The 72,089-nt window shown below is 42.9% G+C and overlaps 1 protein-coding gene and 1 long non-coding RNA gene across 4 annotated transcripts; both read left to right on the forward strand.

The window, feature by feature from the left end:
- Positions 1 to 5,242: 5,242 nt before the first annotated feature.
- LOC128409609 (uncharacterized) lies at positions 5,243 to 7,282 on the forward strand. The gene is made up of 2 exons (XR_008329273.1): positions 5,243 to 5,909; positions 7,094 to 7,282. It is a non-coding gene; the product is annotated as an uncharacterized LOC128409609 (long non-coding RNA).
- A 12,189-nt stretch (positions 7,283 to 19,471) lies between these two features.
- POC1A (POC1 centriolar protein A) lies at positions 19,472 to 57,568 on the forward strand. Of its 3 annotated transcripts, XM_053377543.1 has the most exons (12): positions 19,472 to 19,688; positions 23,610 to 23,694; positions 24,611 to 24,782; positions 29,236 to 29,415; positions 31,149 to 31,256; positions 34,513 to 34,628; positions 36,172 to 36,305; positions 40,188 to 40,256; positions 42,177 to 42,329; positions 49,231 to 49,290; positions 50,952 to 51,104; positions 57,434 to 57,568. In XM_053377543.1, exons 1-12 carry the CDS (start codon positions 19,671 to 19,673, stop codon positions 57,530 to 57,532), a joined length of 1,347 nt encoding a protein of 448 aa, XP_053233518.1. In that variant the 5' UTR covers positions 19,472 to 19,670; the 3' UTR covers positions 57,533 to 57,568. The 3 variants fall into 3 exon arrangements, with proteins under 3 accessions (XP_053233518.1, XP_053233519.1, XP_053233520.1); XM_053377544.1 differs by lacking the exon at positions 31,149 to 31,256 and having other exon boundaries at positions 19,478 to 19,688; XM_053377545.1 differs by lacking the exon at positions 19,472 to 19,688 and having other exon boundaries at positions 24,615 to 24,782.
- Positions 57,569 to 72,089: the final 14,521 nt, after the last annotated feature.

Here is a 72,089-nt window from a genome sequence, read left to right on the forward strand (position 1 = left end):
GTCCGTTTGAAACAGGAGTGGTTTCTGCAAGTGCTGCTGGGAAGGAGAAGGAGGATGTAGGCAGAACTGCATGCTGGCTGGCTGGATCAGGCTATTACAGAGAGACACGAGGATGGTGCTGCTAGGAAGGACAAGCCCCTTTTGGGATGTAAACGCCGTGAACTCTCTCCATAAAACTCAGGTGTAAATATGTGTGAATAAAACATATTTCTTAAAGGAACACAAACCCTGGTTAAGTGCCAAGACCCCTAGAATCTTGCAACTGGTCGGCAGAGATTGGTGTGGCCTGGAACAATGCAAAATGAGAACACAAAATTCATACTAAAAACAAAACAAAACAAGAACAAACCAATAACCCCTTCCCACAAAAACATTTCAAAGGCCATATCAATCAGCCAAAAGCCTGGTTATAGAGAAACGTTTTCATCTGGCACCTAAAGGTGCCAGAAAAGGCCCATTCTCGTGTTGCCACCCTCTGGACCTCATGTAGAAGAAGGGCCTCAGGTGGTGATCGTAGGGTCCAGGTCAATTAATATGGAGAGAGGCAGTCCTTGAGATACTGCGGTCCTGAGCCATTTAAGGTTTTATAGGTCGAAATCAGCACGTTGAATTGGGCCTGGAAACTAACTGACAGCCAGTGCAGTCGGGCCAGGATCAGTGTAATATTAATGTAATATGCTCAAACCGTCTTGCCACAGTCAGCAACCTAGCTGCCGAATTCTGCACCAGCTGAAGTTTCCAAACCGTCTTCAGAGGCAGCCCACATATAACGTGTTGTAGTAATCTAACCTAGAAGTTACCAAAGCATTGACGGCAGAAATTAGGCTATACTTGTACAGATAGGAGCTGAACTGGGCCACCAACCGAAGCGGATGGAAGCCACTCTGCACCACTGAGGCCACCTGAGCCTCAAGCGACAGAAAAGGATCCAGAAGTAGGACAGCATAATGTGTCTTCGTAAAAGACTCTTGATTTTTCCTTTCCTTCTTTCCTCTCTTACCGTATGATAAGGCGATGAAATGCTATGGTGGTGGAACTTGCCGTTGTAATTAGACTCAAGTGATGGAGCACCATTGCAGAGAGCTGCCAGCCAGCCAGAGGAAAGGTTAACCAGAGCCCTGTGATTCCTGACAGAACCTGCAGCCATGTGAACACCATTTTGTAATTCTTCAGAGGGCTGAAATTGCAGCCGAAGGTTCTTGAATTTGTGTTTGTTCTCTTTTCTGTCAGAAACTCAGAATGCTGAGTGCTTTCTCCTCATGGGGCCATCGCTCCCATTCGTATCCAGGAGAGCTGTTTACAGACTGCACAGGGTGGGACTGCAGAAACAAGATTGTTTTGATTGTTCTCAGAACAGTGCAGTAGGAAAAGTCTTCAGTGCTTTTTTTCTCCTGTGCCACAGGGGAGGGAAGAAAAAACACCAACTGTGCTTCAGTGACATTGTATGTAGGTCATATTAAAGCTGAAGACAAGCACAATTAGAAAGTATGTTTTCTGAAACTGCTTCACAAACTTAACTGATCTTTGGAAAGAGTATGGTCACCTCCCTTTCCTTCCCCTCTTTTAAAGATTTTTTAAAAATAAGCAGCAGCAGGATAATAAGCAAACAAAGTGATAAGCACTGAAAGGGCCTTTTGGCATGGCCACGGAATGCATGTCCTCCCAACAAGTTAAAGTGCAGCTTAGCCCTTGCATCATACTCCGTCTCCCTCCAACATTTTGCCAGTGAAAAATGCAGGCGGATTATTTATGGGGCAGATATTTAGCTAAGGGTCAGAGAGCCTTGTTGTAAAGGAGCAGTTATGCTGCTATTTCCTTCCCTCTCCCTTTGAAAAAAAACAACACAATGATAAATCTGCTTTTGCAGTAGTGAGCTTTGCAGGGGATTGAGCAGCTTTCGAAGAATGTTAAAAACCCTTTCAAATTACCTAAACATTAGAACAGATGGCAAATTAAATGACACCGTTGCTGCTGCTGAAGAGAGGGAGGTGGGTGAAAAAGAACAAATCGTAAAAGAGCTAGTGTGGTAGACAGTGGGGAGAGGCAGACAAGAGTTCAAATCCCTGCTCAGCTGTGAAGCTCATTGGGTGACTTTGGGCCAGTCTTTTTCTCTGAGCCTCTACTACAGGGTCATTATGAGGATATACAGGGAAAGGAGGAGAATCATATAAGCTGTTTCCTTAATGGCTGCAGATGAATTGGATGGGAAAAGGTCAGATTGCTAACATTTCAAAAACATAGCTGTCAGCTTTTCCCTTTTCTTGTGAGGAATCGTATTCGGAATAAGGGAATTTCCCTTTAAAAAAAGGGAAACGTTGACAGCTATGTTCAAAAACCTAAAAGATTCATTGATTTTAAAAATCTGCCAGTTTAAGACCAGAGTTAAAACTACTTCATGTTGGCTCAAATGCCATAAAGCCAGGAAATTGGAAGCTAAGGCTAATTACATAACAGATGTGTCCCATGATCAGTAATGATTTGCAATGTCATAAACTGTGTTTGCTTACAACTTAAGTGTCATGCAGCCAAATCCATATGTGGAGGGTGGAGTGCCTGGAACCACACTGTACTGATTCTATATTGCCTTATGAAGCATCTGAGCCATACTGTGTTGCTAAAGGCCTCTGTTGGCACTCCCAGTCAGGCAACTTTGACTCTGAGCTTATATTTAAAGAAAGAAGTAAGTCTCTATCCCGCCGAGAAAGAAAGTTAAGAAGCAAAATGTGCAGGTACCCTTCTAAGCGATTTCTGCGAAAAAAGCCAGCCTGTCAGGATTTTTAGATAATGAGTTTTGATTGATAAGTGCATTGTTTGGACACCAGTAAGTAGGAATCCCTGGAGTCCTAAAGAGTTGTATTTTTCCTCTTCCATTTATAGCACTTTTCCAGCTTTTGTCCAGTAGTCCTTGGAATCTCCAGCATTTGCCCTTCCTCCCCCCCCCTTGCAACCAGAATGCATCTTTCCTGGGTGTGTTTATCAGGTGCTCCCTAGAAGTTATATTTTGCAAATGCTATTATGTGATAAGTGAAGGTGGATGCTGAAGAATCCCCTCCCCAAATGACAGGTGCAAAATGTGAAAACTATGTGCAGATGTTTCGGCAGGACCTAGAGCCAGACACTCAATAAAAATTCACTATATAGTTAGTTACCTTATAGTACAATGTCAACTCAGAAGTGAGTCTCTTTGTGTTTAATGGGACTTATTCCCAGGTAAATGGGAACAGGATGGCATGGGGGGGGGAAGGTTATTGTGCCATTAACAGCTCTATCTCCACAGTCAGGACCAGCAGGACATGGCTGATTTCCTACGGCAAGCATTAATTTGATTAGGGTGTTGAGAGAAGCAGCAATGACCACATTTTTCCTAATGCCGGCTAGGGATGATGGGTGTTGATGAGAGACCAACATCAGGCTGGTGAGAGGGGGTTTCATCTGATGAAGTAGAGATGAGAGTGGTACCACTGCGAATGTTTTGGGGTCAGTCTGGAAGCACTCATAATCCATCTAAACCAGAAGCCCCTGTGGGGATGGAACAAAGGGCAAAAGATAAACTCACATGACCCAGCTATGAGAGAATGCATATCCAGGCGGCAGCTGTTTATGCTTCTGGCAGCAGGGCAGATGTCCTGGGGGGAAACATAAATGTTAGTGTGACTGGAAGGATTTCCAGAGGGGTAGACATGCTAGTCTGGCTGTGTGTACACACTTCCATTCACTCTACATTCTATGTGTTCCCACTGCTGCATTGGGAAGTGGTGTACACACAATATTAGCTACAATCCTTATATATCCTTGTGTTTCTTATGAAATACAGTACCGAGTCTCCCTCCTCAATCAGCATTGATCCGAATCGAGAAAGAGAAAGACCTGGCCGCGTTTTGAGTTGGTAATACGTACATAGCCATGGTTGCAGCAAAAGCAGCAAAGAATTTTGAGGCACCACAAGTTGTCTTCAAAGTACTCAAAACTCTTTGTTGTTTTTGAAAGAAAGAAGTGGCGTAGAATAATAATTCAGCAGTGAATTATTCCATGCTGTTTCAGAGTCATGAAATGCCCCCTCTCAGGTTGCTATTGAGGCACTCCTTTAGTTATTTCTGCTTGCCACTTCCTCATTCTCTGCAGGAACCAGGAAGAGCTAGAACTCTGGAAATTTCAGACTTTCTCCCTTTCAGACTCTTTTTCCTCAAATGGGAAGCTATCCAGGAAGCCTATGCTGGGTGGACTGCAGGGATCAGATGGACTGCAGCAGCACCACAGATGAGCTTTGTAGTCACCCTTCCTCCTCATGTGTTGTGTTAACTTGGCCTGTGGGAAATTCTTTCCACGGTTCATAAGTCCACAGGGCAGATCCTGTTTTGAAGCCTTTACCTGGCATGTATTGTCTCCATCACTAGAAAAATAATTTCCTTTCCCCTCACTGAGTGTGAGCTCATGTAGTTATTTGTGTTAGCACACGGAAGTGAGAATGTATGTCAGAGTTGTGTGGTGCTTGGCACTGTTCAGTACAGTACCCAGTATTATTAACCCATGCCTTGAAAATGTGTGAAGGCAATTTTTCCATTTATTTGACTGTTGATTTACATATTATTTAAATACTGTACTGGATACCTCATGCTTTCAATAGCAGGAAGAACGGGGAGTTCCACAGACAGCTTATAGTCTGAATTCAAACAGGAAACTGTAAAACAGTAAAATAATATGCAATACCACAATATAAAGCAATAAAAAAATCCATAAAATGCAGTATATGACCAATGACGCAACAGCATCACATTAAAAACACCAACAAAAGCATAAGCACACAGGGCATCATGTAACCGAAATGTGTGCAGTATCTGGGATCAGAGAGGGATCAGACTATGACAAACCAAATGTGCTCTATGCGCTGTGAAACAAAATCATACATAGTATTAGCAGGAAATACTGGAGTGCAGGCATGGCCTCTGGCAACAATAAGATGGAGAGTGAAGCATATGACTACCGGTCATGTGCTGTGTTGCGACATGGTAGTTTCACTTGAGTAAAAGTTGTAGGTGATTATTATTGTCCCTTGAGCATATTGCATCTGGCTCCCCACACAGCTGACCCAAGTTACTGTTTTGTGCATGACTACCACTGGTGGACCTCAAGGTTTTGGGGGGGACACACATTTAACAATATGTTTATGACTCTGATGCCTGTCCTCAGGCTGCTTTGCAGGGTTGTTGTGAAGGTGAAATGCAATAATCCCATATATTCTATAGGGCTATTGGAGGAAGGACATGATAAAAATGTTAAACAGACATTATGCATTTAGAATAGGCTGACTGAGCCAGAGATATGGAGGTTGCAGCAACTTGTATTTTTCTGTCATAATCATTATCCAGCTCTCTTCATCTTGGGTGATTCAGGGCCTTTTTCCACAGAAGAGGAAAGGAACAGCATAATAATGCTGCAATACAACACCACAATAACTCATAATAGGCCAATGTGGTCGTTCTGCAATTATTTACGCTTTAAGTGGTTTATGTTCCTTTGGCATGGCTGCTGCACAGCACATCCTGGTTGTGCTCTGAAAAGACTCACCCATCATCCCTCAGCTCACTGTTCTTGACAGGTGCGTTTTGTTGTGTTTCTTTCAGAATACACTCCCTGTGCTATCAACAACTCATGGTTTTGACATCCCTTTGGTTACACTCCAAGATTTTACCTCAAGTGCCCATCATCCTGAAGGACGTTTGCTTCTAAGTGCTAAATCTTCCTCAGGTGGCAGCATCATGTGGGATGAAATGAAATCTGTTGGGTGTGCATTTCATTCTTTCTGGGGGTGTTTATTTCTAATATGTCATTTAGAAGCCAATTCATTGGGATCAGCTGAATTTTACAACACATTTTTCCTTCTGGGTCAAACCTCTCTTCAAGACCAAAGGGTGAGATGGGTTGAAGTTTCAGTCAGCCCTTTTAAAAGAGATATTTTAATTACCGTATTTTTCGCTCTATAACACGCACCCGACCATAACACGCACGTAGTTTTTAGAGGAGGAAAATCCGTAGGCATGCCACCCGTAGGCATTACCTCCATAACACGCACAGACATTTCCCCTTACTTTCTAGGAGAAAAAAAGTGAGTGTTATGGTGCAAAAAATACGGTATCTGCTTGCTGGTGCTAATCTCCATGCGAAAACATCATCATTATTATCTACACAAAGATAACCGAAACCCTACACCAATAAAATGATTAGTTATTCTATCTGAATATGATATACACAGTGTATACATTGGTTGTACTTGTATAATGTTATGATGATGATTAACATTTGTAAAATTACATCATGTAATGCTAAACAATATCTGTTTCTGGTAGGTGTGGCTGAAGTGTTAACGCTGTCCAATACTGTGAAGCTCTGGGAACTTTGGGAGGATGTAATCTGGACATTACCCGGTATTTATTTATTTATAGTTATTGCATTTATATCTCACCTTTTCCTCCAAGAAGCTCAAGGTCTTCCCCTCCTCATTTAATCCCCATAACAACCCTGTGAGGTAGATTAGGCTGAGAGGCAGTGATAGGCCCCAAGTCACCCAGTGAGCTTCACGACCAAGTGAAGATTTGAACCCTGGTCTCCAAGGTCCTAGTCCAACACCCTAACTGCTATTCCAGTCACACTGACTCTCTTGTTGCCTTGTTGTTTACTATTTCTGGAAAGAAAACGACTTTGCTCCATTAATTTCCTTGAACATGTGCCATAATAGGTAGATAAAGAGCAAGGCCACGTCCCAGCCAAGTGAACATAGCCCTCCATTTGTGACTTGAGGGATATTTTTATTTAACAGCGTCGCTTTCCATCATCTGCAGTTGCTGCCTCTGAAGCTGCTCAAGGTTCTGTGGGCTGGTTGCGTCACGTAGCATTTAAATGTTTAAAATCGGCTTTGATGTTCCTGTGGAAATTAGCAGCATGCTGTCTCCCACCTCTCAAGGCTCTGGGGTTTCAGCTGAGTCTCCTCCAGTGCTGTATTTTAAAATACAGTGCTGTGCAAGGGGATCAAGGCAGGGTGATAAGCCGTCATGAATGTTCTTGTTCTAAAAGTGCTTGTTTCTGTTCTGTCACCCAGGCTGAGAAATGGTCTGATGCCGAATTGAAGGCTAGGAGCAAAACACACATCTGTGTCCACAGACTGATAGGGAAGCATGTGACAGAACACCACAATGACTTCAAAGTTTTGTACAAAGGAAGCAAACCTCTTGAGGGAAGACTTGGGAAATTCTGTCATTGAGAAATAAACCCAGCTTGCAGAATGTGACTCAGTTCTCTCTCTCTTTTTAGACCATGCTTCAAAATTTGTTGTGTTCTTTATCAGTGATTAGGATTTAAAACACAAACTGGACCCTGACTTTAGAGAAAGTGCTATGCCACTTCTGGTCTAAAGTCTGCTTTCGTATGTGTCACTTGACTCCCTGCATGGTCATATCTGACTCTTGCAACAGAACAACAGAGTGATGAGTACAGACACAGCTGTTCTTGAGCCAAGATGGGTATGTTCCCTCTGAAAGGACAGGCTGGGATTTACTGGGTGCTTGTGGATCCACTTTTGCTGCTAGAAGCTCAGGTAGCCTCAGTGGCTAGGAGTGTCCTTTACTAGCTACGGCCGGTGCATCAACTACAGCTGTTCTTGGACAGGGATGGTTTGGCCACAGAGATCCCTACATCGGTAACCTTAAGACTTGATTATTTCAGCATGGCCTTGGGTCTGGTCTAGAAGTTCCAGCTAGTGCAAAATGCAGCGGCTAGACTGTTGACGGGGCAGATGATTGCCAACATATAACTCCAGTGCTCAAAAGCATGTGCTAGGTGTCCATACGCTGCTGAGCAAGCTTCAAGGCTCGTGTATCAATTTACAATGCTTTTATAATAATAATAGTAATTTTATTATTTATACCCCACCCATCTGGCTAGGTTTCCCCAGCCACTCTGGCGGCTCCCAACAGAATATTAAAAACACCAAACATTAAAAACTTCCCTAAACAAGGCTGCCTTCAGATGTCTTCTAAAAGTCAGATAGTTGTTTATTTCCTTGACATCTGGTGGGAGGGCATTCCACAGGGTGGGCGCCACTACCGATAAGGCCCTCTGCCTAGTTCCCTGTAACCTCACTTCTTGCATCAGGTAGGTAGCCATGTTGGTCTGACACAGACAAAATAAAAAAATAATAAATAAATAAATTGTCCAGTAGCATCTTAGAGACCAACTAAGTTTGTTCTGGGTATAAGCTTTCGTGTGCGTGCACACTTCTTCACATACACTGAAACAGAAGTCATCAGACCCTTATGTATAGGGTCCCTCCCACTATATATAAGGGTCTGGCATCCCAGAACATGGTGCCCCAGTTTTTGCCTTCAAAGGACCCTTCCAAATGAGATCAGACAAGCACCCCTCCCTGTTGAATATCTGGTTTCATAGTTCTAACCGGTTTTTAACTTTTCTGTGTAATATTTTCTGTATACTGCTTAGCGACAGTTGCAGTTAAGTGGTACATAAATTGCTTAAACAAATAAATATAAACAAATATTTCTTTCAAAGCTGCTGTATGAAAAAGAGGGAAAGCACAATCAAACACAAACACACACACCTGTAACTGCTAACAGACGGGCATGTGAGGTAGCGCTGGCCAGCAAATCAAATAAAAGCTTTCTAAATGCCAGAGCACAATGGATGTTGTGGGCTTAGTGCACATGTGCCTCTGAGATTTATATAATACCGAACTCCTGCGGCAAAGACTTCGACAGCCGCAGCAAGGAGACGAAACAGCTTGACTTCTTTGTGTGGCGGGCTATAATGAGGCTCATGTGGCGAGTGAAAGCTGATGCACTCTACAGTGGACTCTTAATAATTGCTGTGGGTGAGTATTAAAGGCACATGGCAGTTCTTATGCAGCTGACTGTCCTCACAAAATCTCACCTTTGCCAGGCCTCCTCTATACCAAGAAAGCAAGCGCAGGTAGTTACTACTGATTGCTCAGCATCATCTTGATAGGGGCTCGTACCCTCCCTTGAGACAGATGGAGAGAGAGAGAAGATATCAGATATCCCTGAGTCTTACACCTCAGGTGCTACCAGAATCAAACATGTAATTATATTTCATTATAATTTAGAATAATATGTTGATGAAGTCAATTACTTAAAAAAGAATAAATAGGATAGTCTACACTAGGGGTGTAGGTAGGGGTATACTGGTAGATTTATGGGTGGTTTAAAAGCAGATCAAGGAGGATTTGTGACTCCCAATGGCACAACAAAACGACTCCCCCCCCCTCCAAATTATACTGCTGAAATGAAAGCTCAACAGTGGGTGGGCTTTTAGTATGGAAGGACTGAGTGCTCGGTTAGTTCTGGTACTCAGAATAATTCTTTGACTCTGGGTTCTAGTAAAAAGCAAAGTAGGTCCCTCAAGCCAGAAGTCTGCCCTCCCCTGGGTCTGCATAACATCACTGACTGCAACTGCTGTGGTTTGTATTATGCACTGTACCCTCCCAAGCGTTAGAAAGCATCCTTATTCTTGTACAGGTTCAGAGGCTTCAGATTATGAAGCAAGGATATGGACTATTAAAACATTATTCTACAAAGTTCAAGCCCCTCCCTAGTAAGAGACAGACATTCCGAATATTTACAGTGCAATCTTATGCACATCTAAGCACATTTCAATTATTTCAATGGGGTTCTCTCCTGGGTGAGTGCAGATAAGATCGTAGCCCTAATTTTCGGAAGCAACTCCAAGGAGGCAAGAGTCTTTCAAAACAATGACTCATAAAGCTGAGCTAAACAACAACAACAACAAAAGCCTGGCACAGATAAAAGTCTGCCCAGGCTGGGTTTTTTTAAAAAAGGCCATGTGGCAAGCAAACACATGGATATTTTTAAGCTGCTCAAGCAAGGGCTGCTCTTGCATCACAGTAATTCCTTCTATCCTTTCTGAGGCACTGAAGTAGACAAGTCATAAAGATACATGCCAGTTGGTGGTGAAATCACTGTCTCTAAAACACAATTTTGTTTGAAGTAAAGATGGTGCTTACAGAACTCCCCCCTCCCCCGCCCAATGTTGCACAACAGCCAAAAGCTGTTCCGTAATCTTGGCACATCTATTTTGCACCTACTTCCAAGACTTGCTGCTCTTTTCCACGCTCAAAAGCATTCTTTCATGCATGAGACATGTTAGGCAAGTTTCTCTCTTGTATTAACTGTTGATTAGTCAAATAATAGTCCTTCTTGATTAGTGATACCAACAGTATCATTCATATTTGCATTCAATCTTGAAGTTTCATGGTAGAGATTAGGGCTGGGCGATATATCGATGTATTGTCCAAAACTGGTTTGAAGTCCGTATTGTGATATTAGTTTCATAATTTTTGACCTGGCAATATATCGCGAATCATGATGTGTGTTAGGTCTGGGCAATATATTGTCCGAAACAGGTTTGAAGCCATGAACTTATCATGGCCAGTGTGGTTCACCAGCACCAAGTCATGGAAACATCCAGAGTAATACCAAATTATGGTGATCCTCTGGTATGGATGCAGGTTGTGGTTCACATGGCTGAGCCCAGAATCTGCACAAGCGTGCTAATTTTATTCTCCACAAATATGGAGCACATGATCAGCACATCTTCATTTAATTGACTTTTAGAATGTTTGCAATGGCTTGGTAAAAATGACAATCTATATGGTGAATCACTCAGGAAACACCCATATGGATTCATTGCATATCATGCTAACCTGCACCCTAGTGACCAAAAGGGTTGTTATTTTAAGGCACCAGTCAACTCCTAGTCTATTGGAATAGCCTTATCAAAGGAGGTTCTGCTACCTGCTTGGTTGGTACACTTGGCACAGCGCCACCCGCGTCCCTACCTTTCTAGTTAGGCACTCCCAATCAGATCTGTAAGATCACTACTCAACAAACGCAGAAGGGTTTAAGTACTTTGCCTACAATTAGGCTTCACATTTTGCCTCCTCAATGCTGATTTCCTTTAGATGATCTTGTAAGTCCCAAGACACTTGGCTGACTTTGGTGCAAACATCTGAGAGCAGTTCTGTTCCCTGTTGTATCTAATATGTCACATGGCTTTTGCTTTGTGCCTTTTACTCTCTGAAGGATATGACTGATTTGATGATCTCGTGGGTCCATCTATCAATATCCCTGTTGTTATCTACAAAATTGACAGGCTCTTCATCTTTTCTATTATGCTCCATACACATCTAAGCTATATTTTTATGAAAGGTCTTGTCTTATTGAATAAATCCCTTATTGTATGTGTGTGTTTTAAAAACAAAGCCCTTGCTATCTGTATTTATCTGAGCTTTTCCATTGGAGTTTTTGCTCTCAATGCAAATAGTAACTTGTGCAGGGAGGGGGGACATGGCGGCATGAGTTTTGCCAGAAACATGACAGGGTGGGGGTAGGGGGGAAGGTTAAACAATTAATTCTATGTCTACTTTGGCCTTCCATCTCCTCATAGAATTATCCTTGTGCATTCCACTGGCAGCTCACACATGATTGTGATTATGAGCCAAACTAGACATGATGCTAAATGTGTCACATGGAATTATGTTACTTAAAACACACACAACAAAAACCAAACTAGCAAGCACAAGGAAGAATGGGGAAGTCCTTCAAATTAGGGGCTATGTAGGGCAAGATGAGGAAGATGGATTAGCCCCAGGTCTCTAGTAATGCATCCATCCCTGCTCTGTAATGTACAGGGCCGGCCCTACCATTACAAAGAGTGTGGCAGCTGCCTCAGGAGGCAGATGTTGATGGGGTGGGCAGCTGCAATGCATATACAGTATGTTTAGTTTCTGACATCTCAAAGTAGGACTGGGAAAAAGTCCTCTCTAAAATCCTGGAAAGCTGCTGCTAGTCAGCAGACAGTACTGATATACTGAGGCAAAGCAGTGGTCAAAAGCAGTGTTGCAGACACTCACAAATAACAGTGCTTACTAAGACTGGCTTTAAGCTAATTGGGCAACTTTCAGCAGTTATATGTGGAGATCTGGCTGAGTTGGTCACCAAAGAAATGTGGTGGGAGATGAAGAAATAAAACAGATGTTTTGAGGAGCTGAGATGTTTGCAATGTGTCTTAATTCACAATGGTGGAGCCAACAGAATAATAATAATAATAATAGCCACTCTGGGTGGCTTCTAACAAAATATTAAAATTAAAATATTAAAATACAGTAATGCACCAAACATTAAAAGCTTCCCTAAACAGGGCTGCCATCAGATGTGTTCTAAAAGTCTGGTAGTTATTGTTTTCTTTGACATTGGTGGGAGGGCGTTCCACAGGGTGGCTGCTACTACTGAGAAGGCCCTCTGCCTGGTTCCCAGAAGACAACAGAACACCACTCATGTGTTTCCCTCTTCCTTCTGTGTTCTCAGTGGGAATGCACAGACAAGGAAACCCCCTTTCTACCTCTTCTCCTAGGCTGCTTGAACTCTTGTAAATGATTAAGCTGGATGCCACATCCCCCCCCCCTTCAATGGCAGAGTCCATAAGCATAGACTGTAATGAGAGAGCAGCCATAAATGGCTCAGTGAACTGGACAAGTGCAGAGAAGCAGATTCCCAAATCACAGGCAATGGAGAAAGGAAATAAAGAGGAAACGTGCAACAGGAGGATTGAAGCTGGGTACAACCGGATTTTCTTTGTTCTGCCCTGTACAGTGCAAGAGCCTTCTGTAAAGACACATTTATAAATAAGCCTGTGTGTCCTGCATCCAGATTCAAGTCCTTTACAGACATCCTGCCAATTAGCTGCCAACAAAACAGCAATGGCAAACTTTCCAGGTCATCTGCTTGACTCCCACACAGAGAGGCACATGCTCTTTAATGTTTCAATGAAAGTAGAAGGTTGGGCAACTGTCTTAGAGATATTGTGTAAGGTCTGAATTACCCATGAGAACGTTAAATATTCTTATTTGTTTGTTTGTTCATCTATCAGTTTTTAGACATACTTTTCTATAAAATGTACGGCAACTTTCAAGACACTTACGGTACAATCCTATGCATATCCACTCGGAAGTTAAGTCCTCCACACCCTGAATGACACAAAACGTTAATATCATCTAATGCGAGAAACATAGCTATGTATAATCTTAAAAATTATGATATGAGCAGATAAATAAGCAAGCAGTAAAAAGTCATACATTTAGACAGTGGGCTGTAAGGATACACAGGCTTGCTGCAATTAAATGAAATTCAAGGGTTCTGTAGAAGAAGGGTTTGGATTTGATATCCTGCTTTATCACTACCCGAAGGAGTCTCAAAGCGGCTAACATTCTCCTTTCCCTTCCTCCCCCACAAGAAACACTCTGTGAGGTGAGTGGGGCTGAGAGACTTCAGAGAAGTGTGACTATCCCAAGGTCACCCAGCAGCTGCATGTGGAGGAGCGGAGACGCGAACCCGGTTCCCCAGATTACGAGTCTACCACTCTTAACCACTACGCCACACTGGCTCTCTGTACTTTGAACCATTGCATTCATTTAATTGCACAACCTCTTCCCATTGTAGAAAAGTGACATACATATTTCCCACAGTTAATAAATGACACAACTTAAGATGCCCAAATGCTTGCTGAAAACAAAATCGCCATGCATGGCAATACTGAATAAATAAGGAATAAAATAAGCGAGCGCATGCTGACCATGCTTGATAAAAAGTAAGCCCCAATGAGTTCCTAAGGAAATGAGCATCAGCTTCCTATGCTCAGTGTATACAAAAGGCCCTTGGTTCAATTCTCAGCACCTGCAGTTCGGGCTGGGAAAGAAGTAGGAGAGCTGTTTTTCTGGAGATTCACCCCACAAGACTCCTGAAATGTCCTAAGGCTTGGAACCAACTGGGCAGAGCCAATTGTGCAAGCCTTTCCCACACAGTTGCCAGCTGGCAGGGATCAAGTACAGTGGTACCTCGGGTTACAGACGCTTCAGGTTACAGACGCTTCAGGTTACAGACTCTGCTAACCCAGAAATAGTACCTCAGGTTAAGAACTTTGCTTCAGGATGAGAACAGAAATCACGCAGCAGCACCAGGAGGCCCCATTAGCTAAAGTGGTACCTCAGGTTAAGAACAGTTTCAGGTTAAGAACGGACCTCCAGAACGAATTAAGTTCTTAACCCGAGGTACCACTGTGATGATAGTTGGAGGGAAAGGAACAGTGTGAGTTATTCTGCCCATATTGTGCTAGCACTACAGTAGCCCCGTGGGGTGGGAATGGAGGCTCTGAACAAAGGCTCTCAGCCACTGCTGTACCTGCAAAGCAAGCCTGGAAGTTGTCTGTGAAGATTCAGACATGCAGGACGTCATTTGAAATTGTGGGGATCAAGTGATAACGTATAGCGTACACTGAGCTGTCCAGAAGAGTGACAGTATAGCTTGCCTTGGAGAAGAACCCAGATGTGAATCTTGAAGTCTCCCCGCAACCACCACCCTTTTTTTATTGCTGCTACTGCTGCTGGCCCAATAAGGTGAGTGAGGTGGTTCCTTTCCGACTGGGGCAAGCACCAGTGCTTTAAACACCAAGATCTACAGGAAGCATCTAGAATTCCAAATCATTACACGTGGCATTCAGCAAGTTTTTATCTAGACTAGGCAATCTCTCATTGAACTTGTATGAACCAGCTGGCTCTGTGTCATGAAGCCAACCTTTCAGATTGAAAAATCTGCAGAATGAGAAGAGCGAGGCAGAAAAAGGACTGGTGATAAAAGATAAGAGTTCTGGATTCTGTTCAATGCTACAGTACATCAGTGTTACTCATCCTTTGCCAACAGGGTTCTTGGCAAGGCATAAAGCAGAAATAAACAGTGTGTGTGTGTGTTCTGTTTCTCTTCTTATTTATTTCATCTAAATCTCACCCTTCCTCCAGGGAGCTCTAAATAGCTACGGGTTTGCCAGCCTCAGTCTCACGAAAACCACCTTTTGAGTTAGGATAGGCCAAAGTTAGGCCTGGTTCTCATAAATGTGGTAAAACTTGGCCAGCTTGGTCAGCTCTTTCCATTCCAGGAGTAACAAAATAAATAATCATTCAAATGGGGTAGGAAACCTGAGTACACAGAATGAAGTCCACTTGCGCAAGGAGAAGATTCCCACCTCTCTTCTACCCACCCTGAAACTGTTTTGGGTTCCACCCACATCCAGAGCACTTTTAGGGGGACCAGGGGGAGGAGAATTGAGGAGGGGGTCCCACTGTGTGAGCAAACCTTGTTCTGTGCACACAACTTAGCTGAATCTCATCCAGAGGTTTCTACACACCACCTCCATATGAAACATTCTCCAGGTATAGACAATACATACACAGGGTTATATTTTGAAGACAAAGTTGTGAAATTGCTACTTTGACTTGTGCTGGGTTTGCTCTACTGACAGATGGGCTGCAAAGGGGGTGCCTGTTACCTACACACCTATAATTCTCCCAGTCTTTTGGGTGTTCAGAATGACTCAGCAATTAGACCTTGAGGGTAATCAGAGGGAGCAGGGAGGAGGTGAACTTCCGTGAACTCCGGTGCCGTTCACCTGATACTAATCTTGGCATCTGGCCTATTTGTGTCAATGTGTCCCTGAGTGCAGCACAGGTTGTGAACTTTGTTGACCTTCGCATGCAAACGCAAGCCCAAAGGAGTGTGTGTGGTGGTCCAGCAACAGAATGAGTACACATCAAGGCCAGAACTTTGTGCAAAATGAATGTCATGATTTCTCCCCTCATCTTTAAAGAAATGTTTATTAAAAGGCTAAGTATCTCCTGCGTCAGAAGTTTCAGAACACTTGTTCTCTGGTTTTTGCTCAGTCATCCCTGCCTCTTTCAAAGACCTTGACTCCTCCTGAGCTTTCCAAGTGATGGATGGGCAAAATGTCCTCCAAGTCCAGTTGCTCAGCTGGTCTTCTGCTCTTCCTTAGGTACGTTGTCACTTGTGCCAGCGTTGGTTCCTCTCCTGCCCTGCTTCAGAATGCCATCAAGAGGCAAGTCCCTCTTTCCATTTCCTGTAGATCTTGTGTGCATCTTCTGTGAGAAGGGGTTTCATCTAAAGGTTTTGAAAGCCGGCTTTTTTGGAAAGGAAACATCCTCACACTATTAGAATACAGACACATTCATCAGTAACAATCCACTCTTACAAGAGAGGATTCTGGATGCATATTTTTAAAGAGCTGCAATTGTGGAACAGAGTCAGACTCATTTTCAGACAATTTAAGAAGATCCAAAACATGCATCTTCCAGTCCCTCTCCCAGCTACACACACACAGACACACACACACACACACACACACACTCCTCTGCATTTGCCACACAACCCCACAAAAGCTGCCTCAGCCATACCTACTTTCCCTCTCGACGTTTTCCGAATTAGAGATACCATCCCTTCTTACATAAAAGGTCATCAAACTGATTTGCTCTCTGACTTTCTATGACAGGAAAGAGTTCATTATTGTGAAAACAGTTCTCTCTGTTTCTCCCACCCCCGCATCTGTTGTGTCCAGAGATGGAGGAAGGGGACACTGATAGGCATTTTATTTTCTTCTACAGTACTTAGTGGCTGAGTCAGTATTTCATTAAATTAACCCAGATAACTGGAATTTGAGACAGACATAGGAATATAGGACAGAGTCTTATACTGAGCCAAAGCACTGATCAACCTTTGCTGACTGGCAGTGGGTCTCCAGGATTTCAGGCAGGGATCTCTCCCAGCCCTCTTTGGACATGCCAGGGAATAAAATCTGGGTCCTTCTGCATGAAGGGCAGATGCTTTTAGCCCTACCCAGTAGTGAAACATTTTTTTTTAGAGAGAGAGAGAGATCAGGAAATGCAAATAATAAAGAGCAAAGGCCCATCCCAGCACCGCTACTTGAGATCTTAAAACACATACAGAGAGAAACTGGCAATGTCAGGGATTCAGCCTAGGATCTTAGAGATGTAAAACATGCACACTTATCATTCATCTCTCTGTGGTGAAATACCAGCCTTACATGCTCTGCAGGAATTTTCTCTACCCTTCTTACAGGACTAGCAAAGAACTCAAAGGCGATACTCAAAAGCGATACAGTCAATACTCAGAAAAACCATTTGTTACAATTCAGCAGCAAACAGCAGGTTTTCCCAGGGGAAAGCGGGGAAAGCAGAAGTGTGGCTGAGCCCTCAAATATTTCAGATTAGACATTGTATTCAATAGACTATTTTATGTTGCAGTTTTCTAACACCTAGATTTTAGTCGCCATCTGGTGGCTCCAATATGGAACAACTTCCACCATTGGAGGAACTTGTTAACGTGCATTTTCCAAAATGAGGGTTGATCAGTTAATGCAGGTATGTCCGTTTTGGGGATCTAATCCGGTTCCTGTAGCAGTATATGTCCTGGGGTAAAATCCTAAAAAAAGTTCAGCAACTCCAATCCTAAAAAAAGCTCAAGAACTTTGGTAAGCCCTCACACATATTCACTTCATCAAATCTGGCCCTCTTTGAAAAAAGTTTGGGTGCCCCTGAGTTAATGTAGTTTATAGAGAAGAAAGTTTTCTTCACAGTTAAGACTAGCTCATAGGAATGTAGTAAGCTTCATTATATCAAATCAAATCAAACCATTGGTATATCTAACTCAGCATTGTCCACACTGACTGGCAGGGGCTTTGCTGTGGATTGAACCCGGGACCCCAAGGAAAAGGCAACTCAATGCAACTGAGCTCCTATATTGTTCAGCGATGCATACTCCTGAATAAGCGCTTTCTGCACTTTTCCCAAGTCACAATTACTTGGGAGTAAATCTCACTACACTCAGCGAGACTTACTTCTTGAGCTAACATGCATAGGTCTGTTCTTTTAGGCACCCTTACTTCGGAAAAAATACAGATGAGATCAGTGGTGATTACTTTTGCATCAAAATGCACTGGAAGTAGGACTGATTTACTTGTCCATTAAAAAAATCACATTCATATGTTGCTGGACCACGGCTCCTATCAGCCCAGCAGTGCTGGACAATGTTTGTGGTAAACTGCTTGGTGAATTAGAACAACAACAACAATAACAATAATTTATTTATACCCCACCCATCTGGCTGGGTTTCCCCAGCCACTCTGAGCGGCTGCCAGCAGAATATTAGTAATAATAAAAAAGCGATAAAACATCAAACATCAAAAACTTCCCTAAACAGGGCTGCCTTCAGATGTCTTCTAAAAGTCAGGTAGTTGTTTATTTCCTTGGGAGGTGTTCCACAAGGTGGGTGCCACTACTGAGAAGGCTCTCTGCCTGGTTCCCTGTAACTTGGCTTCTTGCAGTGAGGGAACCGCCAGAAGGCCCTAGGTGCTGGACCTCAGTGTCTGGGCTGAACAATGGGGGTGGAGACGCTCCTTCAGGTATACTGGACCGATTAAATAAACAGTAGAGCCCTCAGTATTTAGCCATTTCCAACCTGACACCCCCCCCCCCAGTCTTAGGCTGTAATCTTGTACCCACTTTCCTCATAGTAAGGTTTTCTTCCTTTATTGCATTTATATCCTTCAAGGAGCACAAGGAGGAGCACATAGTACTTCTCCGCATTTTATCTTCACAACAACCTTGTGAGGTAGGTGAGCAGAGCCGGATTTAGGTTTGATGAGGCCCTAAGCTACTGAAGGTAATGGGGCCCTTTATACATCCCTTGTCAACAACAAATTGTCGCTGTCTTTTGTGTTGAATATATGCTATATGGCAATTTATGGACCTAAAGCCATTTGTCACTGTTGCTGTATGTAGTTTTTATTTTATTTGTTTTTTATCTTACATTTTGGAAATGTACATCCAGGTTTTTTTCCCCTTTAACTTTTTTTGGGGCCCCCAAGAGAACGGGGCCCTAAACTATAACCTTTTTAAAGGTAAAGGGACCCCTGACCATTAGGTCCAGTCGTGGCCGACTCTGGGGTTGCAGCGCTCATCTCGCTTTATTGGCCGAGGGAGCCGGCGTACAGCTTCCGGGTCATGTGGCCAGCATGCCTAAGCCGCTTATGGCAAACCAGAGCAGTGCACAGAAACGCCATTTACCTTCCCACCGGAGTGGTACCTATTTATCTACTTGTACTTTGACATGCTTTTGAACTGCTAGGTGGGCAGGAGCTGGGACCGAGCAACGGGAGCTGACCCCATCGCAGGGATTCGAACCGCCGACCTTCTAATCGGAAAGTCCTAGGTTCTGTGGTTCAATCCACAGCGCCACCCTTAGCTTATACATAAATCCGGCACTGTAGGTGAGGCGGAGAGGGAGTGCCTGGCCCAAGATCACCTAGCGAGCTTCACGGCTGAGTTGGGATTATGAACCCTGATCTCCCAGGTCCTAGTAAGACACTCTTAACTTTTGCACCACTGAACTCAACGAGGCTTATTCCTGAGTTCACCCATCCAGCCATCCATTCGAGACCCCTGCAAGCCACATTCTGGCGCCGAGAGCGTCTCTCGTGCAGCATGAGCCCCCCGCCCACTTCGATTTGAAAACCAGGCGCCGCTCCCTCCATTCAAAGGACGCCGCTTTCCAGTGGGCGGACACTTTCCCGCTCGCTGCCCCGCCTCCCCTTTAAGCGCACGACGCCGTTACTAAGGCGGCCCGAGGAGCGGGCAAACTGAATCGCTCCGGTGGCGAACAGCAGCGGCGGCCCGTCGGTTCCGCTTCGGCTCCGGCTCCCGTAGCGCCATGGCGTTCGCCTGCTTGGTAAGGAGCCGGGGTGGAGCGGGGCCGAGGAGGGTCAGGCAGCCTGGCAAGCGGGGCTTCGAGGCGGCGGGAAGAGGGAGGCCCCTCGGAGCAGAGCGGGCGATGGAGACCGCGGCTGCTCTGTCGGCACAAGTTTGCAGAGCCGCGGCGCCCTCTTAGCAGACAAAAAAATGTGTGTGTGTGGGGGGGGAACCAGCACCACACGTTCCTCTATTGCAGTGGTTCCCAAACTTTTTTTGGCCAGGCCCCATCTAAGCATCTGAAATCCTAAAGCGCCGCCCCCCGACATATAATGCTTATTACAGCATTCAAAAAGTGAACTCCTATTGACATGGAGGAAGCCTAAAAGGACATTAACTGTTTATAACTCACTCTCGAATTGCCCCCCTTTAAAATCCAATTGCCCCCCCTGTGGGAACCGTGGCTCTATTGGGGCTGTCTAAGAAGTCACAAAGAGAGGAGCCAGCAAGTTTTTAAAACAAACAAACAAACAAAACACGTTTAGTAACATTTCCTTCTTATAAATATATAGTGGGGAGGGCGGAGAAAATAGGGTTTGAGAGCGAAGTACGTGGTTTGGGCGCAGTGTTAAAAGCTCCTGTTTGTAACACGCTTAAAAATGGCACTTTGGGCTTGAAGTCGGTTGGATTGTGCTTGGTGCAGGAAGAGCTGTTTGCCCTTCTGGTTCTAGGAACTCCTGCCGCCCGTCTCTTCCCGCCCCGTTAAATAACAGCTACAAGAGAGTAAGTCAGGGACCACTTCGGCTTTGCAGAATCCCTCTGCTGGGAAAAGCGTCACCTGAATGCCTGCCAGGCATCATTGTAATGAATAAAGACACCGGCGGGGGTGGGGAAGGCTATGGGTCCGGATGTGTTGTCACAGTTTGTCAGATTTGGGATGATTCTGATCACTTCCTAAGGCTAACCCTGCCCATTTTTGCTTCTTTGCAATTTTAGGTTGTATTGTTTTTCACATTGGTCTCCTGAGTGGGTTTTGTCAGGGTTGTTTTGCCTGACTTGCCGGAACTACCTGAAAAACAACGTGTAGAGATAGCATTCTGGAGCATTGCTGTTTTTATATCATTTTAGTGGTGCCGTAAAAAAACCAAAAACCTAAAAACGTTTTTAGATCAAATACCACAAACCCCTTATTGTTACTTAGAAGCAGTGCTTTTTCAGGGGGTACTCAGCGGCATGCAGTACTGGCACCTCTTTTTTCTTGTTGAAAAGTGTAGCACTGTAACAACTTCATGGTTGTTTTTTCTAGGGTGGAAAACCACTGCTTAGAAGTAATGTTGCTTCTAGGTATTCATTCTGATTTGTTTGCCCAAAGTTTGCAGGAAAGTTATTTAACAAGCATTCGTTGTGATTTGTGTTTGTGGGTGTTAGACAGCGCTGCATCAAGCAAATGACTTCCACACTTTCCAGTGACTTTCCTTGTCAAATTCTTTACAGCCAAAAAAGTCAGATTTGTGGGGAGAAAATGGGTTTGTTGCATGAGAGCTCCAAATGATCCTCAGTTTGCCTGTTGCTGGATTTGAGTCCCACTCCAAATAGTGACGGTCTGGAAGCTCCCTAAGTCTCCATTGATTCTAGGAGAGTTTCCAAGGAAATGTACTTAGGATTGTGATGCTACTCACAATACATTTTAAAGAGACAGGTGTGTACACCTGTGGCTGAAAATATGCATGAATGTAATTGGGTGTTGCATGTACACTGTATATCAGTGATCACGTTATATAAACTGTAATTCTTAGAACTGTTCTATAAAAAGTTATCACAAGATTTAGTGATGGCCACAACTTGATGCCTTTAAAAGAGGATTAGACAAATTTATGGAGGATAAGGCTATCTCAGTGGCTGCTTGCCATGATGTCTGTTTCAGAGGCAGTACAGTATGCCTTTGAATACCAGCTGCTGGGGATCATGATCAAAGAGGTGCAGTTGCACTCATGTCCTGTTTGTGGGCTTCCCATAGTCATCTGGTTGGCCAGTGTGAGAACAGGATACTGGACTGGAAGTTTGGTCTGATCCAGACATTTGGTCTGATTCAGGAGGATCAAACTGTTGTCATGGGCACCTTAAGGACTAACAAACTCAATAGATGGTGTTGGCTTTTGTAGGCTAAAGGCTATTTCATCTTCCTTTTTTATATTAAAATCCATTTTGGATAGCTTTCTTCCCAAAAATTATCCCAGGTCTATGTGTATGGTGTTTAGTAAAATAAAATTTTACACAAGAACATCCGGTTTATGTAACAGGATGAGCTGGAGTATTCAAGTTAAACCAATTTGCAATTTGAAGCTGCTAAACAAATGCAAGAAACCTGGCTTCTGCAGTTTTAGCAGGAATTGATAACACACAGACAAATATGGTATATCTTCACAGTCACAAGGGATAGAAACTTTTAAAAAAATGAGTACACACTTTATTAGAAAGCTGATTTCTGAACTCTGCTTCTTTGGAATTATAGTTTATATACAGCCCTGCACTGATCCTTCCAAAGAAGTATTTGTGTGTTGAATGTTGAGAGTATCTAATCAGAGTATTAAAGTATAATCCTTGGGCAGAGCTCTGTCGCTTAAAATGGCCTTGTGCATCCTAAACTGGATTCTGAAGAAAAGAATCCCAGGAAGAGAGGTATACTGCAAAGCTCAGTGTACAGAATATACATGTGTGAGTTTGGTGCTTGGCATTTGTCTCTGCCGCTATTGCACTTCCCACAGAGTATGCAGAATGGTACAGTATTTAAATACCTGTATTTTTCGCTCTATAACAATCACTCGACCATAACACGCATGTAGTTTTTAGAGGAGGAAAATCCGTAGGCATGCCACCCATAGGCATTCCCTCCATAACACGCACAGACATTTCCCCTTACTTTTTAGGAGGAAAAAAGTGAGTGTTATGGTGCAAAAAATACGGTACTTACATTTAAGAACATGGCTCCAGCATTTTTGTGAAATAAAAAAAAAAAATCCGTATGAATTCCTTCCTTATCCTCTACTCTCCTTGCCTTTGTGTGTTTTGTAGTTGTTAACTTTTTTACTGATAAGAAATGCACTGGAAAACAAAAAGAAACAACAACTAGCAGTGCTTGATTTATAACACAATTACTTTGTAATATGATCATTGGACATCCAGAAAGTATAATGGTTCGCACAGCGATTCTGGATCACAACTAGGATTTTGTCCTCAGTATCACTTGGCACTCCTGCTCTCATTTTGAAAACCCATATTGTGCAAATAAAAGAAATAAATTGATTGAAAATGTATTGTAACATTTGAATAAATGTTTTTAATTTTTTTAAAAAGAAATATTTTGGTAATATACTATACTATGCTACACTAAAATGTTAAATTGTTTTTTGATTGTCACTGAATCTTTCTACCACACTTGCCATCTTCTCCTGCCACACCGATGTGGTGTGCCACACCCTTGGAGAACCACTGACCTAAAGGATTGTCTTACTTGGCTTCTACCAAGTGAGCCAGTGGAGAACAGATGGATCTCGCCAACCCTTGTCTGCCTTCCAGTTCCATCCCACTTGGTTTCTACACTGGCTGTGGAGGACAGGACTTGCCTTCCCCTATGGCCATTGCGGAAATGCAGTGGGCTGGCCAATGAGGAACTGAGTGGTCTGTCCTTTCTCTGCTAGCATGCATCCTGAGCTGCTTAGAACTCCTTGTTGCTTATTCCAAGCAGGCGAGTCACAGTAAAAGGCTGTGCTATCAATCTGAAACTAGATTGAGCAAATTAGAAAATGAAACTGTAAAACCAGTAAGAAATCACAATAAAAACGATGCCTGCTATGGCAGATGTGCAGCATCCAGAAACATATAAAGTGTGCTTCTTGCTTCAGAAATACTGTCTGTAGCCGTACAAAAATTTAATCCAATATCAACTTCTTTCTTCCTGCAGGAAGATCCAACATTGGAGAGGCATTTCAAAGGGCACCGTGATGCTGTAACGAGTGTGGATTTCAGTCTAAATAATAAACAGCTAGGTAAGTTGTCAGCTAAGCAGAATTTTCTTTAGTACAGTTTTCTTTCATAGAACAAAATAGCATTCAGTCTGCTTTTAGCAGTTCTCCCAAATTGTTTGGACTTGACAGCATACTAAAGTACCTTCCTTGGTTTTAGCTATCAGATATTAAGAAAAGTAGCAACAAACCTGAGATTTTACAGCAGAGCAACTGAGTCATAAGATGAAAGGCTGGTTCAACCATGCAGATCTGTTAAGTTTTATTCAGTTTTTGATTATTATTTTTTAAAACATCACATATATTTATGTATTATAATCTTATTTTTTAGTTGAAATTCCCCTTGAACTTTTTTTGTTGGATAGTATATAAATGTTTGAAAACAAATAGCTTGGTGGAAGCAGCTAAAATGATGTGATAATAAAGGACATTTGTACTAAATTCTCTAAATGGTTGCTTGTAGTTCTTTGGTTTCCTTCCTTGCCTGTTTTTAAAGTGAGACTGCATATACTTCAAGAGGTATTTCTCTCAATTACAGGGATGAACTGGAAAGCTTGTGTGCTTCCTTTCAGTTCTGTGATTAGTGAATACAGTAATACCTTCCTGAATGTCCGCCCCGTTGAGCTTCCATTTCGGTGAACATCTGCGGCAAACCTGGAAGTACCAGAATGGGTTACTTCTGGGTTTGCAACTCGCACATGTGCAGAAGTGCAAACTGCTCCTCGCGTGTGCGCAGAGTGGTGCTTTGTCGAGTGTCCCTTTCGCTGAGTTTCCGGGGCTCCGGAACAGATCCCAGACTCAAAACAAGGTACCACTGTACTTTCATTCAAGGAAAGGAAGAGAGAAATTGATACTAGTGACTCAAATTCCTGCCAAGTGTGTATGTATATGATCTCTCCTTTGAGTATAATTTTGAAAGGTAGTATATTCTTTTTGTCAGTAAGTGGCTCTATGGATTCATGCCTGATGATCTGGAGTATGAAACCGCAAATGAGAGCCTACCGCTTTGTGGGTCACAAAGATGCAGTCCTGAGTGTGCATTTTTCACCATCCGGCCATCTGATTGCTTCAGGTTCTAGAGACAAAACAGTTCGCTTGTGGGTTCCAAGTGTGTAAGTATATGCTATCTGAGCACTTTGTATGTGTGTTATTTCTCTTATTAGGAACACAGGAAGCTGTTTGTACAGAGCCGGACCATTTGCTGATCTTACTCAGCATTGCACTGACTCTCCGTGGTTCTCCAGCATTTCAGAGCAGGATATTATTTCTATCCTTGTGTGGGGATTGAATCTGGGATCTAAAATAGGTGAAGCCTGAGCTCTGCCACTGAGTTACAGCCGCTCTCTCCAAAGTCTTCCAAGATTTGAATTTGGCTTTTTGTTTTAACCAGGTTCAGTTACGGTGAATATGACAGCTTATTAACGATGAAGGCAGACATTATTTTTCTGGATAAAGTGCATCGACTTTATAAGTGTAAAACAGGTGTATATAAGGGAAGAACAATGGCAAGGACTCTGTTGCTGTTCACACTAAAGACAAGGTTAAGAAGCCAGCTCATGTGGGTACACTTATTGGACGGAACTCACGTTACTGACCTCTAGTTGTAGATTGATTCCAAATACAGCCATACCTTGGTTTTTGAACGCCTTGCGAGTTGAACGTTTTGGCTCCTGAACACCACAAACCCAGAAGTGAGTGTTTCGGTTTGCAAACCTTCTTTGGAACCTGAATGTCTGACGGGGCTTCCGCAGCTTCTGATTGGCTGCAGGAGCTTCCTGCAGCCAATCGGAAGCCGCGCCTTGGTTTCTGAATGTTTTGGAAGTCGAACGGACTTCCAGAACAGATTGCGTTTGACTTCCGAGGTATGACTGTATGGTCCCTGTTAAAAATGAGTTGACGATCAGCATATTGCTTCAACAAGAAAAAGCTACTGCTTCATCCCATATAGTTTGTGTTGCATTGGAAGGCCTCGGTGTACACTTTCCTTGAGGAAAGGTTAACTATATAGATATTGTAAATCTTCCTTCTGTGGTATTCAGTTTTTTTGGAAACATGCTGAATTAGAAGTTTTTTATGCTTGTTCCGTGTATGTACAGTAACTATGGCAAAGAGCTTTTCACTCCAGTTTTTAAAAAGTAGCCACACAGTATTTGAGAAGAAACTACAGTGGTACCTCGGGTTAAGAACTTAATTCGTTCTGGAGGTCCGTTCTTTTTTTTTTTAAATAATTTTTATTCATTTTCCAAACAAATTTTATACAGTCAACAAATTATTTTGCACTCATTCTTCAATTTTTGACTTCCCTCAGTTTCTCTGTCAATCTTTTGTAAAATTTCTATTTGTTAACGCATTTCTAAACATAATATTGCCTTTCCCAACTCCTTTTCCTCTTACTCTCTTTTTTGCAGTATTTCTTACTATCTCACAGAGTCTCTTCAAAACCAACAAGCGTTGTCTGTACATCACATATATTTTTCAGATATTCTGTAAATTTCCCCCAGTCCTCGATAAACTTTTGGTCTTTCTGATATCGAATCTTCCCAGTCAATTTGTCAAATTCTGCATATTCAATCAATTTCCTTCTCCATTCTTCCACTGTTGGAATTTCTTCCTGTTTCCATCTTTGGGCCAAAAGTATCCTTGCGGCAGTCACTGCATATTGAAACAGTTTGCAGTCTCTTTGATTAATTTCGTTTCCTACCATTCCTAATAGAAAGGCCTCTGGTTTTTTAACAAACGTATATTTCAACATCTTTTTCAATTCATTGTATATCTTTTCCCAGAAGTCTTTCACCCTTTTACACTCCCACCACATATGATAGAAAGTACCTTCTTTTTCTTTACATTTCCAACACTTATTGCATGTTTTATACATTTTAGCCAGTTTAACTGGCGTTATATACCATCTGTAAACCATTTTCATTACATTTTCTTTCAACACAGTACATGCCGTGAATTTTAACCTTTCATTCCATAATTTCATCCAATCATCATACTGTATATTATAACCAAAGTCTCTTGCCCAATGTATCATTACTGCTTTTACCTCTTCATCTTTTGTATGCCACTCCAGCAACATTTTATACATTTTAGACAGATTTTTATACTCATTATTCAATACATCCACTTGGAATTTTGATTCTTTACCTTCATACCCACACATTTTACAATCTTTTTTAAACATTTCATTGATCTGAAAGTAATGTAACCAGTCGTAAACAGATTCTTTCACCTCTTCATAAGTTTTCATTTTCCATTTCCCCCCCTCTCTTATTACCTATTCTCCATATGTTATCCACCTCCCCCTCATATTGATTTTTTTCACACTCATCACTTCTAATGGTGAAATCCAATGGGGAGTCTAGGTTCCAACAAGTTTTTATACCTCTCCCACACCTCTATCAGTGATCTTCGGAAGATGTGGTTTTCGAAACCTTTGTGAATTTTTTTCTTCTCATACCATAGATAAGCATGCCAACCAAATCTGTTATCAAATCCTTCTAAATCTAACAGCTCTCCATTCTCTAATTTAATCCACTCCTTTATCCAACAGAGGCATGATGCTTCATAGTATAATTTCAGATCTGGCAGGGCGAAGCCACCTCTTTCTTTTGCATCTGTTAATAACTTAAACTGAATCCTTGGCTTCTTACCCTGCCAGATATACCTTGAAATTATTTTTTGCCATTCTTTAAAAATTGATGCCCCCTTGATTATCGGCAGTGATTGGAAAAGGAATAACATCTTTGGTAGCACACTCATTTTTATCGTAGATATTCTCCCCCAAAAGGACAATTTCAGTCTTCCCCACACCTCCAAATCTCTTTTTATTTGATTCCACATAGGTAGATAGTTGTTTTGAAACAAATCAATGCTCTTGGGGGTTAACCATATTCCTAAATACTTCACTTTGTTCACCACTTCTATCTCTGTCCTTTGTTGTATTTCCTCAATTGATTCTTGATTCATGTTTTTAGCAATAATTTTCGTCTTTTTTTGTTGAGATAGAATCCTGCAACTCGACCAAATTGTTCTATTTCTTCTAAAATTCTTTTAATACTTTCCACTGGTTCTTCTACTGTCATTACCAGGTCATCCACTAATGCTTTGACTTTGTATTCATTTTCCCTATAGACACCCCTTTTATATCTTCATTTTTTCTTAATGATTTTAGCAAAACTTCCAGCACCATAATGAATAATAATGGCGACAGTGGGCATCCCTGCCTTGTACCCTTTGTTATTTTAATATCTTCTGTAGTATAGTTATTTACTATCAGCTTCGCTTTCTGTTCTGTATATATTGCCTTTATCCCATTATAAAATTCCTTACCCACTTCCATATACTCTAGATTTTTTAACATAAAGTTCCATGATATATTATCGAAGGCCTTTTCAGCATCCACAAAGATTAAAATAGCTTGTTTTTCATTCCTGGCATTCAGATATTCCAATATATTTATTATGTATCTTATATTATCTTTCATCTGTCTGCCAGGAAGAAAACCCGCTTGATCCTTATGTATATATTCTTGCAATACTTTTTTCATTCTCTTTGCTAATATACTCGCAAAAATTTTATAGTCAGTATTCAACAGCGAAAGTCCATTCTTAACCTGAAACTGTTCTTAACCTGAGGTACCACTTTAGCTAATGGGGCCTCCCGCTGCTGCGCTGCCACCGCACGATTTCTGTTCTCATCCTGAAGCAAAGTTCTTAACCCGAGGTACTATTTCTGGGTTAGCAGATTCTGTAACCTGAAGTGTCTGTAACCCGAGGTACCACTGTATGTGTCAGTTGTCAGAGCTTTGGGGAATTACTGTAGCTCAGTGGAAGAGCTTCCATGCAGGAGGTCCTGAGTTCAACTCCTTGCATGTCTAGGTAGAGCTGGGCATATTTGTGCTTGCAATCCTGGAGAGCCACTGCCAGTCATTGCAGACAATATTGAGCCAGATGGATGGGTGGTCTGACTTGCTTCAAGGTAGTTCCTATGTTTCACACACATTTCAGGTTTTTTACAATCAAGTGGTGTATAAATTTTTGGAATATATTTAGAAGAGGGACCTCAATGCCTTTTTTCTTTCTTTTTTAAACCCTGGCTCTGACCTTTCCTAGCTTGATGTTCTGTACCTTCATGTAAGCAGTAGAATCATATACAAGAATACACAAATATGCTTGTAGCTCGTCACTTATTTGTGCAAAAAAGTTCAGGGTGGAATGATGTATGTGAATTACTCTTGTAAAGTTTTCAAACTGACAGTATAGCCCTCGTGTTTAGACGTCTTTCTCCTTTTTGCCTCAAGACCTATGATGTGACGTTCTTACATGATTATTATTTAAATTGCATCATTGGAATGCGTCTGTTTGACGTTTACTACTTTAAACTTTTTTTTTTTTAATTCTGCGTAAAAGATACAAACGTAGGCTGTCTGCTCCAGAGGCCTAAACCAACAGCTTTCTCCTAATGTAAATATATATATTAGAAGCCTGTAGGCAAATGTGCATAAGCTTCATACTGTGTGGAATGCAGTATGTTAATCTTTTGTGTTTTCCCCCCTAAACTTAGCAAGGGAGAATCGACTACCTTCAAGGCTCATACAGGAACCGTCAGAAGTGTTCACTTTTCTAATGATGGCCAATCATTGGTTACAGCCTCTGATGACAAAACAGTTAAAGTTTGGGCTGTCCACAGACAAAAATTCTTATTTTCACTAAGTCAGCACATAAACTGGGTTCGCTGTGCGAAGTAAGTAAAACTCTCCCCCCTTTTTTTGTTGACATTGTTGTGCTCCAGTCTGGTGGAACGCTCTGCCTCATGAGACCAGGGCCCTGCAGGATCTGATTTCTTTCTGCAGGGCCTGTAAGACAGAGTTGTTCCGCCTGGCCTTTGGCTTGGAGCCAATTTGATTCCCTCCCTCTCTTTTTTCCTTCCCTTCTCCTCCTGCGATGAGGCTACATTTTAATATTTTAATGTTTCAATATTTTAATGTTGTATTTTAATTTTGTTTTTAAGTAGTAATCATTCAACTTGTTTTTATTATTGCTTGTAAGCTGCCCTGAGCCTGGCCTTGGCTGGGGAGGGCGGGGTATAAATAAAAATTATTATTATTATTATATATCATAAAACCAGTTTGTATACCAAAAGAACACAACTGTATACCAAAATAACACAACTGAAATTCTGCTTAACTCACTTATAAACCCACTCATCTTTTAACCTGGCTATCAATATACTTTAGGAGTTAGCCACCTTTCAGAGCTTCAGTTGTGTTTCCAACTAATTCCTGTCTTCTTGGAAGGGAACTGTCATTGTTAGAAGAAGCAGTCAGTTGGATATAACTAAGCAGCATTATCTAAGTCATCCTACTGAGTGCACTTTCTGAAATCCATAGATTTCAATCTATGCTTTGGTTTCTTTTTTTTTTTTGTAATAATTTTTTATTATTTTTTCACAGTTTTATACATACTGTAATATCTCTCACATATTTCCAATTACAAGGTTGCGTGAACCTTCCGATTTCCTCCCTCACTTCCATGGGTTCTTAAATTTAAAAAAATCTTGCATATTGTAATTTTTCCAGCTATTCTGTATCCCTAATTTATCATAATCCGTTTCACGTTACAAATTTCATTACAATGCTACCAATGATTTTAACTGCTTACTGTGGTTTTTTAGATAAACTATGGATTTACTCCAATCTCTAACAAATACTTGGTCTTCTTGGTTTCTGATCTTCCCCACCTGTTTCTCCACGTGTTTTCAATGTCTACTGACTATGACCACTGTTCTTTAAAATGGTTTCTAATAATTACTGTTACTTCCAAAGAGGCTTAAATTTTAGATAAGAAAAAGAGGGGAAAGGGGAAAATAATCGTAAGGAAAAATAAGACTTACCTGCACAGTATTTCATTAATACAGTATTTCATTAATTACTGGTCCAATAGGATTGTTTAATAGAAAAGCTTACATTTTAATGCTATGGTTTTTGTTGGTTACTGTAATATCTCAAAAGGATTGTATATGTATGGAAAAGTCCATTGTTCTGACTATATGTATAGTTGATGGAAACTTGTTGAGATAGATTGTCAAAGAGGAAACTCCCAAGAGTTAATCAACAGCAGTATTTATTATTTATTGAATTTCTTACCTGCCCATCGTTTTACAGTCCCAGGGCAACTTACCAACTATAAGTAAACATTACAATTGGTTAAAACAAATTACAATCAGAAGAGTCCTTGAAAAAGGCCTATGGGTGGTATTCAACTACGTTTTAACTCAGAGTAGACCCATTGCAATTAATGAACATGACAAAGGTAAGTCTATTTTGAGTAAAACTTGGTTAAATAACACCCTCTTTGCTTAGCACAAGTGTCTCTTAGCCATTGACTTTTGAAATAATGATCTTGTTGCCACTGAGGACAATCCAGATCTAGCTTATATTGCTCCTAATCTTGCTTTAATGAATGTATTTATTTTAGGTTTTCTCCTGATGGAAGATTGATAGTATCATCCAGTGATGACAAAACTGTCAAACTTTGGGATAAAACAAGCAGAGAATGTATACATTCTTTCTGTGAACATGGTGGGCAAGTATTGGTGCAATTCCTTGGGGCTTCAGGGTACTGGCCTTCAGCTTGTGGAACCTCGATTAGAGCTTTGCTATATTGATGTACAAGAGCATATCTCCTTATGTGCTGTATGTTTCATTCTGTGAACATTCTCTTTAATTTGGTCACATTCTCTAAATTTTTAATATAACGTTTTACACCACACTAAGCTTAGAAGCCAGATAATAACAATTGCATTTGTGCATAGGTTTGGTTTTTTTTTTGTAGACTCGCAAGCATTTATTATATGAGTTTTAAGCCTAAGTCACACTAATGCTAAAGTTGTCACTGTTTCTTTAAAAACAATGTTGGTTTTACATGGTGACCGTGCCCATTTGAATGTACCCACGTGTGATAGAAATTTATATTGTGAGGGAGTAAATATTGTGATGCTTAAAATTTGTCTGTGTTCTGGACGTTGTTTTCGCTTGGCTCAGCCATGCCCCTTAGGATAGCTCCTATTTATCTCAAACATTTCTATCACACCTTTCCTTGAGCCCCAGGTGGCTAACAACATAATATAATACGGAATGCATAGAAATAAAACAATGAAAGTCCCACCCGGGATTTGGAATAAAGCTCACTTTTGTCCCTGATGGGGGAACTTGAGGACTTACCACAGAGGGTGTTGGATTCAAGTGGGTCATGCATGAAACTGTCTTAGTGTTCTAGCTTTCCTAGAGTACTGGGGAATAGCAGACACAGTTGTACCTTAGATCCTGGATGCCTTGGTACTCGGACGTTTTGGCTCCCGGATGCTGCAAGCCCGGAAGTGAGTGTTCCGGTTTGCGAATGTCACCCGAATGTCCGACAGGGCTTCTGTGGCTTCCGATTGGCTGCAGGAACTTCCTGCAGCCAATTAGAAGCTGTGCTTTGGTTTCCAAATGTTTTGGAAGTCGAATGGACTTCCGGAACGGATTCCGTTTGACTTCCAAGGTACGGCTGTACTTCTCTTTTTTCGGCTCTGCTGTGGCAATGCAAGGTACTTTGTGATTCCTTCTCAGCCCTGAAGTTATTTGGGTGACCATGGGCCTTTCACTGTCTTTCAGCCAGCCTATTTCATCTCACAGGGTTGTTGGTTAAGGTAAAGCAGGATAAGAGGGGAGAAGTCTAACCTTGAGACCCCCAGTGGAAGACTGGGCAAAATATAATAAATATTGATTGTCAGCCAAGGGCTCAGCAGTCACTTGCATCTGGACCTTAATTGGAGAAAGGAACATGTAATCTTCGGGGTGATGTTGCTTTTTTTTTTTTTAATGTCTGTTTTAAAAATTCGACAACAAAACAAACCCAGTTACAAAAACAAAGTTCTATCTAACATAACGTGAAGATGCAAATTTCAATAAGCTATCAAATTCATTTATTGACATTAATAGTCAAAATAGTTGCACCATTAATACTCTCAGCAGTTCTCAGCTTTGAATTACTCCTGTTCATTTTTCCATGTCTGACAGCTCAGATGTTTCAGGAGACTATAGGAGACTGAATGTCGTTCCATTTTTTAAGTCCTCAGTATTTTAGCGGGAATCGGTAATTTCATAATCCACTGATTTCAACATGTTAGGCTATTTTTATTTATTAATGTTATATAACATCATTAAAGGCTCTAAATCAAGAGAGTATTGTGTTACCTGTGAGATGGTACAGTGGTACCTCGCAAGATGAATGCCTCGCAAGACGGAAAACTCGCAAGAAGAAAGAGTTTTCCTTTTTTCGAGGTGCTTCGCCAGACAAATTTCCCTATGGGCTTCCTTCGCAAGACGAAAGCCCATAGGGAAATCTCCGGGGACAGCAGGGAAGCGCAGCGCGTCTTCCCCACTGTCCTCGGACCTCCTCCGAAGGCTGGCGGTGGTGCGGAGAGACCTCCTCCCCCCGCCAGCCTTCGGAAGGCTGCTCCGAAGGCTGGCGGTGGGGCGGAGAGACCTCCTCCCGCCGCCAGCCTTCGGAAGGCTGCTCCGAAGGTTGGCGGTGGGGCGGAGAGACCTCCTCCTGCCGCCAGCCTTCGGATGGCTGTTCCGAAGGCTGGCGGTGGGGCGGAGAGCAACGCGCCTTCCCCTCTGTTCCCGGACCTGTCCTGAAGACTTGCGGTGGGAGGAGGGTTTTCCTTCCCACCGCCAACATTCAGAATGCTGTTCTGAATGTTGGCGGTGGGGAGGAAAAACCCTCCTCCCACCGCAAGCCCCGGGAACAGAGGAGAAGCGCTGCGCGCCTTCCCCTCTGTTCCCGGACCTGTCCTGAAGACTTGCGGTGGGAGGAGGGTTTTCCTTCCCACCGCCAACATTCAGAATGCTGTTCTGAATGTTGGCGGTGGGGAGGAAAGCCCTTCTCCTCACCGCAAGCCCCGCAAGCTCCGGGAATAGAGGAGAAGCGCAGCGCGCCTTCCCCTCTGTTCCCGGACCTGTCCTGAAGGCTTGCGGTGGGGAGAAAAGCCCTTCTCCGCACCGCCAGCCTGGCAAGCGGTCTCCATAGGAACGCATTAATTGATTTTCAATGCATTCCTATGGGAAACCGTGCTTCACAAGACAAAAAACTCGCAAGAAGAAAAAACTCGTGGAACGAATTAATTTCGTCTTGCGAGGTACCACTGTATGTTACAGCTTTCAGTAGTTTTGTGCAGAGAGGACAAGACCTCTCTGGAGTGAGCAGTGTTCTGTAGGGCTCCTCATAATCACATCCAAAGAGATAAGTGTCCTAATGGAAGTTTCTCTAATCCCCAAACCATGGGAAAGACAGGGCAGTTCACCATTCTGTGGCTTTCAGAGCGATCTCAGCCCTGAATGGGAAGCCTGGACTTTGAAAGTCATCTAATCTTCCTTGCTGTACTATACTGTATTGTTTTAATTAGTGTTTTTATGGAGCAGTCGAGTAATTTCGTTGTCCCTGAGAGGGGGCAATGACAATAAAGATATTATTATTATTATTATTATTATTATTATTATTATTATTATTATTCTTTGCTGCACAGAGAGCCAATGTTGCAGTGAACTAGTCAATACAATGGGCTGAGCAAAGTCTCATGGTGACTTTACCATGTGGGAAAGCAAAAACTGGCTGATAAAAACATTTAATATCCATCTTACACACTTTTGGGGAAACTTACTATGAAGTTGCACAATGTTTTGTAAGAACAACTTTTGAGGAGCTAGTATTTTTTGCTACTTGCTTAGATGAAAATGTTTTTTTCTTCCTTCAAAATAGAAGAGAGATTTGATCTTGTCTTCCCTTCTTTTTGCAGCTTTGTGCCTCACGTGGACTTTCATCCTAGTGGTACATGTATTGCTGCAGCTGGCACAGACAACACAGTGAAAGTATGGGATGTTAGGATGAATAGGCTTCTGCAGCATTACCAAGGTAAGCCATGCGCTGTCAGAAGTCTTCATTGCTAAACTTGTAGCTTGATTCTTGAAGTGGATAATTAAACAAAAAAGGTAGTTTTGCCATCATAGCTTCCAAGCATCAGAAAGAGCTGCATGCAGAATTTTGAATTAGAGCCATTGGCTTAGGACAGGCATGGGGAAGCTTGACGCTCCAGCTGTTGCTGTACTACAATTCCCATCATCCTTAGCAATTGACCATGTTTGCTCAGGCTGATGCAAGTTATAGTTCAGCAACATCTGGAGGGCCAAAGGCTCCCCACACCTGGCTTAAAAGAAGATAATTTTTCTAAAACACACAGTACCAAAGTTAAAGAAATTAAATAAAATGTGATCACGCCATTATACAGAGAGAGTGCTAGTTTTTTGTTAAACTTCAGGAATGACATTTTTGTTTCAATAAGGTATTTTGTGTATAAAGCTTAATATTCATAATAAAATGCTACTGCAGCTGTAGGGAATTCCTCTGCGTAAACAAATTGGATTGAAGACTCCAGTTTCTCTCTTCCTTTTCAAATATACAGAAGCTGGTTTAGGTTGCTTTTAATCCAAAGATATTTCACATACCATGGTCTTTTGAATTACACTTTGCTTATGGTATCTGGGCCATACATACTGTTTAATTTAATAGATGATGCTGATGAACTTTGGATTTCAAGGTCTGATGTCTGTCTCCACAACTCTCCCTTACTACTTACCGTATTTTTCGCTCTATAGGACGCACTTTTCCCCCTCCAAAAATTAAGGGGAAATGTGTGTGCGTCCTATAGAGCGAATGCAGGCTGCACAGCTAAGCCCAAAGCCAGAACAGTGAGACGGAGGGCTCCGCCTCGCTCTTCTAGCTTGGGGATGGCTGCGTGCAAAGCCTCTGCAGAGCAGCGGGGCGCTGCGCTCCAAAGGCTTCAGGGATCTTTGAGGCTGGCGGTGGGGGAAAGCAGTGCTTCCCCCCACCGCCAGCCCCACAGGCTCGGGTGAATGCACCTTGAACGCACCTTGCTTTAGAGGGGGAGAACAAGAAACACCCCCCCCGTGTTCTCCCCCTCCTATGGTCCGGTGCCTCCTATGGTCCGGTGCGTCCTATAGAGTGAAAAATACGGTAGTTGCCCTCTCATGGCTTCCCACGCCCTATCTGACATCAGTGCAGCTAACCAGAGGGGCTCAAGATGGGTGTAGTGGTCAGAAATCTTTGAAGAGTTGCTTATTGCTACAACTGGGACTAATGTGTTTATTCCGTTAAAAATTAAAATTTGGAGGAAAAGAAGTGTGTATGTGTTTTAACTTGCAGTTATGGCAGACCTTGAGCTTCTGAGGCAGTGCCAGTTTTCATAGGACTAGATTTTTCTGAGGGTCCTTGAAAACTTACATAGATATAGGATGAAAATCATAAGAAGGGGGGAAATGCCATTCAGCCATTTTTTGTATGGATGTATGGACCTTATCCACCTTTCTATTTCAGTTTGTATTTTTTAATGTCAAACTGTATTGGTAACTTGCGCTGTCTTTCTTTCTTTCTTTTTTAGTTCACAGTGCTTCAGTGAACTGCCTGTCTTTTCACTCCTCTGGAAACTACCTCATTACTGCTTCCAATGATTCAACTCTAAAAATACTGGATTTACTAGAGGGGAGACTGCTATATACACTTCATGGCCATCAGGTGAGGAGAACTTCTTTAGACATGAGTCGTTTATTACTGTAGACCTTTCAAAGCTCCACACACATGTTTGTGTACACTACACCTTCTCCTGTGATATTATAATGGACTCAAGTAGATTTGCCTCCCCTCTCCTCTCAAAGGCAGGAGTGCAGTTGTCTCAAAAGTCTTTTTGGGTCTCCTCTCTTATGTTCCTGCCTTTGCTTTGAGTGGTTCACTGAGAATTCTTCTCCGTATTTCTTTGTCTTCTCCTTTCTCCTTCTCTTTGGCTTCCAAAGAGTCTGAAACTCCATTTCATGGAGTACGTTTCAACCAATGCTTGCTTGGCAGGACAGAAAAGCCATTGCTCTCGTTGCCATACCTTTCTTCATTTGCCTTGCTGCCTCACCTGGATCCAATGTAAAACAGAAATAGAGCAGGGAATGTAAAATCTCTGGGTGACCTTGCTCATCAGTTTCATGTAGGTGCTAACAAGCGTGGGAGATGAGATGGAGTTCTGTGGGACCTACCGTATTTTTCGCCCTATAGGACGCACTTTTCCCCCTCCCAAAATGAAGGGGAAATGTGTGTGCGTCCTATGGGGCGAATGCAGGCTTTCGCTGAAGCCTGGAGAGTGAGAGGGGTCGGTGCACACCGACCTCTCTCGCTCTCCAGGCTTCAGGAGAGCCGCAGCGCCAGCCCCACAAGGTCGGGGGACAGCGGGGAGGCGGAATGCCGCCATCCCGCTGTCTCCCGATGTGGTTTGGAGGCTGACGGCGGGGAGACGCGTGCTTCTCCCCGCCGCCAGCCCCACAAGCTCCGGGGACAGCGGGGAGGCGCAGCACGTCTTCCCGCTGTCCCCGGACCTGGTCTGCAGGCGGGCGGCGGGGAGAAGAGTGCTTCTCCCCGCTGCTGGCCCCACAAGCGCCTGGGGGGGGAAATATTTTTTTTCTTTATTTCCCCCCCAAAAAACTTGGTGCGTCCTATGGGCCGGTGCGTCCTATGGGGCGAAAAATACGGTAATAGCATAGATGTTCTGAATCTTATAGGACTAATAATTAGGCTTTAAATGGCTTTTGATAGAAATGACAGTAAGTCAAGTGACTAGTCTACAGGGAATATTCATTACCAGGATGAACAGCTTGTTAAATTCTTGTAATTTGCGTGTTAGTGCCTGGTTCAGACTTGGTTCTTGTTCTGACACTGGACTGGTGCTCTGGGACAATTACTCATGAGAGAAGCCTCGGATTCCTTAGAAGCGCTTTGACGCAACTATTGGTTTACCAGGAATTCATTACTAGCTGATTAGTACTAGTTTACATAGAGAAGGCTGCCAAGTTTACATTGCTGTCTTCAATTATAATGGTGCTTACTCTTCATACCAGAAGGATCATTGGGGAAATGGTGTTTTAACTCGCTGCTGATATTTGCAGCTGCAAAATTTGGTTTGCTGTGATTGCGTCTTAAGGCTTTCAGTTTATGGAATACATTCTTCTTGAAGTACAAACAGGACTTGGAATGAATACAGCCCACTGCTGACATTTTACTTGTACAGAAACAGAACGTTTCAGAACTATGCAATTCTTGGGTGGTCATTAAACCTGTGCAGAAGTACAGCGTCTCCCTCCCTCCCTCTTTCTCTCTCTCTTTGTGTGTCAATTGGAGGGTTGTGGGATTTTTGTTTGTTTTTCGATAAAGCTATACTTGCTGTCTAATTTGTCCTACATGATAGAATAATTCATCCTTCCCCAAGCTGGTGCCCTGCAAATGTTGCTGGACTCCAACTTCCATTAGCCCCACCCAGCATGGCTGATGGCCAAAGACAATTGGAATTGTAGTCCAAGAACATCTGGGGGGCACCAGCTTGGGGAAGGCTGGAACAATTATTGGGATAGCAGGTTAGACCCATTCTCAGGACATGTAATTGGATAGATAAACCAGGCTTGATACAGATAAAGCTATAATAATCTTTAGAGAAACAACTTTTTTTTAACGGGGAGCCATAGAATGTAGCGTATGGACCACAAATGAGAGTCTGTTTCAAAGAATTAACAAGACTGAATAGGTGTGGGTACAACACAGGAGTACTGTATAATGCAAGTAGAAGCAAATCTAAGCATATTTATTGAGTAGTTTTATCTGGAACAAGTCCCAGTGGATGTGTCTATATTAAATCTGGACTAATATTAAAATGCTTCTATAATGCTACTGTTTTTTATGGTTTCTCACATTAAGGTCCCATCTGCACTATATGTTAAAAGCAGTCTTAGACCACTTTAAATGGTCGTGGTTTCCACCAAAGAATCCTGGGAATTAAGGATGATGAAAGTTGTTAGGAGATCCCTATTATTCTCATAGAGCTACAGTTCCCAGAATGGAAATTGTAGCTCTGTGAGTGGAATAACAAATAACAACTTTCTGCATCCTTAACAAACTACACTTTGCAAGTTTATTTAGGGGAAGCCATGGATGATTAAAGTGGTATCATAGTGCTTTAGATGTTTTATAGCGCATCATAGTGCAGATAGGGTTTTAAGATTAGTTTTGCAGTAGAATCCGTATACCCACTGTGGTTGCTTTGTTTTAATTTAATCACACCAAGGAAGATAGTTGTGGGAATTTGCATTGCTCATTATTATAAAAAGGTCCCTAAGCATAATGTTGAAGATAATGTACAATTGCAAGTACAGTATCTCCCTTGTGTGAAAAATTTACATAGATTATAATCTTTTGAGGTAGGAATCATCTGATAGTAAAGCTCAGTAATGCACATTTCACGTCTCCTTCAAAATGAGATCTGGCAGATACTGGACATAAATGTTTGGAATTATATTTCCCACACACTTATTTCTAGATTAATCATACAAGTGACAAAACTGTCCTAAACAAATGGTTAGTCTCTTGTTTACATTCAGTGGCCATGATTTGTCACCTGGGGATGCACAGATGGCCCTGTGCATGTGTGTTATAAGTCCCATTGAGTTCAGAAATAAGTCCCATTGAGTTCAGTGGAGCTTAATCCCAGGTTAAGTGACTAGAAGAGTGCAGAACAAATCTGTGGGTAGATTCAGTTTTTACTCAGGGGAATTTATGGCAATATCTTGGGAGAAGCACTAACCGTGGAATATTGGGATTGAATGACTACACTGGTTGAGCATATGACATTATTGTAACCAAGTTGTATTCTAGCTACTTCTCAAAAGTTTGCATGGCATGACTTTGTTCACATAATTTAATCAGCCAGCAATTTTTTTTGAGGTTAAATCTAGTATTTTAGCGGTTTGGAACCTATTGTACAGTTTTGGAGATCTTTTTTTAAAAAGGGAGTAGGCACTTCTAAATTTTGTATCTTCCCTTGCTCTGCTTGGCTGTGGGTGGTTCTGTGCAAATATAATTGAAGGTTGAAGATACTATCACTGGGTAAGGTTATTTAGCGTGTCATAGCTGTACATTCTCAGCTCCACTCCCTTGCCTCCGAGGACGTCAGTGGGAGTTGTTGCCTGCCAGCAAGGGAAAACATGCTGCCACCATGGGTTGCGTGTGATCTAGCTGCTCAGCCTCACCCCCTTGCAGCCTCAGAGGACCTCAGTGGGTTGCAGGTGGGAGGGGGAATGCCACCTGAATAATCCTGGCATCATGGGGACACTACGTTATTTCTGTTCCTGACTCCAGAGACTATTTTGTAAGCTGCTGCAAGAACCTCTTTGCTTTATAGCTTCTCGGGGCTGCAAAGCAGGATATAAGTATGCTTTCAGTCAACACTAATGCTTAATTGTGGTTGAAATACATGGGGATTGCAACAAATATATTGCAATAGATAGAAGAGAAAAGCAGGTCCACTCCCACTGCCCGTTTCAATATATAGTTTCTGGCTGTTCAATCCATACTATATGAGTTCTCTTACAGGGACCAGCTGCCTGTGTTACTTTCTCGAGAGCTGGAGATTTCTTTGCTTCTGGAGGCTTCGATGAACAGGTATCTGCTTCATGTTTATTTTCTATAAAACTCCCCCCCCCTTTCTAATTCATACACATCACTCAAGATGGATTACAACAAATTACAATTGCAATTTCACAATAAATATCTATTTTATTTTATTTTAATATATATATACAAACAATATGCAGTGGGCCAAGGGCAGGCATCAGAGATAAAAAATTTTATCCTACTTTTTCTAATTCATACACATCACTCAAGGTGGATTACAACAAATTACAATTGCACAATAAAAACCTATTTTATTTTATTTTATAATATATATACAGACAAAATGCAGTGGGCCAAGGGCAGGCGTCATAGATAAGAGTCTCCTCTGATTCTTTAGAAAAATTTTGTTCAGCAAACTGTTTTTCACCTGAGTTTGGAGATTGAGTATAAAAGGCCACCAGCATGTTAATATTGCCCAGCCCTTTCATTCCTTTTCATCAAAGTCCAAGATTGTGGGCTGTATTGCAGTGTTGAGTCATGACTGGTAGTTGAAGACGGGATAAACCAGCTGAAATGGAGCCCAGGAAAATGAGTTGCAATAAGTTAGATAAATATAACCCTGTCGTGTCTCAACAGTGGGATTTTAGGGCCAGTTGGAAGACCAAATATTTTGGTGGTGTTTCTAGGCCTAAATGGGGAAAGAGAGAGAGAGCTTTAGATATGGCCATGCTGTTCTTCTGTTTACTTTCTTCTCTGTGTCTGCAAGCTTGCCTTAAAATATTGAAATCTTGTGTTTAATTTGAAAGCAGTTGAATGCAATTTAGAAAAGAAAAATTGCTACCTTTTCATAAAAATGCCCAAGGCAGAGTACAAAAGAGTATTGCAACTAGAAACAAACAAGAAGATAAGATATCAAAAGCAGCCTTTTAGAAGCCTGGAAGAGTGGAAATATGGCAAATTGGTGTCAGAATTAAGGAAGTTCTTAGATGAGCTTGTTCTAGAAGTTGCAGCAAGCTAGAGAGGAAGCCCTGGCCTCCTGGTAGTGATATGTCTGACATCTCTGGGGTGATGGAACTTGGAGCTGACACTTCCAGCTGATCTTAAAAGAACAGGGAGATATGTACGAGGGAACGCGTTCCCTAAGGTGTGCTGGGCCTAAGGATTCCAGTACCTACCATTAGTTAGCTGTCTTTGCAGCTGAGCAGTATTCCCCCTGTAGTCTGCCCTTGCCAAGAGGTCCTAAAAGGAATCACAGACATTGCCCAAAGGATCTAATCTGTGCTTCTTACCTATTTATTATATAGAGGCAACTTACTAATGACCTAACTTCTCATTTTTGTACTGAGTGGCGCTCTCTCTCTCTCTCTCTCTCTCTCTCTCTCTCTGTGTGTGTGTGTTGTTAAAACAAATAAAAATAGGAAAGCATTAATAAGTGGCTCTTCCAATGAAGGCTTGTTAGATACAGCCCCAAACAATCTGCATGCTTTTGAAAACTTTTTTAAAAAGTTTATTTACTAATCTCAAAGTTGCTTTTGATCATCTGAAGGCAGCCCTGTTCAGGGAAGTTTGATATGTGACATTTTAATGTATTTTTAATCTTTGTCGGAAGCTGCCCAGAGTGGCAGGGTACAAATAATAAATTATTATTATTATTATTATTATTATTATTATTATTATTATTATTAGTTTTATTTTGCATCGGTGCTCTCTGGCAATACAGAATCCTAGCTTCAAAAACTTAATAGCATCATGTGCTCTCTGGGCCAATCTTTCAAAAGCCTTTTTAAAAAAATAATAGCTTGTAATGAAACTACTCTGCTGGGGAGGCAATATTACTTAAACATAGTTTGGAAAAGCTTCGTGGTATTATTTATTCTGGGGAAGATGTAATCTTAATCCTGTGAATTGTACACAAGCTATTACCCAAATCGTTGTATGTCTGAAAGCTGTTTCGAAATGGCTTTACAGGTAATGGTGTGGAAAACAAACTTTGATGCCGCTGATTATGGCGACCTGCTGAAAACACGGAAATGCAATATGAATGTGAATGGCGCTGACTATGGTGATGCACTGAGAACACAGAGGTCCAGTATGAATGTGAATGGATCTTCCAACAGTGTGGTAAGTTGATGTCCTTGATGGTCATTCTAGATTTTTCGGCTCTCTGGTTATTCCACACTTTGGTAGAACCGATAGCTCTCAAGAAAGTCCATTACCAGAGTTCTAGTTTTCTGGGACAGATTATTTGTAATCCCGGTTGAGCTTCTCATTGCGTGTTGATGATAAAGAAAGCAAAGCCTGGCATTCAAGTCCAATAGCCCCATTATTACCCATCTGGTTACTGTGTAAGGCACTCCACTTCTTGCATTTTGTCAGTGGTCTCTTGGGCTGTTTCTGTTGCGGACTATAACATTTTGTTCTTTTTCATCCAGCTATTCTTTATATAAGCAAATTCTTCTCAAACTGCTCATATGCCAGATGTGCTTTCTGTTCTGACCTTGTGGCTCTCAAATTAGGAATTCATTCTAATTTGGGCATTGGTTCATCTCCCTCCCCCCACAGCAGATTTTTAATGCATTTTGAGGGGATGAGGGGGAGTAGGATAAACAATTTCCTTGGAACTTCTCTTAGGAGAAGTGATTAAATTAAATAGCTTACATCGTGCGCAATGTAATTCTTTGAGTATTTGTCATAAAAAGCAACTCCAGTGCTATTTTTCTAGAAAAAAAGGGTGCCAGAGCTCACCATAATAAGCCTTGTTCTCTTATAATGGCAATGGCAGGACTCAGTGCAGGAACTGAGTTCTGGCAAGTTCCGGCTGACAAAAAAGCCCTGAGCAAATTTCTATACATAGTGCAGTCTTTTATAAATGTCTGTTCAGAAGTTAACCCCACTAAGTAGAGCAGTACTTACTCCTAGCTAAGGTGCGCTATAGGATCATAGCCCAAACCTTTTTTTTTTTTTTTGAGAGGGCCAGTTATTGTTTTTATTATGTCATGCATTTTGAGTTTTGTGTTGTAAAACACCCTGTGATCTTTGGATGAGGAGCAGTATATAAATTTTATAAATAACAATACTATCCCGAGGCTTGTGGAAGAATGTCTTGAAGAATCAACCCAGAGTTTTGTAAGAGTTCTCTTTGTCTTTCTTGACTACTATTCCCTGTGCCTCTTAGAAGCCTACACCTATCCCTTGCTGCTATATCTTTTCTGTTTATCCTGTCTCTGTGGCCCCTGTAGGATAAAAAAGGTTCATCTTAAAAACAAAGCGAAAAAATTAACCAGGTTAGTAATCATGAGAGGTCTGAATACCTCTGAGCACATGATTTGGTTTTTTTTTTCTGGCTTTAGTCACTTTTGCAGTCCTCTTCTGGCCTGTATAACTCTAAACAGGTGTGGGTGAGTGTCGACTACCCTTCCCTCTTTGGCCTGTGCCTTCACAGGTACAGTTGCATGCATGAAGGATTCCATACAACCTGGAACCCCCAATTGTGTGTAAAGGGATACCAGGCACATCCCAGCTCCCATGTAGAGCAGCACAGGAGCTGCGATGCTTCAAGAGGTCTAATGCATGCCGTGCTCCTTACATAACCTCAGAATTGAATGGCTCTGATTTGTTACCCGTTTTTGTCTTTAAAGTATCAGAAAAAGAAACGAGGTCAAAAGGTTATGGCAGTGTTCAGTCATTCAAACGATTTAAGTGTTCTTCATATTAAAGACACATTCAAAAACTTATTTATTTATTAAACGAATGTTTTTGGATTTGGAGGAAATAAAAATGAAAGTGGTTAGACTTCCTGCCTCCCTCCCTCAACTTTTCCTAGACTGTGAATAAAAGGAGGAGGAAGGAGGAATCAATGATAATTGGCTCTCTGTCTTCAGTGGGGAACCTTCACTGGACTGCAGTCTCTTCTGTTCTTTGGCGGGGCGGGGGGAGCACCTCTGGGTCCACTGCTTATAATGAACACCACCCTGGTATGTATTCATTGAATGAGCAACGGAGAAAGTAGCAACAAAACGTTGCTGAGCAACCATGAAATTGCTTATATTTCTAAATGCAACTTGGAATTGTTGCCGTGCGCATTCTTTTATTTTTATGGTTGACCCAAGTTCCAAAAGACAGAATGCAACTTTTCTTTCCCCACACTAAACAGTTTTAAAATGGCACAAAATAAAACAAAACTATCAGGTGGCACAAATAACTCTAGAGTAGAGAATAGTGACATGGTGTGTATTGAAAGCTGAGGGTTTTTTTCTTTAAAGTGTTTTTTATCCCAGCTCCTCCAATATTTGAGGCAATTTTAATTAGTTTAGATTAGAATAATATGGCATAATCCTAAAAGAAGGACTTCATATTTGCAGAGCGCTTGTGAGCATCACCGTCATCATCTATTTATCATCCTCATCTATTTATTTATACCCCGCCTTTCTCCCTGACAAGGACTCATAAGAACAGCTAAAAACATTTTTTAATTCTTAAAAAAATATACACTAATAGAATTAAAAATTATAAGATCTATTAAATATGTACACATAATTACAGTAAAAACATTGCAGTACCAGCCCTTTTCATTAATAGCAGTCAGTTCCCAAAAGTCTGTTGGAATAAGGAAGTCCTTGTTGGCTGTTTGCAGTATGGTAGCGGTAGCGCTGCAGAGAGCTTGCTGGGGATACCATGCATTAAAAAAAAAAAAACTTAAACAAGGTTTTAATAAGAAAAACAAAAACTCCTTTTACACTAAATACATTAACAACCAAACCAGACCCAACCACCAACCCATCCCCCAGGGTAATGGGAGAGCTAGGTGCTGCTCCTTACACCCAAATGCTGACACACCTTAATCAAATACAACTCAGCAGCACCTGCTGTGTTTCACAGCTGTAAAGCTGGGTCTCGTTATCTTGCTCTGGCCCCTTAAAGACATACACATTGGGTGGAACAATGATGAACCTTTACATTTAAAGAAACCATTCAACAGTCCTCACTTCCTCATTAAGTAATTTGCTAGTTCTACTAAGCAGCACTTCCAAAATCAAAACCAGATTGTGCATTGTCTTTCATCATTGCTGAAAGAAATAGCTTATTTGGATTGTACAGTGCCTTCCTAATTTTGATGCTTATTATTTCTTTCTAATGTTTGTGGGCATACTTGACACGTTTTGTTTTGAGCTGAACCAGACTGTTGATGGGTTTGGCTTTCAGGTTTCAAGAAAGCTTTTGGAAGAATGTAGATTTATTGTCTGGTTGGATTATCTTCCGGTTACCTTGACTTTATCACCTTTTGCTTCTTATCATGCATTTTATAACTCTGCCAGTTTTCTACAAAAACTCATGCCCCAGAGGATCTGCTGCTCAGGGTTTTCTTTTTCTTAGGAGAGTTATTCCACTGGGTGTCACTCTTTACTCTTTTTCTGTGCAGCTAGGGATGAAATAATCCTTTACCCATATCTAAAATAACTACGGTAGTCTGATAGGTGAAAATATTTTTATTATGAGATGTAAGCATTCTTTAGTTTAAAAATGAAAATCTAATGTTTCTCTTTCTATTCCTAACTAGACTATCTGATGCATTAGACTAGCCATATACTTTCAGTTGTATACAATCTCCATAACTTTGGTTACTCTGAGTGAGAGTGGACTTTCTAGTTCATACCATGGCTACACAAATTCTGGGGAGGATAGGAATACAATTTGCTTTCTTTCTCTTGTTCGGAATTCCCCTAAATGTAAAACTGCAGAGAACTCAGTAAGGAAGAGTCGTATGTGTTTGATCTTTGTCATTTTACATGGGTTTGTATTTGAGAAATGCTAGCTGGAGAAAATAAACTTGAGCTGTGAAGCAGAAGGTCCCTGGTTCATATCTCACCTCTCCCATGAACTTGCTACAGTATGTAGTGCTAGGAGGGATTTCAGCCTCAATCTCCCCCAATTTGTGATATGGAAATTAGAACCTAATCATAAGATAACGTATAAAGTACTAAAACATTCAAAAGCAATATATAAATGCCAAGTAATTATTGTGGAATTTTATGTTTCTATGAAGGATGGCTGCTCTTTATAACCCAATAAATATGGACTGACACCATTGAAACAACTTGTGAATAAAGTTCAGCTTCTGCAGGCCCAGATAAGTTGCTGGACAAACAACCTTTTTTTTTTTGCAAACACTTGGCAGGAGCGAGCCAGCAGTAAATCACACTGAACAAGTTGGAGTTAACTCTTTGTTAACAAAAACAGGATCTGCACAGGACAGTGACTCGTCTGCGGCAGGTTGCCTCCATGAAGCAGTTGCTGAGCCTGAAGCTTCATGTCTTCCCACAGCTGCCTAAGTCCCCTCTTCGTCAGGGTTTTCTCCAAGACTTTGCCTCCCACTAAGCTAACCTCCTCCCTCTTCATTCCTCTCCTGGTTCTGGGAGACCAGTGGGAAGGGGAGCTTGTCACAGCAGGAGGGGGGAGACTCCCTTGCCTCTTCACGAGTGGGACTCATCTCTGCTTCTTGGCCTCCCTCCTCTCCTGCTTCAGCTTCTGCCCCAATTCTGGACTTCTCTCTGCCACAGACTCTCCCAGCTCACTAAGCCCTGTTACCTTTTCAGCTTCCGACACTTCCTCCCAGTCTTCTCCCTCTGAGCTTTCTTCACTTGGGGGTTCCCCAGCTGGTTCCTCCCACCATTCCTCTGTGTCCAACCAGTCTGTGACAACCCCCTTAGTTAGCAAGACTAGCCTGCTGCCTGGGAGTGTGATGTAAAGTAAAGGTAAAGGTACCCCTGCCCGTACGGGCCAGTCTTGACAGACTCTGGGGTTGTGCGCCCATCTCACTCAAGAGGCCGGGGGCCAGCGCTGTCCGAAGACACTTCCGGGTCACATGGCCAGCGTGACATCGCTGCTCTGGCGAGCCAGAGCCGCACACGGAAACGCCGTTTACCTTCCCGCTGGTAAGCGGTCCCTATTTATCTACTTGCACCCGGGGGTGCTTTCGAACTGCTAGGTTGGCAGGCGCTGGGACCGAGCAGCGGGAGCGCACCCCGCCGCGGGGATTCGAACCGCCAACCTTTCGATCGGCAAGCCCTAGGCGCTGAGGCTTTTACCCACAGCGCCACCCGCGTCCCTTGGGAGTGTGATAGTGATTTTCAAAAGAGGATTGCTTTTATTCTCCTCCCCAACCCACAGTAGTTGCAGCTCTCATCTAGTAGAAGCTATAAATTAGTCAATTGTGTTGTTGCCAATAATAGTCCCACAAACGGCTTGTCTCTCCTACCGTTCAGTGTTCTGTTCTTTTGAATATTTCCAGTACCTGTTAAGTAGGTACTTAGTATCAAATACCTTTGTTCTGTTGTGCTCTTCAAATTGTGCACAGGAACAATGAACTAAAATAGGATTATTCTCTGCACTTGTGTAATTATACAGTACCCCTTCTAAATAGTCCCTCTTTAGAATTTTGCATATTGGCTGCGAACAAGCCCTGAAAAATGTCTTGTGCTTAATTTTTCTTTCTGTGGCTTGATAACCATTGAGTGAGTGCCATTGTCTTCATGCACATGTATGTGTGTTTGCTCGGCTGAAAGGGTCTGAAGGCTCCAGCTTCCTTCATTAAAAAATAAAGTTAAAAACTAAGTTGTGAATGACGTTAAGTGGGTGCTAGGAATTAAGGACTTTGGCACTGATCTTAGGATGCTGTCTAGATAGTACCAAATATTGGTTTGCTAGCATTATTTGTCTGATCATCGGTACTGTGATTCTGAGGTGGGGGCTGATCTTCTTAAAAGGCTTGGGAAAGCCCCATTTGAACCTTGTGTAAACTATAGGTGTAATTATGGAGAACTTGAGTCAGTTTTACATGCCCTTCTTTAAATTTAGTTTTTTACCACAGGGCTAGAGAAACTCGTGATATGCTCCAATATGCAATCATTTTCAGGCTGAACTTCAGAATATCAGTTTGATTTTTTTTATTGGAAGGTTCTATTTTTATCCTATTTTTTAATCAGAGCAAGTTGAAAAATTCTTAAATGGAGCCATTTCACTTGGCCAATCTATGATTGCTTTTATTTTAGGTCATACCTTTTAAAGGTTTGTGTCCAGTAAGGTACAGATGAAATGGGTGGCACTGTGTTCTAAACCACTGAGTCTCTTGGGCTTGCCAATCAGAAGGTTAGCAGTTCAAATCCTCGCAACGGGATGAGCTCCCGTTGTTTGGTCCCAGCTCCTGCCAACTTAGTTTCGAAAGCACGCCAAAAATGCAAGTAGATAAATAGGTACCACTTCGGTGGGAAGGTAAACAGCGTTTCCATGCGCTGCTCTGGTTTCGCCAGAAGCGGCTTAGTCATTCTGGCTACATGACCTGGAAAAACTATCTGCAGAAGCAGACAAACGCTGGCTCCCTCGGCTCATCCCTCGTGATGAGCGCCGCAATCCCAGAATCTGCAACTGGACTTAATTGTCAGGGGTCCTTTACCTTTACCTTTAAGCTACAAATTATGTGAAGCCTCAAGGAAACTAAAGGAAGTGATGGTGGGGCTGTTGCCCATTATGGAGAAGCCAGGCTCCTTGCATTTAAGACCGTAATCCTGGATGGCCTTTCCTTCTACTCACAGTGCAGCTGCTTGCTAAGAAATGCTTACTAAACTCCCTGCTGTTCTATCACCCTCTTTTCCACAGTTCTAGTAAGGCAACTGAAATTATTCTTGAGGATCAAATTATGGGGAAAGCCACTTATTGTAGATCTTGAGGAGCAGCGGCTAATGTCACAACTCGTGAGAATAAGTGATGAAAGCGCTTAGTCTTCATTTTTTTGACTGCATTATTTGAAACAATCTTTCGGGGCAGAACCCCAGGTTTGGGGGCTGTCGAATTGGACATCAGGGCACTGCTTTGCACTGTGACATTGAGGTCAAGTGTGCAGTTCAAGTCAGCAGGTAGCTAACTTTTGAAAATCTGTCAGAGACAGAAGGGAATATTTAGGGTGCATCGAGTTTCACATCTCAGGTAATGCAGAATAACACAACCCTCTTGGATTCCTTGCTTGTAGAAACCAATGGATACTGGCAGTAGAGAGATTCAGAAATCTGGAATTTACAGACAAGAAAAGGTAAGTGAAACCAAACATCTCTGTAGGGTATTTTTCCTGTTACTGTGATGAGTAGAGGCAAGCCTTCACAAGTATTTTGACAGAGCTTTGTCACAGCCTCACTTATTGACTTTGACAGAAACACACTTTGTGAGCTGTGGAAAATGATAATCAAATGTCCGCTCTGAGCTGGTTCGCATGTAATGCTAAGACATGGTTTTAGCACTACCTACATAAGCTAGAATGAGATCAAGCAAAGCCTGAAAATTGCATATGGCCCCCTCTCTATCCTGCTACACAGCCAGAAGGAAGACTTATGTAGACTTTTTTTCAGCTTCCACAAATACTATCATTGTCTATGACCTAGACATAGTGGTTTAAAGCAAACTTCTCAAACAACCACATTATAACCCATGGCTTGAAGTTAGCCTGTATTGAAACTTCCATGGGTTTGTTTTGAACCATCATCTTTGCTTCAGATGCAACAAGAAGCCAGGATTTGTGGAAACTTGAAAGTAAACACTGTCAAAGTCTTCCCCTAGCATTGAGGAAAAGAGAGAAGAGGGGATTGTGCAAGACTGAGGCAGCACATGAGTCTTTGTAGCCCATGCATGTAGCTGAACTATGACTTAGCCTTCAGTGAGTTACGGATCTATGTGTGCTTGTAGTGAACATTAGAATACTTGAAGGGCAGGCTTCTGCCTGCAAGTGTGATTAATAAAATCTTAGAGGCCCTAGATGTCTCCTTTGCTGCAGGAATAAATCTCCTGTTATGGTGGAAACAGTGCAAATGCTCTTCTTCCCTTTTGTGGGAAATAGCCCTATGCTAGGATTTGAACCTGCATTTTTCCAAATTCCACATTCGTTGTAGATGGACTCTCCTGGCCTGTGCACTTGACAAGAAACACTGAGGAATTATTGAAAGAGAATGTTGTATGTGGATTGAGCTAGAAAGGATGGCCAAGTATCCAGTAGGCTAGGAAAAGACTGTGCTGTTATTTAATAAACACACACTTTACATTGTATTTTGAGTTATATTCATCTAAAGGTGCAAAATATCAACTGAAGTGCCTTGGGGTGTGAGAAATGTTCCTCCCCTGACATCAAATTGAGGAGCCAAGGGCTTCTAAATTTCTTGATGAGTATAAAAATATCAGTTGTCTGCTCTTTCTTTTGATTCTCTGGTTATATTTCACTTTTATACAGTCATACCTCGTGTTGCGTTAGGTTCATGTTGGATCTTTCCAGCTTGCGAACGCAGCAAACCCGGAAGTGTATACTTTCGGGTTTTGCTGTGCGCGCACAAGTGGCACTTTACTTATGGACTTTTTGGGGTGCGAACGGCACCCTGGAATGGATCAAGTCGGTAACTAGAGGTACCACTATACTTACTTTAATTATAAGATAAATGCTGCACTGGGAAAGGGGTGGGTGGGGATGGCTTACAGGCAGAATGTCTGTGTTGCTGATCACTACTAAGTAGCTTTCATGGCCACCATGCACAAATTGGAAGGTGTCAGCAGTACAGTGACTTGAGCAGTCTCCCTTCTCCGAATTTCTGATGCACATGATCCTTAACTGTGTATTTCACTTGAGCTGATGTCTCTCTCCACTAGTCTCCACCTACCCACTCCGCCAATTTTCATTGAATATGGTAAGCAATGTTTTTTTTCATCCTCTAGCAATCAGAGATGGATTTTGCAGAAGTTCCAGATAAACATATTCAAGAAACTGAAACAGCAGAATCCGCCAGAAGACAACATGAACAAATTGACGAGGCTGGTCTTGCCAGCACCCTCCAGCATATTGTGGGACAGCTGGATGTTCTCACTCAGGTATGCAATACTTTCAGGAGTCTCTATGAAACCTTGAATAGGGTCATAAAACTTCTACATTTCCTCCCATTATTTGTTGATAGAGCAGGTATTAAAAGGAATTACCCTATTTTTTGCTCTATAAGACTCACTTTTTCTCTCCTAAAAAGTAAGGGGAAATGTGTGTGCGTCTTATGGAGCGAATGCAGGCTGCGCAGCTATCCCAGAAGCCAGAACAGCAAGAGGGATCGCTGCTTTCGCTGCGCAGCGATCCCTCTTGCTGTTCTGGCTTCTGGGATTCAGAATATTTTGTTTCTTATTTTCCTCCTCCAAAAACTAGGTGCGTCTTATGGTCTGGTGCGTCTTATAGAGCGAAAAATACGGTACTACTTGAGACTTTTCCTTGAAATGGATGCCTTGAAATGGAATATCCCAAAATATATTCTCAACCGATTCTTCTTTTATGTATCTTAAATCCTTTTCTACTTGTCTAGTCCGCAAATAAAGAGAGGAAATGTTGTATCTTATATATTTTTTTAAAATGATATTTATTCAAAATTTCATCAATACATAAACAAAAACAAGAAAAACAGAAAAATACAGCAAAAAAGAAAACAAAAAGAAAAAACCAAAAAAGAAAAAAGAAAAATACAAATCTCAGATTACAACTTTTCATTTGCTTATTTCTTGAACCTCCTCACACCTCCCTTTTTGTATTCTAGTTTAATTCTTTGTTGCAGCAAATTCTTCCCATGTTTCTCAATTTTAATTTAAATGATTAATCTTCACAATCTATCTTATTTATTAATTCAACATAACCTTTCCATCTTTTAATATAATCTGTTATTCAATTTACCTTAATCTCTTTAACCATATCTTATCTTAAAAATCTTAAAATTTCAAAGTTTACATCATATTCATTCATATCTCCTTAAATCATTTCTACTAAAGCCAATTTAGTTCCTTTCCAGCATGTTCCCTGATATTTCATTAATGTTACACTAATTCCAAAATTAACAAAAAAAATTCCCTTGATATCTCTAATTTTTATCCAACGTCCCTTCTTCCTGGTTTCGGGTCATGTCAGTCCTTTCTGTCCATTACATCCAGTCCATCAATCTGGTGTTCTTATATCCGAGGCCCTTAAATCTCCTCTCGGCCGCCTCTGCACATTTTCTTGTCCTTGTTTGTGCTTGTGCACTTCTTTGTCTATTATTGGTTTCTTGGGGAGTGGGTCTCCAGAGGGTTCCATCCGGTAATAATTTCCATTTTCCTTCGTCAGACTGGCCCCTTCCCCCCAGTCCCACTCCCCGTCGTCATCTTTGTAATCCAAAAAGTATTTATCCAAAAGATAGTTGTTCACCTGTTTCATAGTCCCACTAGAGTTAAGAGCTTCCTTAACTTCAAACACTTCCCAGCACTCTCCAAGTTCAATCTTCTAACGCAGTGGCTTTTGTTCCTGCAGGACTTTGGATCTCTCCATTTGTGTTGTTTGAGGAGTAATCTCTGCCTCTTCCTTCTTCATCTGCCCTTGGGCTTGCCTTGTCAAACCAGATTCTTGAGTTGGTCGCTGTATAACTTCTTTATCCTTATTCCCTGTTAAATCATATTCACTGGCCACAGCACTCATCAAGTCCAATTTTGCATGCATCAAGTTCATTTTCTCATGCAGCTGCTCCAGCAAGGCATTTGTCATGCCAAGGGCAGACAAACCTTCCTTCCAACACATTTCTATTCAAGGTCAAACGGCTGGTCCCACGATCCAAATCTCGCAGTTGTAGAGTCCAAGTAAGCTGCAACAACAAACTGACAGGCTCCCTCTAGGGACACAATTTCTATTTGTATCCATTTTTAAAATGTATCCAACAAAGGAAATTACTTTCGATTTCAAATCCTTTCGATTTTCAAATACTTTGTATCTTTAAAATACAGAAATGCAGAAGGTAGTGTTGAAGTTAATTTGTTTCTCTCTCTTTTTTTAAAAAACTATCTGTCAAAGCACTTTCAATCAATGGACGTCTCAAACAATTTCTGTCCCGACACCCCGTCCCCAGGTTTGGGACGATGGAAACTTAAATTCCTTTACTCTCCTCCTGCAGGATTAAACAGTCCAATTCCCCCCCCCTTTTCTCCTGCTTCCAAGGGGGTTTTATTGGTTGTGGATGCAGGAAATTTCCAACTTTAAAGCAATTTTCCAGGCTATTAGGTTGCAAGGTCTTTGCTTCAGTCTATATACAAAAAGCGGAAGGCGGACTTCCTGTTTAAACCTTCCCGCTTGTGTCTAATTCATAAATTTTACAAATTTCTTGATCCAATTCTCCGTTTTTACTCACAGGTACTTGATTTAGAGTCCAAATGTCATCAGGGAAAAGTCAGCGCTCTCCGGCGATGGCTGCGCGGCTTCCCTCCATGGAAATAGCGATTGGTTCGCAGCACCGTGCTGCTCACCCCACTTCACTCCGGAGCCCCGAAAAGGGGTTTCCTCGTGAGTAGGGGAGGCGCTCTTGGGGCTCTGCTGAACCCCACGTTCCCAGGCTTCTCCGCCTGGGATTTCTAGCGGGCCCCCGCCTTCGCCGCGGTGGGAAGACCCAATTTCCACAGAGCCCGTTCCTCCGATCGGAGGAACTCCGCCATTCGTCGTTGGCGCTAACCCGGAAGTCGGAAATGTTGTATCTTATAATTCAGCATGTGTGTGCTTCCTATCAGCCCAAGTTTTATTTGATTTAGCATTGGGGCCAAATGGTGAGGCATGGCCTATGAGACCCTAGGAATAGTGTTCATGGCAAACCAAACATTTGTACTGAACTTTACAAATGACAGCTTGTGTGTTTTCTCCTATAAGGGCATTATCTTAGTAAAGGAAAAAAACGTCATGTGTGGCTGGCCCCATTTGGAAGGTTGCGAGGCATGGATTTGTAGTATCACCAGCTTCCTCTAAATTATAAAATGGGATATTGTGCTCAGAATAGTTTCTCTCTTTGGCAGACAAAGACTCTCCGCTTCTAGTTGTCATTGGTATGCAGCTAGCTTTATTCTAATTCCGTTGCTTTATTTGAATTCTGCATCTGGGGAGGTCTATTCAATACTCAAAACATAGAACGCACAGTTCTTCAAAAATGAACTCAGTTCATGTTTATTGTGTGTTTAATTGTGGTGCTTTTGTGTTGTGAGCTTTGCACCAGGATGGCAGGATAGAATTTTTTTAAAAATTAAGATTCACTGGCCTATTCTCAAACCACTGCGGTGGACGACTCCAGTTGCGGCCAGTGGCGATACTGTGGAATAGTCTGCTTCCTACTGAGACAAAAGTGTCAAGTGGCGTTTCTGTGTACATGAGAACAGCAGGACTGTTTTTATTCTGTTAAGTAGCTTCCATCTGCCAGACACTAATTATTTAGGAATGATGAGGCTGGAGTGGTATTACATCCTGCACAGCAAGGTGTTCATATGCAGCCTTGCTTCTTTTTGCACTTTAGCTGAAGTGTTCATTTTGTCAGCAGCCTCTGCCTTGTTCTAGCTTGCTGAATGGGCGCTCCCTGACAAGTCAAGCATATATCTCAAACCCCACAGCGATTGAGCGAGTTGGTGGAAGATTACATTAAAGAGACTTAAGTCCACCCCGGTCCTGGCCTCTGCAATTGCTAAATACAGTAGCATTATCATGAGATCTTTCTTGCTTGGAGTTATCAACCAGGAGGCTTGTCCAGATAAAGTTTCCTGGAAGAATGCGGAACTGGAAATTCAGTGGCCCAGAGATTACAGTTGAGTGTTTCCAAGTGGTTATAGTCCTTGGCCAGCTTGCTAGTGCTGCTGCTACCAGGGAAGCCTGCCAGAGGAGCCCTCTGTTGAGCATTCCTGGCAGTAGCAGCACTCCAGGAAAACAACATGATGTTGGGGGAACATTGTGGGAAACTAAAATGGCAGATCCCAGTTGCTCAGACTGTATTTGTGACAGCAGTTTGAAACGGCTATTGTCCCACCTTGCCTTTATAAAAAAGAACAAGGCTGCTGATGCCAGGGAATTGACTTTAGACAAACAGAAGTTGATAGGTAGGGGTGTTTGTGTGTGGCATCTCAGAGTAACAGTACTTCCTTCTGGCAGGTTAATGTAGCAGAATGGTTCCCTTCTAATTGAACGTCTTGTTTCTTGGGTCATGTTCTAACCACCGGCAGCCGCTAGGGCATTGGAATTGTTAGTTATGATCTGGAAGTCTCCAGTTCAGACCTTAGCTCAGCCTCTCCCCTCTCCATTCTGTAATACAGGGATGATATTATTGGCCTACCGTACAGGGTGTTTCTGATGATTACTGAGAGTGTGTATGATACAATGCTTGAAGGAAGTGTTGTATAAATACTAAACGTACTGGGTAAATGATCTTTCACACTTCTTTTACAGTTCCTTCATCAGTACTTACAACGGCATTAAATGTGAATATATAGGCCTCAACTTGTATTCTGTTTTGAACCTTTAAAAACCATATTAACTGCACAAATTCACACCTGGTACTTATCGGAGATTTCTTACTATGGCATTCCTTTGGACAGTGCCATAAAAGAACCAGCAGAGGGCCCTAATACCCAACACGCTGTACTGAAAGATATATGTTTAGCTTTATATACATGTGCCTTCTACATTTGAACTTCAGGGTCAGGTCCTAATATGATTGCTTTAAATATGTGCCTTTCTCATCCATAAGAGGCTTCAGATGGATTAAGGAGGCTGTTATTGCTGGATGCCTTAATTGGTCCTCTAATATTACATATCTGCAAACATCATTCAGCTCATCTTGCAAAATATTCTTCCCCCAGGCTTTACAACACACAATGAAGTAGCAGTTTGCTATCTATTGAAGGGTGACAGCGGCCAGTTTTAGGTTGTATATGACTGGTGATTCTTTGGCTTATAATACTTTCACTGTATAGAGATACCTGTAAAAACCAGTTGTCAGCATCCTGTGACCAAGAAACGGAACCCAGGGAATGGCTAGGCAGATCTGGGTTGATCCTCACTTGCTCCCATTCTTCTGCTTTAAGTCTGTGTGGGGCACACTTAAGAGGAGGCAAGCTCTCCTGTCAATCCAAGTACCAGGATTGCTGACAAGCTAGACCCAAGGCTAGCTAGCCCTATTACCACCCCAAGGTTGTCTCTCAGTGTTTAATAATTTCTTTTTTAAAAAATCTTTAATTTTTTTTTATTACTCTTGCTTTTCTGTCATAGAACTGAATTGCTAGCATTCATTCCTATGGGACAGATTAGAGCACCACATGGAATGTTGCAGGGGGAGGAAGAACCTGCCAGTCACTCCTGATGTGGCTGGAGTGGCCTCCACGATGGTGAGCCCGTGGAAAGGGAGCCCACCCTCCTTCCCAGGTCACTCAGTAATTATAGGGTTCTCTCCTCGCCCCACCCTGGCCAGAGAAATTACCTCCCCATGCCAGACAAAAATCCCAAGATTTGACAGCTCAGTTGGTAGAGCATGAGGCTCTGAATTTCAGGGTCGTGGGTTCAAGCCCCACGTTGGGCAAAAGGTTCCTGCATTGCAGGGGGTTGGACTAGATGACCCTCATGGTCCCTTCCAGCTCTAGGAGTTCTAGGATTCTATGAAAGGGCGTGACCTTTCATCCCAGGAAACACAATTCCTGATTGGGGAATGGGGGTATATCTGTTGTTGGCTTTGTCGTCTTGAGGGCTGGAAGCTATATTTGCTTGGGGAACGAGGACACCAGCCCTGTTTTCACCTCTTGCTGTGCCTGATGCTGTAATGTCAATGAATGGGAGTGTACAGGTTGGGTGTGTGGTGGGGGAATTCTCCCTGCCTTCCCTGTGGCTCAAACCCAGTGGTCCTTTAGTTAGTGTACAGTAAAAGCCAGACATTCTTTCACACAGTGGCTTTTTTCAGCGGGACAGTATTATGGCAAATCCTTTTAATTAAGGTTATTTTTCTCAGTCGGGAATTAATTGTGGCATGAAATAGTGGAGAGCAGCAGGGAAATGATCTGCAGGGAAATAATTACCTCCCCCAGATCACCCCCCCCAAAAAAGTCTGCGTCTAAAATTGAAAATAACAAGCTGCTTTGCTCCCATGTTGTGCCAGCATCCTACATCTCAAAAGTAGACATTTTAAGTTCTGTTTGTTTGTTTGTGTGATTGTTATTATTCTCTTTGGAAGGCTGTTTGGTAAGGCAGCAAAACAGTCCGCAATGCATAAATAGAAGATGTGCTACACACCCTGATCCTGGGCATATTTGCTTAGAGAAAAGTCCCACCGAGTTCAGCTTTGTCCCAGGTGGTAGGTTTGCATGCTAAGGTCTTCCAACACCTTTCAGCTGTTGCCTTTCTCCTTTCGCAGACTGTTTCCATTCTAGAACAAAGATTAACATTAACTGAAGACAAGCTGAAGGAGTGCCTTGAGAATCAACAGAAGATTGCTCAAAGTAAATCCAACTGAGTTTGCTGGGGAACTGACGGCAGCCAGCATTGTGTGTGTGTGCACATTCTCAGCATATATTGCGTGACTAATTTGTAAAGTGAAAACATTTCCTATTTTATTAGAATGAATTGTACAGCTTAATAGTGTCTGTAAATATATACTTTTTTTCATATTAAACTTTCTTACTAACGATGGTAATTTGTGATGCTTGGCTTTACTACCCCGATTCGCATTTCCAGGTGTTGAGGAGTTGTTCATTTTTAAAGTAACACTGGCTTTGCTTCTCAGAGCAGCTCTGCTAAGAATTAAGACAGCCTCGTTTTGGAAATGACAAGCTTCTGGAACCTTTGTCGTAGACTTCTTGAAATAGTGTGTGTTTGTGTGTGCATCTGAGAAGAGTGTGGGAGTTTCCCTTCAGACACAGATTTCCTAAAGCACTAGAGGAAGAGGAGGAAGAGGACTCCGCTCCAAATGTTCTGCAAGCATTTCAAGCAGAAATGTGACTCACTTCTGGGAGATACTGCTAAAAAGCTTCCTCTTAAAATTTGAATGTTACCTGCACAAAGCAGTCCTGCTATGTAGGATCTTTATACATCTCTTACAGTTCATTGAAGCAGAAAATAACACATGAAGCACTCAGAGTCAGATCCAGAATGGTTTCCATTTTTTTTTTAACATTAGCTAAGTAATGTCAGATGCCTTGTCTATTTTTCTACATGTGCATTTGTGTAGTCTGTGCCAGCTTTGCATGCATGTTCATGATCATAGATTTCTTTTGCCATGAGTATACTTATATTCCTGGTGGATAATTCCCCCCCCCCCATCACCTTTGCATACATTAGAACTGTGGCGTGGGAGACCTAGCAGTGCAGCTTTTTTGCATAGTGCAAGGAGGACACAAAAAACCCTGGGTCATGTGAAAGGAGTCCCAAGACATGGCTCCCTGCCAGATTATTGTTGCCCCTCCTAGAAGTTGGGGCAAAGCTGGCATAGGAAGGAGCCTGATGGTGAATTTCATTCGTGTGATCCTTGGTGTCTGATGGTTACCTAAGCAGAACAGGAAGGGACTACTCAGCGGTTTCACTGTTACTATAAAGGTAATCTATGTAGGGTTATTTGCTCCTCATCTTAGCTTTGGGACCTTTAAGTGTTGCCGGTTTCAAAGACTGTCCTACACTGATTCCGTTCATTTTATCCCAACCCCCACCTGATCTTGTGGATAGAAATTCAAATCTCCCACTCACACACTTTATATTTCCTTGAACCATATCTCTTCTCCGCATCCCTTTCCATGGAAGCCTGTATCGGCCTGTGTTTTGCTGAAACCTTCAAAGTTGGACATTACCATTTCCACGTGGGAGGATATTTTAAAAATCCAATTCCATTAAAAAAACCCCACACACCTCCTTTCATTAGACTGTATTCCCACCATCTCAGAAAGTCTGTTAAGAAACTACAGGTTATTTTGCTTCCTGGCTTGAAATAAAAAAGGGGAGGGAGAAGATTTGTTCCCTGCTTGGTTTTTGAAAGCCATTTTTGTTGTTGTGTTGTTTTGGAAACACTTTACCCAGGGGTTTCTTGCCCATTGCGGGAAGCGGGTCAAGGAGGAAGCAGGGGTGGTTTGGGACTGCATGAGTTCCAGATGTGAGAATAACTTGGCATCTTCCCATGGCAAATGCGTTTTGCCCTCTGTACGTTTATAACGACAACGAGGAAAGGGCTCGAGTGAGTTAGGCTTTCTCCTTTGCCATTTGCATAATGTGCAAAAAGCCGCCTTGCTTGCAGGAGTGGTTTTCGCATCTTTCCCTCTGGAGTTCCCTGTATGGAAACACCTTTTTGCAATGCAGTCCTGTGTGCTTGGGATCCTTGTTTGGGGGGGGGGGGGAGAGAGAGCAAGTATGTACTGCAGCAGAACTTTTAAACAGAATGTTCTTATCCAGGGGAGCTATAAATACACTCTCACTCCTTGTATTTAGCTCTTCTTCCTGACAATGAAACATCTGTTGTGATCATCTTGCAGAAAACGGCTGGTGCAGGAAGCAGTGGAATAGATGGTTGAGGGGGTGTATGTTGCAAATTCCAGGGTTAAACGTTCCAAAGGTTGAGAGCGGATCGTTTAAGGGAATTGCTCTGGGTGGCTGGTCCGGGAGGAGCTGACAAAGGGTTAAGGATCTGCGAGGCAATCACTAAGCCAAGTTCCTAAAAAAAGCAGTTTAATATGTTGCTATTAGGTTTGCCAAACATATGACCTCACTAAAATTTTAGTAACAGCTCTTTTTATTCAGATTGGTCCCCGGGGAAGCTACATATGCCAGAGGGCTGAAGCAAAGGGAATTTTTGGCTGTTACGGGCATGGAACATGTTAAAACATACTCTGACACTGTGAAAAATAGCAGTCTCTAAGCAATGCCCACTTTTCTTCCTGTCTGGGAGTTTAAATTAAAGCAACATCACGGTTAATTCATAATTATATTGGCAGAAAGGTGCAGCACTATGAGAGTGACTGTAGGGCTATATATAGGTCAGCTGTCCAGCACAAATTGGCTTCTTTCACAGTGACTATGTTAAGACCAATCCTAACCTCACTTAAGTGGGAATAAGCCCACTGAATCCGAAAGGACTTTTGAGTAGCCAGGGATAGGTTTGCGGCCTGAGTCTGTAGAACGTACCCACAGTTTTTAATATTGGTAGTTGTACATCTTATTTTTGCTTTTAATTAACCTCTGAAATGGCAAAAATGTTTTTCATCATGTGTTATTCACTGACATGATTTCATTCACAACTGATTACGAGATAGCGGAGCTTTCCTTGGCTATTCTGAAAATCCAGCATATAGGAAGCTTTCTCCTATTTTTCAAACGTATCAAATAATGTTTGTGGGTTAGGCACACACGTTCTGTGACTCCTACCTTGTCAACGGATCATTCAGTTTTGTTTATAGCGGACAGCATTGGGGAAGCAGGCGAGCATGAATTCAATTCTTCTGTAATTTAGTACTGAGCACACACTACCCCCCTTTTTGACAATTTTGTTGAAGGTTTCTAACATTAAGCACTAGAATCCAAACACATTTATAAAAAGATAATCAAAAAGAATATATTGAAAAAGAATACAGAAAAAGAAAATATAGAATACTCATAATCCTTGCAAAACACAATTATAGAGAAAAAAGAAGAGGAAAAAATAACTAAAAAGACCCTTTATCACATTTATAGCATATATATCATATCATTTATCTGCACATAGAAAGGGTACAACTTCTAGATGTAGGTCAGACTTCCTCAACCTCGGCCCTCCAGATGTTTTGAGACTACAATTCCCATCATCCCTGACCACTGGTCCTGCTAGCTAGGGATCATGGGAGTTGTAGGCCAAAAACATCTGGAGGGCTGAGGCTGAGGAAGCCTGATCTTGGTAGCTGCTCTATAACAGTTATTCATGGATGTGACCAGAGGGGCCACCACAAGTATCTCCTGGGAATAGGGCTTGGGATACGATGTACCTGCTGTTGAACTGATTGGGAACTGACCATAGTGCTATCGAATTCAAATGCAAGTGGGCGATGGCCAAGAAAATCTATCACATTCAGTTTTCGTTTCAGAACAGGGAACTGGAGGAGATTGGCAAAAAGACAACTGGAAGGGAAAGTCAAGAGAGTCAAATCTCTCCAGAATTCTTGGGGGTTCCTCAAAACCATTATAGTAGAAGTGTAGCTAGAATGTATATTGTATTTCGGGAAAGTTGCTCCCAGGGGCAAGATGATGTCAGCATGGTTTCCTGAGTGGAGTCAAGAAAATCTGAATGGTAAGAAGGCTCCCTTTAGAAAATGGAATTATTGTCCAAATGAGGATAAAAACAAACAAACACAAACTTTAGTAAAAGAAGAATACAAAACAGGATGAAAAAAAAAAAGACTATCAGGACCAAATTCCTAAAACAAAACTCAACAACGAACAATTCTTTAAATACATTAGTTACAGGCCCTCGGCTTAGGAAGGTTATATAGACCTTTGAGTCAAAGGTGGGCTAATGGAGGGAAAGGAAATAGCAGAGAAGGTGAATGAATTATTTGCACTGATCCTCACAGAAGAATATAAAGCACTCCTTGTGCCCGAACTGTCTCAAGAAGGGAATCTGAGGAACTGAGGCAAAAAGCGATGACAGGCAACAAAGTTCCAGGCCTTATTGCTAAATGAAAAACTGACAAATTGCCAGATGCAGATGGCATCCACCTGACCATTCTTTAAGAACTCGAATGTGAAATTGCTCATCTAAAATAGCTACATATTGGAGGACTGGAGAATAGCCAATGTAACAGTTCTTAAAAGGGGATCTTGAAATTATAGACTGGTTATTAAGTCTATTCTGGTTGGGGGTAAGCAGTGAGGTAGCCAAGTTTAGTGACAATACTAAATTGTTTAGGGGCATTTTCATTTATTTTTAAAGGGAATTGTGAAAACCTTGAAAAATCTAAACTGAGTGAATGGGCATCAAAATGGCAAATGCAATTTAATGTAAGTGTAAAGTGTTTCACATTAGGGTAAATCCCAATTTCACAAATATGCTAAAAGGGTCTGAACAGGCAATGAATGACCACAAATGAGATCTTGGGCTCATGGTGGATAGCTAGATGAAGATGTCAGCCCAGTGTGGAGCAGCTGAGCAAAGGGTGAATTCCATGTTGTTGTTTTTTATTAGTTATTAAATTTGTATACCACCCTTCATGCGGAGATCACAGCAGTCGACAACATAAAAATGCAAAATGAGAACACAAAATGCATACTAAAATAAGAGCAAGAACAAGCCAACTCTACAAACATTGGACATCATTAAGCCTGTCACACCTTTGATGGGGACAGAGTGAGTGCTCCAGCAGCTGCCATTGATAAATCCTTGGCTGCGTACACATTCTGTGGGAACGCTGTCACATATAAATGTACTTACTACATGAGTTGGCCCATTCACACTTAGCAGCATGCCAGTAATCGGCTCATGCAGGCGTACTACTAGCCGCATGTGAATGGGAGAAGCCTCAGTTGTGGGCCCAGCATGGGGCAAAGATTCAGAGTGTTGCTGCTGACCTTGATGTCTACCATGTCTGTTTTCTTCCTAAATCTTGGTTTTGATCTGTAGTTTCTAATCCTGAGTGAGGATATTCCTTCCTTTCTCCCTCCCTGGACTCTCTCACCCTGACATTTTCATCTGAGAAAATGAATTGGCCTCGATACGCGACTGCTGTTGCAATACCCTATTTTGTTTCCAAAGCTAATAATTATCTTCCAACGCCTGCATCCATCTCGGGGGTGGAGAGGTATCGCTTTAAATCATTCTTAATTGTACCATGCTGCCTGCACCCACCTCACTTTCCTCTTCCTCCTTTTCAATTCTGCCAGGAACCATCAGCATCATCCCCACCCCCACAATGGGTCACAGGAGCAGACCTGCCTGCAAAAAAAGGGTTAATGTAATACTTTTGCCATGCGGGTTGTTTGGACGGAGTTCAGCATTGCTTCACTTCCCTTTTACACTCCCTCTGTGAGTATTTTCTTAACAGCTGTCTGGGATCTGTTCCATTCAGACTTCCCCTAGTGTGGGCCTAAGAAAACATGCAGTCTGCAACTCTCAGTAAAGTTTCCATTGTCGCACCCTTTACTGGAAAGACAGAGAAGCGTACTGCACAGGGCTTAAGTTTGAACATACAGTGCAACGTTTAATATCCTTTTTTAAAGGATTAATGGAAGAGGATAATCCCATCACGGTCTAATGCGATGATGACAAACCTGTGACCCTCCAGAACAGGGTGGTCCAGAGCATGGCCTGAGGGCTGCATGTGGCCCTCAACACCTTTCTTTGCTGCCCTCAGCAACATTTGACACTCCACCCCCAACCACAGCCTTCACCCTGCCTTTCCAAAGCAAGGCGCTGGGCATTGGGAAGCAGGCAGGTCCTAGACTAGTCCTTCCTCCTTCCCAATGCCTAGTTAGCTCTTTCCTAGCTTTGGGAAGGAGGTGGGAGGGCTCTAGGACCCTGCCAGAGCTTTGCGCCTCCTTCCCCAAGCCCCGTGCTTTGCTTGGCCACTTTGGGAAGGCAGCATGAGGGCGTCCCCGCGTGGCAAGGCAGTGAGCAGCCCGCGGGTTCCTTGTCAAAGTACTCTTGGTTTGCAAAGTTGGGCCGCCCTGCTCCAGATGTTATTGGACTGGACTAGCTAGCATGGCCAGTCAAAGATAAAGAAAGGTAAAGGACCCATGGATGGTTAAGTCCAGTCAAAGGAGACTCGGGGATTGTGGCGCTCATCTCGCTTTCAGGCCGAGCGAGCCGGTGTTTGTCCACAGACAGATTTCCGGGTCCTGTGGCCAGCAGGACTAAACCGCTTCTGGCACAACAGGATACTGTGACGGAAACAAGAGCTCACGGAAACACCGTTTACCTTCCTGCCACAGCGGTACCTATTTGTCTATTTGCACTGGCATGCTTTCAAACTACTAGGTAGGCAGGAGCTGGGACAGAGCAACAGGAGCTCACCTCATTGTGCGGATTCAAACCGCCAACTTTCTGATCGGCAAGCCCAAGAGGCTCAATGGTTTAGACCACAGCGCCACCAGCATCCCCAATGGGGATGGGAGTTACTGTCCAGTAACATCTGAAGGGCCACAGGTCCCCCAATCCTGTTCTAACACTATATATTGAAGAACCTCTACGATCCTTGAACATCCTCACCACTCTGGTGGGTGTAACTGAAACTCCTTCTGAGATGCACTTAGAATAAGGAAGCAGATGAGGCTTTGAGTATGAAGTAGAATTGCTACCGTTGCTACCATTATTCCACCAGAACGTATTTTCTTTTTTAATAGTAAACAACTGCAGGGCATGCAGAAACTCAGTGGGCTTCCCCACCATTGCATTTGCAGGCCAGGAAGCTGAGCCAGTTGAGTATTTGCTGCTGTGTAGGTGCCCCAAGGGTACAGAATTCCTCCTAATGCCATGTCTTCACCTCCTTCTGTGGTTTTGAGTAAGCCACTGTTTTTTCCTGATCTCCAAAATGACAAGAGTTGTCTCTTGGTGAGGTTGGGAAAAGTAGCTTTAAATCCATTTGCAGAATTAATGGGCTTTAGAAATCATTTTTTTCAAAACTGCCTGCATTCAGATGTGGGGTTTGATGTGTTAGCGTTAGTGGTTATAATGCTAGTTTTTCTAGCCTGACTTCTAATATTCCTTTTATACTGTTGTGTTATGCAACGGTGGCATTTTAAAAATCAAAATACTGCCATCTTGGGCTAAATTTTAAATGGTGGGAAGGAACTGTGTGCCAGGATACCACCCCAAACGTCATCACATCAACAGTGGAGGTGTGATCATGAGAACCATGGGAAAATTACAACGCAGAACTCCCATGATTTTCTTTGTTAAAGGATCTGCAAGCAGATTTCTTTCTGCAAACAACATGGAAACGAGTGCTAAACTTCTGCTAGATTCAGCTGGATTGTGTGACTTCACACGTTGTGTGAAATATCACATAAAATGTGAAAATTAACAAGTAAGAAAACTCATTGAAATTGAGAAAAAGAACAACCTGTCTTTGAAGCGGGTAATGTGAACTCACCTTCTGCGCCATCTAATTGAAGAAATGTGTGCTTTTTCTGAAGGACCTTGTCTATTAGCAGACCAAATTGGGGATTCAGTTGTGGCCATTTGTAGCCACCCTGTAGCACAGATGCCACATGTGTGGTGCAGGTGCCAGGAGGCTGTGGCATACCTGGACAGGTTCAGGAGGGTACCAGGGCATCTCTGTGGCAGAGAGTGTGACCTGCATTCTTAGAGGCCATTTCTGTGCCCTGCTGCTGCCTTGTTTCCAGAAAAGCAGACTAGTTTTGAGGCAAAATGGTATCAACACAGCTGCACAGGAAAGTGCTTGAGGGACATTTTCATACTTTTGATGTGACATGCTCAACGCTTGCCAAAAAAAGTTGGCCGCTATGCTGCCTTCAGTCATCCACGAGAAGAAGCAAAGCCACTTCTCCTCCTAAAACCGATGTAAGCGGTTTCCAAAATAGTACATTTGCACAAGGACACACACCCTGTTTTTGCCTTTTAGGTATAACCCTAAAGTACACATCCTTGAAAGTTAAGTTCTATTTATAGCATTAATGCAGAACAGACATTTTCTTGTGCCTCTCCTTATCTGTAGTAAATACTGATGGGTGAAGTAATATATTTCCCTGCATAAAAAAGAAACTTGAGTCTGCAGAGCTGAGCCAAGCACAACAGTGGCTGACAGATTGCTCTATTTCAGGTTCATGAGAGGAAAAGTTGAGAAGGCTCGATGGCCACTTGTAACTGATGTTTGATGGAGCCTCGCTGACCAATTACCCAGATATGCTCGTACCCCTTCCAATCTGCGCCCCATCCCGAGGGACGAGGGTAGGGTGAGCAAGGATTACTCACCTCCGTCACTGGTGTTGTGCAATGCCAGGTCTATAGGCAACAAAACCGCCACCCTGCGAGATTTCTTTACCTCGCAGGGGGTCGATCTGGCTTGTGTGACGGAGACCTGGGTGCGCGAAGGGGAAACTGTTACCTTACGAGAGATGGCGCCCCCAGGTTTCTCCGTCCTCCACCAGTCACGGACTGTGGGCCGGGGGGGAGGGGTGGCATTATTAATCCGGGAAGATTGTTCTTTCAGGGCTCTACCATCGCCACTGATCCCTGGCATTGAATGTGTTGGCCTAGTGTGGGGCTCTGAGGTGAGCTTGGCTGTCTGGCTGGTGTACCGGCCACCTAGCGCACCAGCAGCCACCCTGTCAGGCCTGCTGGAGGCGGTGGCTGGCTGGGCCTTGGAGTTCCCTAACCTATTGGTATTGGGGGACTTCAACATCCATGCTGATGCCACTCCCTCCTCACAGGCTCTGGACCTGGTGTCTTCCATGGCAACACTAGGGCTCCCCCAGTTTGTTTCGGGCCCCACACATCAAGCAGGCCACACGCTGGACTTGATCTTTGGTGCCGGTATAGATGTGATCATGTCTCCTTTGATGAAAGTGCCATGGTCTGATCACTATGCTCTGAAAGCCAGGATTGACTTTCCACCCCCACCCTGCTTAGGTGGCGAGCCGATTTGGGCTCGCCCGCAGAGGCTGATGGACCCTGATAGATTCCGTCAGGCCTTGCGGGACCTTGCTCCCCTTGGCGACTCATTGACTGAGCTTGTTGAGGGCTGGAATACCCAGCTCCTGGCAGCCATCGATGAGATCGCACCTAAGCGCCCTCTGCGACCCCACAGAAACCGGGCTCCCTGGTTTACCGAGGAGCTTCGGAAAATGAAGCGGGATCTCAGACGGCTAGAGCGAGTATGGCGGGGTGCTCGTGACGGAGCCTCAAGAACATCTTATAGGGTTTTTATGAAAATCTATGAGATGGCAGTGAAGGCCGCTAAGAAGTCTTACTTCTCGGCCTCCATTGCATCCGCTAGCTCTCGCCCGGCGCAATTATTTAGTATAATTAGGTCTTTAACGTCCCTTGAAGGACAGCCAAATTTAAATAACAATCTGACACACAGCTGTGAGGCATTTGCGAGCTTTTTTGCGGAGAAGGTCCTGTTGCTCCGCCATGACCTTCCTGCCAATTTGGACACAATAAATGAACTGGAGGCCCCTCGACTGTCCTCGGGTCCAGTATTGGACCACTTTGACCGGATATCTCCAGCCGATGTGGACAGACTCCTCCAAGCTGGAAAGCCCACCACCTGTCCTCTTGACCCGTGCCCGTCATGGCTGATTAGAGCGTGTCCAGATGAGGTGCGGGCCCCCCTGGGGGATATCATCAATTTGTCCCTTGGCACCGGGATATTCCCAGGGGAACTGAAGGAGGCAGTGGTGCGTCCGCTCTTAAAGAGAACATCATTAGATCCCTTAGATCTGTCCAATTACCGCCCGGTTTCGAATCTCCCATTCCTGGGTAAGGTGATTGAGAGAGCGGTTGCTGAACAGCTTGGTAGGTTTCTGGATGAAACATCGGCTCTCGATCCATTCCAGTCCGGCTTCCGCGCTGGTCATGGGACCGAGACGGCTCTGGTCGCCGTAACAGATGATCTCCGCAGGCAGCTGGATCGAGGCGGGTCAGGGCTGCTGATTCTTTTAGACCTGTCAGCAGCCTTCGACATGGTCGATCACGAACTCCTAGACCACCGCCTTGCCGACGTGGGGATCCAGGGCACAGTCCTCCAATGGCTGCGCTCGTTTCTCTCTGGTCGGGGACAGAGGGTGGCGCTTGGGGGGGAATTGTCATCGCGCCACTCCTTGGTGTGTGGAGTGCCTCAGGGTGCGATTCTCTCCCCGATGCTTTTTAACATCTTTATGCGCCCCCTCGCCCAGCTTGTTCGGAGTTTTGGGCTGGGTTGCCATCAGTATGCCGATGACACCCAACTCTATCTGTTGATGGATGGCCATCCTCGGCCCCAGACACACTGACCAGATGCCTGGAGGCTGTGGCTGGATGGTTACGTGGGAGCCGGTTGAAGTTAAATCCTTCGAAGACAGAGGTCCTCTGGCTGGGACGGGACGATATGGGATTGAGGGGGCAACTCCCATCTCTTGCGGGGGTGCAGTTAGTGCCAGCACCGTCCGTTAAGAGTTTGGGTGTAATCTTCGATACCTCCCTCTCTATGGAGGCGCAGATTACAGCTATAACAAAGGCGGCATTTTTTCATCTCCGCCAAGCTAAGCAGTTGGCCCCTTATCTCTCTCGCCCTGACCTAGCCACTGTGATCCATGCGACGGTCACCTCCAGACTGGATTATTGTAACTCGCTCTACGTGGGGCTGCCCTTGAGACTGACCCAGAAACTCCAGCGGGTGCAGAATGCCGCGGCGAGACTCCTTATGGGGTCTTCGCTGCGAGACCACATTCATCCGGTGCTATATCAGCTGCACTGGCTCCCGGTGGAGTACAGGATCAGGTTTAAGGTGCTGGTTTTAACCTTTAAAGCCCTATACGGCCTAGGACCCTCGTACCTACGGGACCGCCTCTCCTGGTATGCCCCACAAAGAAATCTACGGTCTGCAAATAAAAACATCCTGAAGGTCCCAGGCCTCAGAGAGGTTAGGCTGGCCTCAACTAGAGCCAGGGCCTTCTCGGCTGCGGCTCCAATCTGGTGGAACGCTCTGTCAGAAGAGACTAGGGCCCTGCGGGACTTGACATCTTTCCGCAGGGCCTGCAAGACAGAGTTGTTCCACCAGGCCTTTGGTCAGGGCGCAGCCTGACTCCCTCCTCTGGCAACCTGCACAGAGCTTTGTTTAATGGTTGCCATTAACTTGATTTTAATTAATTTTTATAATGAAATATTTTTAGAATGTTGGTTTATTTGATTGTTTGATTATTTGATTGTTGTTAGCCGCCCTGAGCCCGGCTTCGGCTGGGGAGGGCGGGATATAAATAAAATTTATTATTATTATTATTATAAGAACAAAAGGAGGCCAAAAGTTGGTGTAGTTCAGCATCCCATTTCTCACAATGGTCAACAAGATGCCTCTGAGAAGCAGGATATGAGCATAATAATAACCCTCTCCCTCAGTTGCCTCGCAGCAACTAATATACAGAGACATGGCGCCTCTGAACCCAGAGGTTTCATACAGCTATCGCATGTGCTGCCGTTGATAGCTTGATCCTCTGCGTGTTATGTGAACTTCAGGGCTGAATTGGAGAGACTTGTCCGGAAGGTCACCAAGCCAGCCAAAGGTCCCAGACAGATGGAAATGGATAAAGGTCGATAGACCAGCTCCAGACCATTCGTTTTATCTCCAGTTCAGGGAATGGCAGTAAGCAAAATTCAGAACATTAATTCCCCTCTGTGCTATCCTGTTTGTGGGTATTTAGGTCTGAAAATCACCAGCCTGCAATTTGCCAAGCATCTGTCAGTAAAATAGGGGGGAGGGGGGCGTGATTTGTGCTATATAAACACCAGCATGCAGAAGCCATTATGTGCTTAGAGTACTAATCTATTACTGTCACTCTACGTGGTGCTTTTCAATGTAATTTAAGAGAAAAGGGGCCAGGTACCTGTCCTGAGGACCTTATGATCTAAACCGCCAGAAGTCTCTTTTCCCGTTATATGGGGTAAAACATCATGCCACATTTTTTTCTTTCCTTTTTAAAATATAATATGCTTTTTTTAAAAAAACTGCTACAGAATTTACCAATCAGTTCGTCTCCATGCAAGGAACTGTAATATCTGTTACATTTGTTCTTTTCATGTACTTGTTAAAAGACTTGAAGTACGTGAATCTGTCCATTTTGGTTTCTCATTATTCCATTCTTACGTTCTGTTCATCACACTTCTCTACCAACTTGCAACTTTTTAAAAAATAAAAACAAAATCGTTATAAAAATTGGTTGATATTGTTAAGTGCTGCTCTAACATACTGTACACATTTCTGAATGTGCATCTGCCTTGAATAATGCATTTTAATATGCTATTTTCACCAATATATGCATTTTTATGCTGACATCCACCAAATACATGCATTTTTTTCAATAGATACATTTATTGGAGAACTGTATTGCAAAATTTAAGTTAGGTCTTCTGTCCACCAGCTTATCATGTGTAGGCTGGCAATCAGATGCCAATGCCATTCAAAGCAACCATTTTTAATGGCAGGGACAAAGAGTTGGATTAATGTTGTTTGGTCATTTGAATCCCAGGTCCCAGCATTCAACATAGCTCTAAGCAGATAGCTGTGCTGGCATTTCTGCTTTCCTGACAGAAAGATCTACCCACTCATCCCCCTCCCCACTCTGTGCAATGTTCCATCCCCCACACCCCTGAGCAAATTTTTTTTGAGGGGGGGGCACAGGGGAAGAGAGAAGGGGGAAACCCTGTTGCACCAGCAAAAGCCATTGTCTGGCTTCTGCCCAAGGAACTGCTTGGTTTAATCTTAACCTTGATCTCTGGTTATGCCCATCTATTCATTCTGAGATGCGGATGGTAAAGAAGAATGCATACAATTCATATGTGAGGAAGAAGAAGAAGAAGAAGAAGAAGAAGAAGAAGAAGAAGAAGAAGAAGAAGCCAGCCACCTGCCATTGACTTCAGTAGGATTTTGGGTTTCACCTGTCCTTTACTGCCTCTCTTGTTTCAGTCTGAGAAGGAAGGCTTCTACAAAGGATAGAAGTTTATAACCTAAACTGATGGAACACTGGCATGAAAATGCCACGTGTTGTTCTTTTTTAGATTTAAAGGAACGATCTGCTAATATGTCAAAAGTGCTAAAGAACAGACTAGGCTGAGTAAATTCTCCTTCCAACAGATATGTACTGCGCTTTCACTTTTCAGCTTTTACTGCCGAAAAGCAGTTTAGGACCTGTAAGCAGAACAGTGTTTGCCTTAACGGTTTGGATAGCATCTGACACGATCTCTCAGTCAGCTGCTTTTATAAGATTATTTTGATATGGACCTATTTTGGGGACAGCCAGTGACTGCAGATAACCCAAGCGATTTGGATAGTAATAATAAAGTTTTGGACAATGGGTAGTCTCTTTGTGCTACAGTTGCATGTCAAGGGGCCCTCTGAGACAGAGCTGGCGCAACACAAACACTGTGGTCTGCAGACATGACACAGACTTCACCCACTTCACAAACTTTACCCGCTGACTACAGGTTCAGCTGTAGCCTCCAGCGAGATCTCCCCTGTAGAACGTAGAAACTACCACGATCCCTCTTTTATTTCTTTATTTGCCTTTATATCTTGCCTTTCGACACTCAAGGCAATCTATTCACTATGGTTTTGGATCCCATGTATGTACTGAAAGGAAGAGCAGCAAGCATCAGCTTCTGGGGGAAAGGTATGCTGTTGCTATCCTCAGGTCATTTATGGAAGTCTCTCAGGCAGCCTCTTGAAAACAGATGCATTCCTTTCCCCCTGTGTTATTTCCATGGTCATAGGAAGATGCTAGATGGACCACTGGTCTACCTAGCTCTGCATTGCCCACACCATGGATGGGAGACCCTTTCATATGTTTCTGGATAACATCTCTCATCACCTCTGATCATCAGCTATGCTGTAATGGGAACTGGAGTCCGGCAAAACTAGAGTTTGCCCTCCCTGGTTTCCAGCCCTGATAGGCAGGGTCTCTTTGGGGTTTAATGCAGGACTCTCCCATTTCTCCCAGGGACCCCCTGCATGCAAAGCAGCCGTTTTCTCAATTCCGATTCACCTGGAGCCACAGCTTAAAAAAAATATTATTAGGTGCCCCTTTGAGGTCTGTTTGTGGACTGTGCTTGTGTTGGGAGAAAGACTACAGTTCCAAGCTGTCCTCTGGACTCATTTATTCATTTAGAGCATTTGGCCCCTCCATTGGCAGTACCCAGGGGTGTCAACTTAAGAGGGACAGGGGCAATGTTGCACACATGACATCAGGACGTTGGGAGGACCTGGGGGTGGAGCCGAACACGGCAGCTGCATGGCTTTAATGGTTAGTGGCTCCTTCTCCTCCTCCTCTTGTTGCTGCTCTGACCCTCTTTCCCCTCTGTGGCAGCAGCAGCAGGAGGAAGAGCCTCCACACTTTTCAGACGATGGGGGGAGGCC

Source organism: Podarcis raffonei, chromosome 2 (genome assembly GCF_027172205.1).
Source record: "Podarcis raffonei isolate rPodRaf1 chromosome 2, rPodRaf1.pri, whole genome shotgun sequence".
Lineage (NCBI taxonomy): Eukaryota > Metazoa > Chordata > Lepidosauria > Squamata > Lacertidae > Podarcis > Podarcis raffonei.

Excerpts from the sequence above, each read along its gene's own strand:
- POC1A (XM_053377543.1), top strand. Across the intron at positions 23,695-24,610 it reads TCTAAATAATAAACAGCTAG|TAAGTGGCTCTATGGATTCA; the intron begins GTAAGTTGTCAG and ends TCTTTTTGTCAG. Across the intron at positions 36,306-40,187 it reads ATACACTTCATGGCCATCAG|GGACCAGCTGCCTGTGTTAC; the intron begins GTGAGGAGAACT and ends GTTCTCTTACAG.